Genomic DNA, 72,089 nt, shown 5'->3' on the forward strand with positions numbered 1-72,089 from the left:
AGCCAGGTCTATACTATTTATTACCATTAGATGCGATAGATTTCCATCACGAGTGTGCTTCCCAACCATCTAAGCAAGGTACTTTTTAGAAAAGGGACTTACCAATGTTTAGTTAGGTGTCTTACTATGACCAACACTTACAAATGTTTAATTACACCTGTCGATATCTGCATGATTCATATATTCTCCAACGATGACAATATGAACAGCGAACGTAAATTTTTGGGAAATGAATTTGTCTTTAATTATTTCGGTTAAATCTGGGAATGAATCCGGTGGTTAAAAGGTTGGTCGAGTTGTAAGATTATGTCCACACTTTATAGTGAGTCTTGCCCAAATAATATTGCATGCAGCTTCAATTTGTATCTCAGCTGATCCGAGTTTGTTGTCTCTTGCGATAAATACAGTACTTTCATTTCCCATACGCTTATGCTTTCGATATACATTTTCATTTACCACTAAAATCCCTACCGCTGTCAATTTCGGCTTTTAGCTAAATTTCTCTGCATTTTAAGGTGTGAACTCCACGAAATTAATATCCTCTCATTATGAGTAGATTTATATTTCTTTCCTTCCATAACTGTTTTACATTTTTTCACATATTGAACATATTTTCATTTTTTATGTTTTTAGGGATATGTAGTTCACTGAAATAGAATGATCTTCAACGTTAAAACAAAGGCGAAGCGCTTCCAGTTTATGCTTTTTATTCTTTACGAGAACTATTCAAATGAGTCTAAGACAGATGTAATGATTGGTATCAGTTATTTATTTGAAACTGCATTTAATATTTCTATAATTATTTACTTACATTGTCACTGATAGTGTGCGTATTTTTCTGTTATTTTTAATGTTTTCTGAAAGCTTTATCGCTATCTTAATGTGCCAGTTTCAGTATAACAAGACTTTCCCTACAATGTTGGTGTAATGCTGCATTTGCGTCTTCAATAATTCGTGTCGGTGCCACATTGTTATCGTTAATTTCAAGACATTCATCACCAAATTTAGTGATGGTGCTATAATGCGCTATTCATCTTACAGTACTTCCTCCATAACAATTAAAGATGCCTACCAAAGCGCTCTTAGATCTGCCGAGGTTCATAGTGTAGTGTGGTCGATAGTGTAGTAAGCTCGATAGCTTCTACTAGTTTTTCATATTCATGTTTGCTAATCGTATCAATGACTAATGCGACAAGTAGTTTGCCCAAAACTCTCTCTCTCTCTCTCTCTCTGACTCTCTTTATCACAATCTCTCTCTCACTCTCACAGAACTTCTTACACCTGACACATTTTTCTCTCATGTCCCCACTGCAGTCATCTTTAAAAATCACTACAAACAAACTACAAATAATTTAATTGGCGTTATTGGTAGTTACCTTCGATGTATTTCCTTGCTTAACTAGGCTTGAAATGCTGGCCAAGAGTCGTGCTCGTTTAGTGTAAGCCTGTTCACTTGATGCCATTTACATAAAAAGCTTTACAAACTTGAAAGCAACTGACGACGTTGTTTGAACTGTCTTCTCAAACCTATCATAAACACATGCAGTGGCCTCTAACGGCACAGTACTGTCCAGTCCACAAGTATTAGTCACAACAATTCATCGGTCTTTCTCCATAACGGAGTCCAAAATATTGTCATTCAGTAAAACACTTGTACCGACCTTTCTCCATTTACAATGTGAGGCCATCCTTAACTCAGGAAAGGGATGTAATTAAGTACGCCTCATTTCTTGGAGGGCATTTTTAATGGACCACTTGTCTTCAAGTGTGAACTCAAGCGACTATCCTATCGATGATTGTACTGTACCTTAGTAAAACACTTTCCTGAGTGTTCTCTTATCACCTCCGATTTCTTCACTTCAGTCTCCGCTCATTTTTTCCTCGGAGTCTGCAACATCAAAAGTCGGACAATTCTGTACATTCGATAAAACACTGTGTGACGTTTCCATTTCATGCTGCTTATGATAACCAGTAGCGGACTGGTCAACGTTTATTGAATCATTTTTGACTCCTTTGGCCCAAGCTAGGATGGAAAGTCCTTTAAAAGATTTCAAATTATTTGTTACAAATTTGTCAACTCTCGTTGACCGAATCTTATTTCATAACAAGTGATGTTTAATATCACTGAATTCCTACTCTACTGCGGACGAGTTAGCATTTCGAGTCCCAAATCCAAATATGTGTATCATAACACCTGAATACAGGGGAAAATATTGCAGGTTTCTTTTGACGCATCTCCCTATAGCTGGTACATAATAAGGTTTTATATCATCCCACGTCTATGCTGTGCGCCCACACTCAGTTTCTCTTAAGGACTCGTTAATTAAAGAAGTTGCCCATGCAACAATTCCGCAATCGGTTTTTTCGTTGTCATCGAATCACCCAAGTGTTTCAATCTCTTCATTTTTCACGGCAAGTTCTTCGGTTTACACCATTCTGGAGATGTCCGGTTTTCCTCACTTTATGCGGCGCAGTATTTTAAATCCTTTCTCAGCGAAACAGTGATAGTCGTCTTTGCGTCCACCATACTTTTGGCTGTTACACACTACGACTGCCGATTGCACAATTCCTGGAAAGTCACTTACATCGTTGGCCGTATTGAGAAAAGGCATTAACATTTTCCAAAAATGTGCGCTCTAGACCATGGAGAGTTTTGAGCTCCTTCCACCTAATAATCATATGAATGTAATGAGACACATTCAGTCGTAGAACACATGATGACAGTGCATTGGACTAGCCAACCAGACACCTAAAACACAGAGATATATAACCTTTCAAATCTATACGGTCTCCAGACGCCATTAGAATCACACTCATGAGTACTTTTTGTCGCAATCGCAAACAACTTTAGTACTGGAAATTTTTTAATGTGCTTGCTACCCACGAGAATTTTTGACTAAGCGAGTATTGTATGGAATTCGTGTTTTTAGCCTCGCTAAATATTTGAAAAACTGGCAGTCTGGAAACTGCTGTTTCTGCGACGATTTGATGAAGATAGATGTGCTAATCTGTCTGCGGTTAGTTCATTCAGTTTATTTACTAATAAACCTGTTCCACCTTCACAAATGCATTGCGAACATTGCGTGAACACAGAAATATGTTCTTGTATCCAATAATGGACGTGAAAAGGATCTGGACCAATAGAGTGAATTGCACCGGCTTTACGTTCATACTTCAAGAGTGAAATTTTCACTCGCATTGAACTCAATTAATCCCAAAATTGCGTTTTGTTGGTGTTGTTTTGCCTTACGTAGAACTGAAATTGTCGGCAATTGCAGAGGCTTTGGATTCGTGAAATTCATTAGATTAAACTAGACTTCCGCTAATCCGGAAATTCCTGCACATATGGGTGCCTAATTAGAGGAAGAGGCAGATTATTGAATGGTTGAAATCTATTTTACTCATTTATTTAGTTTTTTATGTATTTTGAAAGCAAAGAGGATATAGTGCACTGTACTTTACTACACCAAAGAATACAACTTTAAAACTTAGAGTACATACTTTATTAAATCAAAAATACATTAATTTTGAAAGAAAACTTAGTCCTTGAGTACATACTGTACATAATTATACAATCGCATCACTCACTACGAAACATGTCTCTAATTTTTTACTGTCGCATTGATGATACGCGACGGTGGCTTCCTTAATCACGCAACCGCTTTACCAGCATTACATCTCTACTGCATGTATCTGGTTGTTACATAATGTACTTCAGGAAGACCTCGGCAGCTTCAGCACCCACAGCGTGAGATATCCTCATTCTCTTTCCTCCTTTGTACTCTTCTTCATCACTTCCATCATAACTTTCTTGGACGCTTTTGATTATTTCTTCATCGGTTAAAATTTGGTCCGTGTCATAGTTTTTCTCATTCAGCCACTTAGTAACATTTTCAGCATCAATTTCTTCTCCTTCTGGAAGGTTGTGGAACATGTCAGCCTACAAAGTAATTGATAATTTCGAATTGACTAGCTCATCGCTGTTACTCACTACTGGATCCAATTCGTCATCAATGGATAGCCACAATTTTCTCCAGCTCTTCATTGTGGTAGCGCTCTCCACTTTATCCCATGTTTCGATAGCTTGGTAAACAACATCATGTATGTTAATTGCTTTCCACGCCCTCAGCATAGTTTCTATAGAGTCGTTTTCACTTTCGGTCAGCAAGGCGACAAGTGACTGTCGAAAATGACGTATAATTGATTCCAAGATTCCATGGGGTGAATTAGGGCTGTCACATTGGATGGAAGAAAGGGTGCTTGTTTATCATCTGACTTCAGAGAAACATATGAAGAACGACAGAGAGCATTGTCAGTTATAAGTATAGCTGTCAGTGGAAGCTTTTTCTTCTTTAGCACTTTTCTCACTGCTGCTACAAACGTTTCATGGAACCACCCAGAGAGTATTTGTCTGTTCATCCACGCTTTCTTCTGGGCGTAATACTGCACTGGTAGAGTATTTATGTCAATGTGCTGAAAACTAAGTGGATGTTGAGGTTTTCCAATCGCCATAAGCCGTAATATATGACTCCCATTTGAATTCAGTACACCATTAATTTTACGCGCTGCGTCTGTTGCATGTAACCACGAGTTTCCTTCTCGTTCTTGGCAGCTAATGTTTTTGAAGGAAGCATCTTTCATAAGAGAACTGTTTCATCAGCTTTATACAAGGCATCAGCAGTTAAATCTTCTTCCTCTATTATCTTTCGTATTTTAGTTACAAACTCATCGGCATCCTTATCGCTAGCTGAGCTACTGTTCGTGGTGACTGTCGGGTGAAGAATGGCATGTCGTTTTTCCCAGTTTCATAGCCAACCTTTGCTCGCTGCGAACAAGTTACTACCGCCAAGTTGTTTGTTAAATGCAACTGCTTTTCCTTTTATAATCGGGCCATTGACTGGAACTCATTTACTGCTTCGCTGTATGAACCATCTATAAACAGCTACGTCCAGTTCTTTATTCTCATTCTTCCGCATAACGTTGCGCTTTCCCAACTGACTATCCATTCGTGTTGAGTAATGTCGAATAACATCTTCTTTTTTTTTGATGTGATAAATAGTTGCTCGTCCAACATTGAACTCAGTAGCAGTGGCTTTCTGCGAAGACCCTTGATTTAACGTATCTAACCTTTCGAGGTTCTGGTAGCATAACGTGTTTCCTCTTAGAAGACACGATTCTGAATTGCAAAGAAAGCTACAATTTCAAAAAGAGTCTATAAAGCATTGTTTAACTAAGCATTGTTGTTCGTGTTTCTCGATGTGCTCCGGATTGCTGACAGGACAGGCTACAGAGGGCCGGGTTAGCGAGAGTCTAGTGTACTTGTCTCGTTTCTGCCCCAGATGCGAGATAAGATATTGCGGTCTACCATTCTTGTTGAAACCTCGATTCTTCGTTCTCCTTTTAAATGATTCTTATTACTATCTATAAAAGAACCATCCAGATTTTCCAACACCCACTCCATTATGACGTCACATCCTTTTGCCGAATTGTTCACAGCAATTCCTGAAAAATTTTTTCAACAGTCTTTGTATCTATCCGTGATCTTAGGGTACCTTCAAAACTCAGAATCTCGTATACGAAATAGGTCATGGTATCGACGTTTGCTCCCACAATGTTTTATATAGGGAATCTGTCCAGACGTTTAGCAATAGAACATTGGGCGCACATTCAGATTGCTCTTTTTCCGAATACGCTGCCTCTACACGTGATGACCCAGGTTTTATGTGGTGGATTCTGTTGAAACGAAATCTGACATTTTGGTTTGAAATTTTCTGAAATTACATTAGGCTCGAATTCATCGAATGTATTACCGTTAATTTTGATATCGTGGAAGACAACTTTGTAATCACATGATAGCACTACCCTTAAAAACTTGTAGCGTACAGAAGCATCTTCCTACACGCCTATTATGTTAATATATTAATAATACACACAAATTAATTACGATTTAAAGACGTGTAAATCATGGTCTATCAAAAGATTTATAAACTATACGTGAACACACAGCCTGCTACATGCCAGTACAATCACACGCACAATAATTTGCATATTACTTATTGTCATTAGGTACCACCAAGCCGTACTGAAAATCTGCGAGAAATAATTAGCAACTTGCGAACTCTCGCTGTGGCTGAAATAAGTCTTGGAAGTATCAAAGTTCTATTAATAAATTTTACAATCTTGAAGAGACACAGCACCGTCTTGGTTTTCCTAGCCTTCGTAGCGTCATCGTCATTGCAGTTAGTCAGCTGTTCGATTGCATAGGATGGGTGCGGTTGTAAGGCACAAGGAACTTTTCGAAACCTGGGGACAAACTGCAGTCCGTACTAATTTGCAGGATATCTAAAGAGAGCAAACTAGACGTACTTGTAAGATAAATCTGCTCATCAGTTCCTTACAAGAATTTCCTTTACGAAAGTGATAAGGTGAAAGTACTGTCATCACCCTTTTCCAACGTTTGTGATGCTATAAAATAATACTTTGCAGCAATACAGAGGAAGACTGAAACTTTCTAACCCACTCAAAACTATTATTTTAATTTGGGGGAGAGACTAAATTACGAAGGAAACTTTGACCTCGCTCTTATGTTACTAGTATTAATTTTTTTAATTGTCGTTCTAGTTCTTCCAATTTTTGAGAACTAGAGCAAGTTAGAACAAACTTAGAAACTGTATTTGCTCATAGAAAGCGAGGCTAATAAAATAGTCACAGTTCCCAGTTGAATTATATTTACTTCGACACTTCTGATATGAAGATATTATGTTCGGTACAACCACAGCGGCACACAGCAAGTGTGAAAAGGAAAGATGATGAAAAAAATGGTTTGATTTCTATTTCGGTACTATTTGTTTGTCGGCATAGACGTTCTGGAGAATGTTCGGAATACTTGGAGAAGCTAAAAGTTCACTTTAAAAGGTCTAGGGCACAACATTTCTTTTGCTTACAAATTCTAGTCTACTATCAAGTTAACACGAATCAACATTCATCGTCATTGGAGGAACTCGAAGAAATGTCCGGTTTTCAAAAGGTAGGGGCTGGTGGAAAATATGTATTTGCTTCGCGTTAGAAAAATGTTTGCCTGAGGACACTGTAGTTATCAGCTAACACTGAGAGCCACAAGAGCAACTCAGAGCTAGCATGAAGAAAAACACGATTTTGCAAAATGTGGGTGCTGGCGAAAAGAACGTTCTTACCTCCCACTTGAAACCTGTGAAATGGAGAACGTTGTTGTCCCAGAGAAACGTTGGGGGCTATGCTAGCAGAGACTCCTGAGTATCCTCCACACCATCAGTTCGATGGATAGGACGTTAGATTGAGCTTTTCACGACAAACTCAAAACGACGCACACGGAATGACTTACGTACGAGACGGCACTAACTGGTCGATAGGGTGCAAGCAATGAACGTCACCGCCACTGAATATACTGAAACACACTTCAGTATCAGTGGATACAGGTCACAGTCAACGAATACTCACAAAATTCTACCACGAAACCTGCCATTGTTTCCCCAAAGAAATTCAGCATTGCACAAATACTTCCAACCTAACTTACACGTGGCTAGCCACACTTCTGCTCTCGACTACGACACATGACTTCCTTATATAAGCACGCACACATAAACATAATTACTTAAAGCAGGTACACATGTAGAGTCATTGTGGTGTTTATGTAGCTGTTTAGCTGTATAAATAGTTTCTCTGTTTCGAAGATTGAAGAGTTATGTGTAAACCAAGTATGCTTAATCATTCATAAGGAGACGTAAGATTTATAAGTTAGTAGGAATTATTGAAAAATATTGAGCAATCTGATTTAAAATAACCATCAGAGTTAAACTGCCGACATGAAATGTTAATCGAATGTTTATGGCTGCAGAGCTCTCATAATAGAATTTGAATTTTGCAGAACAAACTTAAATTTCCAAATTGCTTATGGCAGTTGATGGAAACAGTAACGATTCATTTACACTTTGCTCTCAAGAAAGCATGACTTTAGACCTTCAGTTAAATAGCAAGTTACAGCATTTGACTACGAGAAAATAATCCGTCATAGTGAATAATCGACTATATTTGCGTTTCTTGCTCTTGTTGTGAAGTAACTCATTCAGTTCCATTATTCTTCGTTGACATTAATCTCTACATGAAGTCTGATACCAAATGTTTTCGTGGAATGGGCCGAAAATAATGGCTGCTAGTTGGGAAATGTAATTGTTCCCCCGCCTGAGATGAATCTTCTGTAGTAGCTGAACGTAGCAGGAGCTGTAGTAAGTAAGATGTCCACAGAACGACTATACGTTGACGATGGATCGTATCGAAAACGAATAAATTGATTCAGAAAAATGGTATGAATATACACTGTTGCTCTTGTGCCTCGTCTTGCTTTGTAAAGTTCGTTGAAAATAACTGTAGTTCAGTCAACCTCCTACTTCCATAGTTAAAATATCGTGCGTATGTATTTCGTACACCGTCTCCTTTGGTGCAGCATGCATTCTCGTTTTATGATGGAGATTGGTCCCTTCTCACACTGTGGTTTTCTGGAATCTCCGACGCAGGAAACAGAAGATCATAGGGACAACGTTCTGCTGAATCTTCAGATCTTTAATCTTATCTTTTAAGCCTGCTTTCTCTTTTGTCTTCTCTTCTCTGATGATACTTTCGAAAAAATGTGTCTCCACTTAAAATTTGTTGTTTTACTGGAACGATTCTGCTGTGATAATTATCTGGAAACTTCTTCGTTTCGTGCTCATACTGATTCAGTTGTCACCGCACTGCAATTCTCTTCTCCATACTTTCCAATTATTTACTACACACAGTACTGTAGCTAATCTTGTTTTGAGTACGCTGCAAAGGCTTCGCTGGAAGCCCTTATACGGCCTCCATACGATTCCAGTCTCTCCCCATGCGATTCCCACGTATTTGGAGGACTTCAGAAAGACATTCATGGCCATCGATTTGTTTCGGTTGAAGAGCAGCACGCCTGTCGTTGTACCATCGGCAGCCTCAAACATTTTTCGATAAGCACATGACAGCCCCATATTTGTTTTATCAGTTATGGAGATCAGTCTTGAAATTCTTACGTTTTCCCCAGGTGCCTTATTTTCACAGACTGCTTCACTGATACCATTCTGAGTAAGAACACCCTCAAACAGGTCTAGTCAATTTATTTCCTTTAAACCCATAATATTTCCATCGCGAGTGGTCTTCCGAACTATCTAAGGAAGACACTTTTGAGAAAAGGCATTTAGCAAAATTTAGCAACGTGTCATCAAATGGCCAACACATACAAGTGTTCACTTATTCACATCGATATCAACACGTGTAAAGTTTAAATGATAACATTATGAATGGGCACCATACATTTTAGCGAGATGAGTTTCTGTTTAAAGATGTCGGTTAAAGCTGGGCGTGAGTCGGATGGTTAACAGATAGATCCAGTTATAAGATTACGGCCACACTTGATTATGAGTCTTTCCCATGTAATCTGGCCTGCAGTTTCAATTTCTATCTCAACTGATCCAAGTTTGTCGTCTTTTGCGATAAGTGCAATTCTTCGATTTCCTATACATATATTCTTTCGATATTCACTTCCATTTACCACGAAAATGTTCACTGCCGTAATTTCGGGGTTCAGCTAAAATTCTCTGCATTGTACAGTGTGAGCTTCACATCTTTTTGCGAGCGCTTCCAGTCATTGTACGCTGTTGCGAATGATTCAGTAGCTGATCAGTGTAAAACGGATACAAAGTCGCCTAGGCTAAAAAACACTTGTGAGTCTTCAACATACGATGTGCTACATGACTCTGATCTCGGTTTGTAGAGCGCAACTGACCATTTTACGGGGCCCTATAATTTTCGAAACTAAATCGCTAATCTAGGAACTACCAGCCCTGTCCAGTTTCTCACACAATCTTCGAAGGCTGTTGTTCACTCTGCCCACTCGATTCAGTACATTGGGTCTGAGAGCAGTTCCGCGGAGAATCCAACACAGTGTAAGCTTCGTTAAAATTCCGTGTAAAAGGGTGTGGATTAAGATTTCTGCTGCTAAAATTCATGACTTTTTTTAAATTTCTTCTTTTACTCAGCACAACACTCACTGCTCCATAAACAATGTGTTCGTTCTGCGAGTTAAACCGCTGTCTCTTGTGACTGTTGTTTAAGATTCCATCAGTGTTGTTCGCTTTCTGAACCTGCTGAACGTTGCTGTGGGGTGGAATGCGGGTTTAAAATGACGTTCTTTGTACATGACAAGTTCTTGTCGATAACAGCCGTTAACTAAGTCGTAGTAGCATACTATGTCATTAAATTCCCGTGGGAAGTAATTGGACTAAATTTGACAGTTCAATTTGTTCACACTTCACACCAAACACGAATCATGTTCTGATTTCATCACAAACTCAAAACGAAGAATACGGAATGGCTTATGTAGGAAACAGCAGTAACTGCTTTTTACGAAGGCCTAAACATATTGAGAGCGATAAACTCAGATTATTACCAGAAATGATCTGAGCAATGAATGTCAACACCAAGGAGTACATACCGTTCTCGACACAACAGTAGTACATAACTTAAAACGTAATAATTTAACATGCAGTTGAAATACATAACACTAATGAAATTATTAATACTGGCATACTCGATGTAGTACAATTGAAGTACACTGTAATATTACTGAATAGGTCACCTTCAGTGAACATTCAGAAAATGCAGTTTCGCGATAATAACTCAGTACTACAGAAATACTTTCACCTAACCTAAACGCTGCTAGCCTCCTTTCTGCTCTTGACTATGACATATGACATGATTCGACACACGCATGTATAGACATAATCAGATAAAGCAGTTATAGATGTAGAATCGTAGTAGTATTTATGTGACCATCTAGATAGATAAATAAATTCTCTCTTCCGACTAATGAAGTGCATTGTGTCACCACAGTTTGCTTCATTTTCCATAAAATTTATCAATTAATACGAATTACCGAACAATAACAAGCAATCTAATTTTAAATGACGATCAAAATTAAACCTCCGACATGAAATTTTTATCGAGAGATTATAGCGGCCGTTTTGATAATGCATTTTGTTGTGAAGTGATAAAATATACTAAATTTGCAAACAATCTTAAATTCCCAAATTGATTGTGGCAGTTCATGGAAATAAATTATCCAATTTTATGAAACATCGAATCAATTCCCAATTACTCAGTTTCATTATTCTACAGTGCTATTTATCTCTACGTGAAGTCTACTACATAATGTTTCCTCGAATGTAAATATCTACTGATGCGCAGAAGTAATGTCTGCCAGTAGGGAAATGTAGTTGCTCCCTCACCTTAGATGAATCTTCTGTAGCAGCTGAATATCTTAGGAGCCATAATAAATCAGGTGGCTTCGGGAGGACGAAACGTTGACGATGGCTCGCATCTAAAGTGAGTAAATTAACTCACAAAATAGGTTTTTGGAGTAAGTTTCGTGCTTATGGATTATCATCTTAGTAAATTTGTAACTAAAAGTCTAAGAAGCCGAACGTGCTCAGGTTACAGGACGGGTCACAGGTGGCGAATAGTGAACGTTCCATCGGATATGGTGGACAGCTGCAAAAACTGAATAAGCAGTCCCGGACCAAAGCAAAACAAATCCAAATCCACTTTGCATCTGTCTTGTAGCAAGCGGCAAAGTGGTCAGCGTAACAACTACGTTTTTTGCAACGCTTAACATACAAACACATTTGCAATCAAGTATACTTCATAAATTGCGAGATACATTAAAAAAACAGAAGATTAAAATTTTGGCATTCCACGAAACACGAATGATGGACTGTAAATCCATGGATTTCGGCAGTTATTGCCTTTTTAAAGGTAAAACTGAAAAAAGAATACTTAATAATAGACCACATACGGGCGTTGGTTTTGCTGTCTCCAAAAATATTTTAAATTCAAGAACATAGGTAAAACCCATTAATAATAGACGTACGACAATTTCTTTTAAATACACAAATAAAGCATACACATTAATTAATGCCCAAATGCCAGTCAATGATGATAACAGTACAAACGTTGAAGTTAATGAAGGTTGATAACAGTTAGAAAACATCACCTCGAACATTCCTTCAGACCCTAATGAAGCTTGATAACCGGTACAAAGCATCCCATTGAATATTCCCTCAAACTATGGTATAATTTTAATGAGTGATTTTAATGTTCAATTAGGTAAAGAGAAAAAATACAAGAACAAAATGGGTAGATTTCTTGCACAGAAATGGACAAACCAAACTGGTCAGAGACTTATTAAACCGTACAAGGATTTTAATTTTAAAACACGTCAACAAATTTATGTAAGAACCTTTCTAAACAAAAAACTTGGCTTGCACCCATTAAATTTATTGGAAAATTTCAAATCGATCATATAGCGATTTCATACCATAGCTACAAAGTAATTTTAAATCACCAAGTTGGGAAAGGAGCTAATATTGATTCTGACCATTATTTAATACGAATCAAAGTAAAATTTCAACCTAAAAGTTCCTTCCAAAGGAACATTATCCCTAAAATAACGCCAACTCTAACAAGTGAACTTGACACAAAGAATCCAACAACTGGCAAAGCCTGAAAGAAAAGTTCATCAAAACAGCAAAAAAAAGGAAAAGGTACTTCCTACTAATTTTGAAAAACTATTAAACTGTCCAGAACCAGCGAATAAATTCCAAGCACTGCCAAATAATATCAACCCTAACTCTAAAGTGCCTGACGAAAACGAAATAACTAATAAAATTGAGAGACTTAAAAACAATAAAGGGTCTGGAGAAAAGTGTATAATAGCAGAACTACTAAAATTAGCTGGCCCTAATACTATAAAAGAGATCAGTCAACTAATAGGACATATCTGGGAAACTGAGAAAATAACTGAGGACTGGATAACTGCAGTAATTCATCCATTGCATAAAAAAAGGGGATAGAATTTATGTTAATAATTACAGAAGAATCTCTCTTCTTCCCGTTACATGCAAAATCCTGTCGCAGTGTTTACGTGATAGAGCCCAAGAACAGTTAGGATCTAAAATTGGTGAATACCAAGAAGGCGTTAGACGAAACAGATCCTGTCCGGATCAAATTCGTAATTAAAACTAATCCTTATTGACCAAAGTATTTCTAACAGTGCTGTGTGTACATGCGTCAATTTCAAAGAGGCCTACGACTCAATTGACCGTGAATCTCTTTTCCAAATTTTAAAGGAACAAAGGGTAGATAATAGAACTGGAACACTTATCAAGAAAATGTTAACCGACACTAGCTCTAAAGTCTAATTCGTGGGGGAAAAAGACTAGCGTTGGACAGGGAGATGGACTATTCCATTACTGTTTAACTGGCTGAGAAAGTAATTGAAGAATACACAGACATGCATGGTGACATGAGGAAACGAAGACCTAAATTTCATGTGTACATTAAAAGAACGGCATCCACTACGTTGACAAAATAAATAGCAGAATTCTAGGAAAACGGGAATAAGGCCATAACTGAACCAATTAAATGGGTCGCTGTATCTTAAAGAAGCCGGTATAACTCAGGCGGACCTTGTGGATAGAAAAACATTGATACAAAGGATATTTGAATGTAAAATTGATCAGAGCGAAATTAGAAAACGGACCGGTACACAGGGTCTGATGAAAGAAAGACTTCATTCTGAATGGATGAAACTAACTTGAACACAAAGGAAGTCAGCCATCAAAAAAGACATACACTTATTGCATATCCCATGAACCTATTGGTCCGGTACTTGAATATTACTAATAACATTATGTGACTTTGTAACTACAATTACGAACAATTTCAGTTAAGAAGAACACATAGAGAATGTTGTTTAGAAGGCAATCCAAAGACTGCGTTTTATTGGCAAAATGCTTAGAAAATTTTACAGAGCTACTAAAAATACTGCCTTCACTACGCTTGTCTTTCCGCTTTTGGAGTTCTGCTGCGCGGTCACGGGTCCTTACTAGATAGGATTAACAGAGTACATCGAGAAAGTTTAAACAAAAAATGGTGTTTGCATTATAGAGAAATAGAGGATAGAGTGTCATAGAAATGATACAGGATATCGAATTGACACCATTAAAACAAGGGCGTTTTTCGTTACCAGAGAATACTCTCAAGAAATTTCAATCTACAACTTTCTCCCCCAATGTGCAAATATTTTTTTGACGCCGACCAACAAAGGGAGGAATAGTCATCATAATAAAATAAGGGGAATCAGTACTCTAGGAGAGTGGAATAATAGAGAATTTTTGTAATGTTGGTTCGATGAACCCTCTTCCAGGCACTTACGTGTGATTTGCAGACTATCCATGAAGATGTAGATGTTGAAAAATGGTATTAACTCCCACTGTTGCACTTGTGCATCGTTTTGCTTTATGAAATTCGCTGATAAGAACTGTACTTCAGTCAATCTCCGGGTTCCATTGTTGAAATAAGGTGTTTATCTGTTTCGTAGACAGTCTCTATTGGTACGGCGTATATTCTCGTTTTGTGATGAAGATTGGACCCTTGTCACACTGTCGACTTCTGGAATCTTCGGCGCAGTACACGGAAGATCATAGGGACGATGATCTGCAGAATCGTTTGGTTTTGGATCTTGTCTCTTACCCAAAACAGTTCAGTACAACACAAATACTTTCCCCTAACCTGCACATGCTTAGCCCACCTTCTGCTTCTGTCTATGACATATGACTTGATTCCGCAGACGCATATACAGACACATAATCACACAAATGTGATACCAACACAGTATTGTGGTACTAAACATGTAGCAACACTGTTATCAAAAATTAAAGCAAAGAAAACAAAAACCAAAAAACGCTATTTCTCCAGCCTGTGTCTGGTTCAGGATATAATCGAAGAAACTGGCCACTGATGTCCATATTATCGTATTCTACTCAGGAAATTTGCATTTCGGTCAGTGGGGAACCACACCAGGGCACCTATCAAACGGAGTTGTGTTTTCCAGGCAGTCTCACATCCATAATGGCTGTGTACACAGTCACAGACGTTCCAGTATGGCACAGAAAAGACGCGTACCAGACTCTATATGGTGAGGGTCATAGGAAGAATGGAATCAGGAAAGTCCATAACTCATATGACCCGATGGATTAACGTAATGCTCTCTGTTGTTTCTCGAATGGGGCGACAGTTTATAGAGACCGAAACTATATCACGAAGGCCAGGGCAGAGTCGACCACGTGTGACATTTGAAAGAGAGAACCGTTATTTGGCTGTAAGGGCACGACAGTACCAACCGCACCATCCACTGGACGTGTTGTATCGAGGCAAGGCTTCGACAGAGTGGCCTTTTATGTCAGTGACGTGCTGTATACGTGCCTCTGACGCGTCTTCACAGAAGGGAACGTGCCACCTGGATAGTCGAATAGTGGACAATGTTCTTTTCACAGATGAATCCGATGTGCTCTGGAGAATGATCGCGACAGATTCGCATCTGAAGCGAATGAGGAACTTGATTTAGAGATCCGAAGATTGTGGGAAGAGATCGATATCGAGGATTATCGTTAATGGTGTGAGCAAGAATTATGTTCATCTCTCGAACATCTCGTAATGAGCTAATATGGGTGAATCAGGAAGTTTTAACTGTTGTCAGGTATCGTGACGAGGTCTTGCTACCTCATGTACGGTTGTTGCGAGGTACTGTGCAGACAGGCTTCGTGCGGATGAACGATAACGCTCAACATCAATCTTCACGAGAAGTTGATGTTTTCTACGAAACGGAAGATAGCATAGCGTGGCCCCCTCCCTCCCTCTCTCGATGTCTGTACCATAGAGCATACCTGGGGTGCATTGAGAGACGGCTTGCATCACGTCAGCATCCACCAACCACTGTATAACACAGGCGAGCACCGCCGCAGGAAGAATGGGCGCTATTGCTCAACATGACACTGATGACGTTATGCACAGCATGCTCTGTCGTTGCCAGGCCTGTATTGCTGCCAGAGGTGGTCGCACCCCGTAGTGAGCAGATTAACCAGTTTTCCGAATGTGTGTGTAAATCTGTTGAATAGGAAAAAACGATGAACAGTTTCGTCTACTGTTATGCATGTTGCAACTGTTGACGTCTTATGTTCTATACATAGTTTCTACTTTCCTATCAGGTTTTTCATGTTTTGGGGCAAAATAAAAGCAAACTTGCAGAAAATAAGTTTGTTGCTTTAATGTTGGACACAATTGTATTTAGATACATACATAATTTCTCTATTAAGACTGCACTTGTGTGTGTCAATACAGTTTGCTTCATTTTTCATAGGGTGTGCTAAGAACTTATAAATTAACATGAATTATAAAAAAATCTACAATCTGGTTTAAAATGAGAGTCATAATGAAACTTGCGACATGAAATGATTATCGACAGTTTTTGGCTGCAGAATATGGAACGACTTTAGTTAAGTTCACTTTAGATAATACAGTATGATGTGGAAGATAAGGTAGGCAACTTTTTCAAGGCAAAGTTGAATTTCCAAATAGATTATGACAGCAGATGGAAACAGTAACGAAGCATTTTACTCTTTACTTTAAAGTTAGCATGATTTCACTGCTTCACTTAAATAGTGGGATACAGACTCTTGAGTGCCGGAAAATTGTGCGTCTTTATTATCTTATTCAGTTTCATTGTTCTTAATCTTCATTTATCTCTACGTGAAGATTGCTACATAATGTCACCTCGAAAGTAAATAGCCACTGAAGTGTCGCAGTTAATGGCTTCCAGTAGAGAACTGTTGTTGCTCCCTCACCTGAGATGTATCTTCTGCAGCAGCTTAATATCGCATGAGGCATTGTAAGTTAGGTGTCCGCGGAAGAACGATAAGTTGACGATGTGTCGTATTGGAAACGAATAAATTAATTCAGAAAAGCGGCTTTTGGAGGAATTGCGTGCTTATAGAAAATCATCCCAATTATGTGACAGGATATGTGATTTCCTGTCAGATCACTGATCGTGGTAAGTGACAAAGTCATCGAGTAAATCAACAGTGATTTCTATCGTTCCCCGAGGTATTTTTATATTGCCTCTGCTGTTCCTTATCTGTGTAAATTATTTAGAAGACAATCCGAACAGCAGTCTCAGTTTGCTTCAGAAGATGCTGTCGTTTATCACCTAGGAAGCATGAGAAAATCAAAACAAATTGTGAAACGATGTAGAAAAGACATCTGAATGGTGCGAGAGTTGGCAGTTGACCCTAAATAATTAAAAGTGTTGGGTAATACCACGAGTGCTATAAATCCAAAAATGTTCAAATGTATGGGAATTCCTAAGGGTCCAAACTGCTTAGGTCATCAGTCCCTAGACTTAAACATTTATTAAACTAACTTATGCTAAGAATAACATACACACCCATGCCCGAGGAAGGACTCGAACCTCCGACAGGCGGGCCGCGCAATCCGTGACGTGGTGTCTGTAACCCCGTTGTCACTCAGCGACGCTGTATTGTTGTGCGATCTGGGATCCTTACCAGATAGGATTAATGGGGTACATGTATACAGTTCAGGGTAGACCAGGACGTTATGTCATCGAGAAATAGGGAGAAGTTGTCACTGGCATGATACAGGATTTCGAATGGAGACAATAAAAACAGAGGCGTTTCTCGTTGCGTTGGAATCTCCTCCGAATGTGAAAATATTTTTCTGACGGAAACCGACATAGTGAAATGTGATCATCACAATGAAATAAGGGAAATCAGAGTTTGCACGAAGAGATATAGATGTTCGTTTATTTCGCGCGCTGTTCGGGAGTGGAATAATAGAAAATTATAGTGAAGGTGGTTCGGTGAGCCCTCTGCCAGGCACTTAAGTGTGATTTGCAAGGTATTCATGTAGATGTATAGGAGGAAAAATATTATTAATTTATGCTGTAGCTCTTGTGCATCACCGTCCTTTGCAAAGTTCGCTGATAAGAAATGTAGTTCCTCCTGCTTCCATACTTAACATAACGTGGTTTATCTGTTACGTACACAGTCTCTGTTGGTTCAGCGTATATTGTCGTTTGGTGCTGACGATTGGTCCCCTCTTACACTGACAATTTCTGGAATTTTAGAAGCAGGAACATAAGACTATCTAGACAATGTGTCTGCTGAATCTTTACTCTTTGAATCTTGTCTCTTACTTTTGTTTTCTCTTTCGTCTTGTCTTCTCTGCTGATAATTATGAAAAAATCGTGTCTCCTCTTAAAATCTGCTATGTCGCTGCAACGGCATCGCTATGAAAATATGCTGGAAACTTCTTCTCTCACCCGTCTCTGTACGCTTAAACTACTTCATTGTCACCATACTGCAATTCTGTTCTACACGTTACTCATTCCAACTGTTTATTACACACAATACTACCTCATTTTTACTAAATTATCACTGTCTTCGCTAATAAAACGGCACGACCGTCTGCCCGGTTATAAACTGCCATTTCCTGGCACCAACAGCCTTTTTCAATTATCACATACCTCTCAATAAAAATATGCACAAATTTACCCCAAACCCAGTCTGCAAGTGACCTGTATTTCGACGTCTGGTGCAAATCCACGGCGACGAATACCTTTCTACAGTGCTCCGAAAATATGGAAATCGCAACGGGAGAGTACGAAGCAGCATGGACGGCTTACCGAGAGTCTTCTGCAGCCTAGTCGAAATAATCTTGGTAATAAAATATCCGTCCACATATTGCTTAACTGTTTTGAGTATACTGAAGGAGTTTCGCTGGACATCCTTATACATCCTCCATACGATGTGATGATCGATCGATTTGCTTTCCGGGAAGAGTAGTACGCCTTTGTACAGTCATGGTGCCAAATATAACCGGAAACATTTTTCCGTAAGTGCGTTGACAGTTTTGTCCCACAGCAGTGTAAATGTTTTAACAGTTATGGGATTACTCTTGGAATAACAAACAGTTTACTTACGTTTTCCCCAACTATTTTTTTTCAAGGGATGCCTCTTATACCGCTGCCTCAAAGTGAGTGTTACCATTTCGAGTATGAACATCCTCAGACAACACTAGTCCATTGACTGCCTTTAAATCCAATATATTTTCGTCACGAGAGGACTTCCAAACTTCTTAAAGGATATTCTTTTTAGAAAAGGCATTTAGCAATGTTTAGCGAAGTGTCTTACCATGAGCAACACTTAAAAATGTTTAGATATTCCCATAGGTTTCTGTATGATTAAAATCTTCTCCAATGATGACAGTAAAACTGGACAACATACACTTTAGTGAGGTGAGTGTCTTCAGTTTTCGGTTACATCTAGGCATGGGTCTCATAGTTAATAGATACACTCAGTTATAATATTATGCCCACGCTTGATACTGAGTCTTGCCCAAATAATTTGGCATGCAGCTTTGATATGTATCTCGGCTGATACATGTTTATTGTCTCTTGCGATGAATACAACATTTGAATTTCCTATTCGCTTATGGTTTCTATGTATAATTTGATTTACCACAAAAATTCTCACCACTGTCAATTTAGACTTTTCTTAAATTTCTGTATCTTGCATTGTGTGTAATCTGCAGCTTTTTAAGAGTGCTTCCAATCCTTGTAGGTCATTGTAAATGCTTCAGCAGCTTGTAACACCGAAGATGAAGATGAAATACCTTCTGCACCATCTAAAAATTTTGCTTGAATTAATATCCGCTGATAGGTTGTACTGTACCTCTGTTTCTGAATCTGTAGGGTGTATAATAGAAACTATATTTAATAAGTAATGTGTAATAGTGTATTTATTTCTAACTCTATATAATTTATTGTAATTATAATGAACATTTTGTAAATTTCTGGCTAACAGCCAAGGTAGCTTCGCTTAAATGTATCGATCACATCGAAGAAGTCGCATTAGCTGTGTCGTTGTCTATCTCTCCGTATGGAGACACTCTGTCACGTTGTGAGCAGGGAGGAAGCATATCAGCCTGAGTGATGAAAGAGTACAGAAGTATTTGTCGGGTGCTCCCACAGACATGGTGTGCAGCTATGCTCGTGCCAGTGCAGACGCGCCTGATCTGTTAACCCGCGAGTATTGAGAGCGCGGTAGAAGCGGACAGGCGGGGGAAGCTGCAGTTCTAACTTTTGCCTGTCCCGTAATTGTCCGTGGCTCTGGAGACCACTCGGGGTTCTAGAGCAGCAGCAGCAACAGCGGCAGCTCACCATTGCCGGCAGCTACCCATTTCAAAATTATCACCAGTATCCAGCAGTATCAGATATGGATACTGGAGTGAAGAAACAGCTGACTACGTGTGATGAGAAAAAGGGGAAGGTGGAAGTGTTAGCGGCGACCACTTGTAAGTAGGTACAAAAGTAACCGAAATAGAAAGGAGATTAGACGAAAAACAGCACTGTGTGTCATGCCATGCACGTAACACTGAAATCTTAGCGAAGGCGGAGCATTTCGATTCCCTCAAGAAACAAAGGATATTGCACGCTACCGATTTCACAAAGGTGTTGCCTGAATCATGGATGGATAAGAGAAAATTAACACTGTAATCGACGTGATATTGGGCGAGGCCAAGCGATGGGGCTTCAACCTCGACATTGTGAACATGAGCTTTCAAAAATTTGAGAATACGTTCTTGAAAGAATATTGGTCATAGCAGAAGCAGCAGAGTGAATGGAGCGATTTCGTAATGTCGAAAACCTACGATTCTAAATCTCACTGCTCGATGAAAGAATTTTGTGAAATTTGGATCCGCAAATTAGAATATCTGTGTGATCCTCTGACTGAATTCGAAGTTGTATGGGAGCTGTGGAAGAAGCTTTCAGATGATTAGAAGCAGTACATATGCAGTAGTTACAGAACAACTGCTGCATTCTAAGAAAAGGTAGAAGATGAGGACAACTGGCGGAATAACCGCTTATAATTTTAAGAGTCGTGGTAATAGCAACAATTAGCACCAGTACAATACCCATAATAACAATAACGATGGCAATAATGGTAACCACCACCATGGTAATCATAACTCGCATCACTATAACAGTAACAGTTAAAAATGGCTCCTAGCACTATGGGACTTAACGTCTGAGGTCATCAGTCCCCTAGAACTTAGAACTACTTAAATCTAACTAACCTAAGGACACCACACACATCCATGCCCGAGGCAGGACTCGAACCTGCGATCGTAGCGGTCGCGAGGTTCCAGACTGTAGCGCCTAGAACCGCTTGGTCACCACGGCCGGCCGTCTCCAGTACAGTGTGGAGGAATTACAGAAGACGATATTGGATAAAATTTCCGCTATCGATCAGGGCAACGCGGATCGTGGGGAGGTGTGGCTAGGTCAGTTCCGTCGGATATACGACGAACTGAACAATTACAGAGGATTATATGGGAGGCGTGTTAATGGGGAGAGCGGACAATATTTGACGCTTCTCAACCCGCATGAAATTAGCGTTTAAGAAGAAATGGAAAGGTCTGTATGCCAGAGGCAGGCTTGTTCAAATGTTGTAATAATTGAAGTAGCCAACAACAACGACGCTGATCCTAAAGAAAAACGAGGCGAAATTTCTGAATAGGGGCCGGACGAGTTTGCTGATGATGACCGGGAACGGCTAATTGACGGTCACATAGATAACGACACGTACAAGGTTAATACTGACGCCATACGGTCAGACAAGAGTGGTATGGGTTGCATGAGCTCGGGAGAAGAATTATAAGCAGAAGCGGAGCACATTTCTCCAAGCAATTTCGAAGACGATGGTCATCTTTCCGAAGGAAAGTTGTGTGAGTTGACAACGAATTGTTGGTGATACAAGGTTCGTTACTCAAAGAAAATGATAAAAAAGTTTCAGTGTTGGGGTGAAAACGACTTCAACAACCGCAGGACAGGCAGATAGAAATTAAGAATATCCAAAAACAGAAAATTAAAAAAAATCACCAGACATACCGTTATCGATGTCAGAGTCGGGCGGGTTTTTCTGGAATGACCCTGACATAGATGAAGACATGTTATGGAAAAAACAAGACCTAGATACAGGTAAGCGTAAACAAATAATACTGCCCGTCGATATACACGGCCTACAAATGCTCGTTTTAATAGATACCGGGGTAGAGCTAAGAGCTGTTTCCGGAAAAAAATTCGATTTGATAAGGGAAAGACCCGGAGCAGTGTAAATGCCCGTAATGGGAGTTAAAATAATCGGTGCTACCGGAAAGAGTAGCAAACCTACGTCCCGTCTAATATTTGCCTGTTTCGAAATTCAAGGACAACAATTTGAACTTTAATTTATTGGTGTGCCAGATTTGAGCAGCCAGATAGTAATAGATTTAGACTGGTTATTGAAACACGATGCAGTAATTAACTGCAGCCGATCGATGTGGACGAGCGGTTCTAGGCGCTTCAGTCCGAAGCCGCGCCACTGCTACGGTCGCAGGTTCGAATCCTGTCTCGTGCATGGATGTGTGTGATGTCCTTAGGTTACTTAGGTTTAAGTAGTTCTAAGTTCTAGGGGACTGATGGCCTCAGATGTTAAGTCCCATATTGCTCAGAGCCAGCCAATTAACTGCAACAAGAAAACAATGATGTGCATTTCAAAAGATAAGACCGAAATTAGTGTGAGTTTTTTGTGAAGACCTTGTATGACGAAAAGAATGAAGACAGAGAAAAATTTTAGAAAGTTTACAGAATATACAACAATATCCTCTATACACGCAAAGGTGAAAACAGCGGCACTTAGCACGTGTGTTGGTCCACCAAGTACATCTGGTTCTGAATTTGTAAGCTGTGTTACAGTAACTTTATTTAATAAGTAATAGTATATTTATTTCTCACTGTATATGATTGATTGTATTTACAACGGAAATATTGTAAATTGCTGGGTAATAGCTAAGGGAACTTTATTTGAATATATTGTTAACAACGACGAAATGGCAATAGCTGTGCCGTTGTATATCTTCGCGTATGGAGACTCTCTGCCGCGTAGCGACCAGGGATGAAGCAGAGCGGCTTGAGTAATGAAAGAGTGTGAAAGTGTTTGTTGGGTGCTCCCGCTGAGGCGGTGTGCAGCTATTCTCGCTCCAGTATAGACGCGTCTGGTTCGTTATCCCGAGAGTATTGAGAGCACGGTAGGAGTGGAGAGACGGAGGTAGCGTCAATTCTATCTATTACATGTCCCGTAATTATCCGTGGCTCTGGAGACGACTCAGGGTTCACAAACAGCAGCAGCAATAGCAGCAACAGCGGCAGCTCACCATTGTCGTCGGCTGCATTCTTCATCGTCCGCACGGGTGCAACATCGTAAGACTCTTAACTGACGGATATAGTACCGTAGACGCTTTAATCAGTTACATTTCTTTCACATAGTATGTCTAACTTGAATGATAACTTGCAATTATTAAAACTTGTAGAGCACATGTGTTGTCATTGTCCTCAGACATTATTACCAGACAGGATCATTTTCCTATTCATGCAACCAGCGACTGTCATAAGAATATGAAAATGTGTTAACTATTTACTGCCAGTTTTGTGACTTTGCTAATGACCAGTTTCAGTCTACATTTTGGGCGTTAGCAGCTCTTCATTTTGTTTTGCGTAACAGAGGCTTAAATAATTTGTTATTTTGACTATTAACTGCATTCACTTAAAATAACGTAAAATTTCACTGCCAAACTAATAACTAAGGATACAGCACAAATTACGAGCGCACCATTTCATTTTTTCCGTATTTAGCTTAGCGAGAGACTTGTGATGGCTTGGTATGTATTTTATTATTGTTATTTTAAAAGTATAATCAGTAGCTCCTTTAAATGCGAACATTTTTAGGTTAGGCTTTACCGTGACTGTTATTGACATTAAATGAAACAATAAGTTTACTGTTACCAGTCACTGTTTATTTGTTTCCACGACGCGTTTCAAAGGTTTAAACCTCCATCATCAGGTGGAAATACATCAGTTAATATGGCATTTGTGTGTTTGTGTTGTGTTACGATTTCTTTGGAGGAAGTTGTGACACTGTCTAGTGGAGAAAACAAAACAGTATTTCAGAACTTGGTCTGTTTTGACAAAAATTGAACTTGTATCTAGCAGTAAACATAAATTAAGTAAGATAAAGTACCTCCAGTGGTCACAGGATCCTTTCACAGTCGTAACACATCACATGAACACTATCATATTGTATAAACAAATATGGCGTCGTAATCTATTAGGTGCATGGATCGTACAGCAAAAGAGAAAATGTTCTCACAAAGTCCAGAGAATATACGTCCTAACAACATTATTACAGAAAACTTTTTTGAATGATTTGGAGGTGTTGAATACATTTGTTGGAGTAAATACTTCAGGCAGTAAGTAAATACGATTTTGACAGCTTAAAATAGCATAAAGTTCATACTCATTTATACAATCAGGTGAGGTGTTAGAAACTTTAAGTACAATAATCATATTGGCTACAGTGATAAAATAAAATAAAATAATACACAATTGACCATTCTTATAGGGGTTCATAGGTAGATATGAAAGGCTGGAGGCAGAGGGGAAAGAATATAAAGAGAACATGAGAGGGAGGGAGAGGGTGGAGAGAGAGATTGTATGACAGCAAACTTTACAAGGCAAAGGATCTTAAGATTATGTCTGTTGCATGTATTAACTGTCTAAAGGTTGTGGTAATACATTGGTAAATGCTTAAAAAGTGCACATGGATGTGCATTTGTATCAGCAGTTGTATACATAGTTTCAAGCTGACAAGGGGTACAAACTGTTGGTGTGATTGTATATCGGTAAATGAAGTCAATCTCCTGTACACTCAGGGCTGTTATGGTAACATAAATAAATATTAGTGGTAAATCTTAGGGTGTGTGTGTGTGTGTGTGTGTGCTTAGCAATTTTTAATGACGTAGGCAGTTGTTGAAAACGGAGATGATACTACTGTAAATATTGTCATGTTTGTCATTTAAGATGCATTCAGGTTGTTTAGTTTGATGTTTGTATATTTGGAGTGTTTCAAGGATGTCTAGTTTTCTGCCTTTTGGTTGGATGTGTAGGATGCTGATACTTGTGTTGTTAACATGGTGTTTTGTTTCATGCAGGTGGGTGGCAATAGCTGATGTGTGGTATTTTTTGCTTTTTAGTGCTGCCATGTGTTCTTTGAACCTAATCTCAAATGATCTCCCTGTCTGGCCTATGTAGAAGCAGTCACAGTCTAAACATTTAATTTTGTATACGCCTGTGTGATGCAGAGGGTTTTGTGTGCTGATGATGTGGGGTAATTTCTGTCCGATCCTGTTGTCTGTTGTGAAGGATATGCTTATGCCTTTTCGTTTGAAGACATTGGCTATCTGATAGGAAATCTTACCTAGAAAGGGGATTGTGTGGAAGATGATATTTTCTTTTTGTTTTTTGTGTTGTGATTTCTTTGCCATTATTGAGTGTTTTAGGGTGTCTACTATGGAGCTGTTATAACCATTTGCAATAGCTGTTTGTTTTATTATTTGAATTTCTTGATCACTTTTGTCTTCAGAGAGTGGTAGTTGGATAGCTCTATTGATCATGTACCGGAATGCTGCCATTTTGTGGGCTGTGGGGTGACAGGAGGAGTTGTGGATTGTCGTATGTGTTGTGGTAGGCTTCCGGTAAATTTCAAACTCATGTCTGTTATTCCTTATTCTAACTGTAAGGTCTAAGAAATTTATACTGTCAACTGTTTGGTGTTCAACTGTGAATTTTATGTTTTCATGGGAGCTGTTGAATAACTGGTTCAACTCACTGATGTCATCTTTAGTGCCTTTGATTAAAATGATGGTGTCATCCACATATCTGTAGTAGTAGATGATATTTTTGAGGAGGTGGTGATCAGAATTCAGGATTTTGTCTTCTAAGTTACTTATAAATATTTCAGCTAGCAACCCAGAAAGATTCGAGCCCATTGCCAGGCCATCTGTTTGTATGTAGATTTTATGGTTGAATTTAAAGTAGTTGTGTGAAAGTGTGAATTCGAGCAGGTCCATTAGCTCAGTAATGTGAGTTGAAGGGATTTTTTTATGTTTTTGTAGGTTGGCATTGATTATCTGTAGTGTGGGATCCATTGGCACAGAGGAATAAAGGTTTTGTATGTCAAATGAGGCAAGTGTGGCTCCGTCAGGTACTTCTATGTCTTTGACATGTTGTGTGAATTCTGTTGTGTTTTTAAGTGTTCTCTCATTATTGAATGTGTATGCTTCTTTGAGAATTTTGAAGAGCATTTTGTTGAGTTTGAATGTTGGGCTGTTCCTGCAGTTCACTGTAGGTCTTATGGGGGTCCCATTTTTGTGTATCTTGGGTTGTGACCGAAGGCAAGGTGCTTGTGGGCTCATTGTTACAATATTTCTTGCTTCTTGGATGGTGAGTAGAAAGTTGATGTTGTTTGAGATGTGTTTAATCTCTTTTTGAATTCTGGCTGTTGGATCTTTATGTATCTCTGTTATGTGGTTGGTTTGGAAGAAGTCTAAAGTTTTTTCTACATATGTTGCTCTGTTCATTACAACAGTTGTGTTACCCTTGTCAGCTTTTACAATTATTGCATTATTCATGTTTAATTTAGTCTTAATGGTACGTGTAAGGATTTCTTCTCTTTTCTTGTATGCTGGGAATGGTTTTGCAATTTCCTTCTCAATAATTTCATTAATTTTGTGGCAGGCTGCTATTCTGTCATTTTGCTTCTTAAGGGCGATGGTTGAGATCTGTGTGGCACTAGTGATGAGCTTTTCTTGGTTCCTTGGGTCCAGTGGAGCTTGAACATTGTGTTTTAAACCTTTGCAGAGTAGTGTTTCTTCTTCTGCAGTGAATATTATGTCTGTGTTGTTGAGGAAAGGTGTGTAGAATGTGTGTTTCCTTTGGCTGTTTTGGTTCAGTTTGGGAGGTAACTGTTGATTTATAAGACTGGCTAGTTTTTTCTTCTGTGTGGTTTTTGTTTTCTGTACAATGAACTCGATGTACTTTCTGACTTTTTCGGTTATGGAATCGTAGTCTAGTCTATGAAGCAACTTTCCCAACTGTAATTCTGCATTATAAAGCTGCGTGTTAAACATTTGTTTTTTAATATAAAGTTCTTTCAGTTCGTTTTTCACCCAGAATTTCCGTGCGTTTATCAGTGTTTTCTTTGCAGTTGTCGTGTTTATTTTGACGTCAATCTTTACATAATTTGGAATGACGTTATTTCTGAGACAATTTCTATTGAGGTGAATATGCTGTGTTGTCATTGCGAGCTTTTCTGCGCTGTTTTTGTACTCGAAAATAGCCTTGATTGCCTGACTGGGCAGATTAACTTTAAATGCGAACATTTTTAGGTTAGGCTTTACCGTGACTGTTATTGACATTAAATGAAACAATAAGTTTACTGTTACCAGTCACTGTTTATTTGTTTCCACGACGCGTTTCAAAGGTTTAAACCTCCATCATCAGGTGGAAATACATCAGTTAATATGGCATTTGTGTGTTTGTGTTGTGTTACGATTTCTTTGGAGGAAGTTGTGACACTGTCTAGTGGAGAAAACAAAACAGTATTTCAGAACTTGGTCTGTTTTGACAAAAATTGAACTTGTATCTAGCAGTAAACATAAATTAAGTAAGATAAAGTACCTCCAGTGGTCACAGGATCCTTTCACAGTCGTAACACATCACATGAACACTATCATATTGTATAAACAAATATGGCGTCGTAATCTATTAGGTGCATGGATCGTACAGCAAAAGAGAAAATGTTCTCACAAAGTCCAGAGAATATACGTCCTAACAACATTATTACAGAAAACTTTTTTGAATGATTTGGAGGTGTTGAATACATTTGTTGGAGTAAATACTTCAGGCAGTAAGTAAATACGATTTTGACAGCTTAAAATAGCATAAAGTTCATACTCATTTATACAATCAGGTGAGGTGTTAGAAACTTTAAGTACAATAATCATATTGGCTACAGTGATAAAATAAAATAAAATAATACACAATTGACCATTCTTATAGGGGTTCATAGGTAGATATGAAAGGCTGGAGGCAGAGGGGAAAGAATATAAAGAGAACATGAGAGGGAGGGAGAGGGTGGAGAGAGAGATTGTATGACAGCAAACTTTACAAGGCAAAGGATCTTAAGATTATGTCTGTTGCATGTATTAACTGTCTAAAGGTTGTGGTAATACATTGGTAAATGCTTAAAAAGTGCACATGGATGTGCATTTGTATCAGCAGTTGTATACATAGTTTCAAGCTGACAAGGGGTACAAACTGTTGGTGTGATTGTATATCTGTAAATGAAGTCAATCTCCTGTACACTCAGGGCTGTTATGGTAACATAAATAAATATTAGTGGTAAATCTTAGGGTGTGTGTGTGTGTGTGTGTGTGTGTGTGTGTGCTTAGCAATTTTTAATGACGTAGGCAGTTGTTGAAAACGGAGATGATACTACTGTAAATATTGTCATGTTTGTCATTTAAGATGCATTCAGGTTGTTTAGTTTGATGTTTGTATATTTGGAGTGTTTCAAGGATGTCTAGTTTTCTGCCTTTTGGTTGGATGTGTAGGATGCTGATACTTGTGTTGTTAACATGGTGTTTTGTTTCATGCAGGTGGGTGGCAATAGCTGATGTGTGGTATTTTTTTGTTTTTTAGTGCTGCCATGTGTTCTTTGAACCTAATCTCAAATGATCTCCCTGTCTGGCCTATGTAGAAGCAGTCACAGTCTAAACATTTAATTTTGTATACGCCTGTGTGATGCAGAGGGTTTTGTGTGCTGATGATGTGGGGTAATTTCTGTCCGATCCTGTTGTCTGTTGTGAAGGATATGCTTATGCCTTTTCGTTTGAAGACATTGGCTATCTGATAGGAAATCTTACCTAGAAAGGGGATTGTGTGGAAGATGATATTTTCTTTTTGTTTTTTGTGTTGTGATTTCTTTGCCATTATTGAGTGTTTTAGGGTGTCTACTATGGAGCTGTTATAACCATTTGCAATAGCTGTTTGTTTTATTATTTGAATTTCTTGATCACTTTTGTCTTCAGAGAGTGGTAGTTGGATAGCTCTATTGATCATGTACCGGAATGCTGCCATTTTGTGGGCTGTGGGGTGACAGGAGGAGTTGTGGATTGTCGTATGTGTTGTGGTAGGCTTCCGGTAAATTTCAAACTCATGTCTGTTATTCCTTATTCTAACTGTAAGGTCTAAGAAATTTATACTGTCATCTGTTTGGTGTTCAACTGTGAATTTTATGTTTTCATGGGAGCTGTTGAATAACTGGTTCAACTCACTGATGCCATCTTTAGTGCCTTTGATTAAAATTATGGTGTCATCCACATATCTGCAGTAGTAGATGATATTTTTGAGGAGGTGGTGATCAGAATTCAGGATTTTTGTCTTCTAAGTTACTTATAAATATTTCAGCTAGCAACCCAGAAAGATTCGAGCCCATTGCCAGGCCATCTGTTTGTATGTAGATTTTATGGTTGAATTTAAAGTAGTTGTGTGAAAGTGTGAATTCGAGCAGGTCCATTAGCTCAGTAATGTGAGTTGAAGGGATTTTTTTATGTTTTTGTAGGTTGGCATTGATTATCTGTAGTGTGGGATCCATTGGCACAGAGGAATAAAGGTTTTGTATGTCAAATGAGGCAAGTGTGGCTCCGTCAGGTACTTCTATGTCTTTGACATGTTGTGTGAATTCTGTTGTGTTTTTAAGTGTTCTCTCATTATTGAATGTGTATGCTTCTTTGAGAATTTTGAAGAGCATTTTGTTGAGTTTGAATGTTGGGCTGTTCCTGCAGTTCACTGTAGGTCTTATGGGGGTCCCATTTTTGTGTATCTTGGGTTGTGACCGAAGGCAAGGTGCTTGTGGGCTCATTGTTACAATATTTCTTGCTTCTTGGATGGTGAGTAGAAAGTTGATGTTGTTTGAGATGTGTTTAATCTCTTTTTGAATTCTGGCTGTTGGATCTTTATGTATCTCTGTTATGTGGTTGGTTTGGAAGAAGTCTAAAGTTTTTTCTACATATGTTGCTCTGTTCATTACAACAGTTGTGTTACCCTTGTCAGCTTTTACAATTATTGCATTATTCATGTTTAATTTAGTCTTAATGGTACGTGTAAGGATTTCTTCTCTTTTCTTGTATGCTGGGAATGGTTTTGCAATTTCCTTCTCAATAATTTCATTAATTTTGTGGCAGGCTGCTATTCTGTCATTTTGCTTCTTAAGGGCGATGGTTGAGATCTGTGTGGCACTAGTCAGTGTCACAACTTCCTCCAAAGAAATCGTAACACAACACAAACACACAAATGCCATATTAACTGATGTATTTCCACCTGATGATGGAGGTTTAAACCTTTGAAACGCGTCGTGGAAACAAATAAACAGTGACTGGTAACAGTAAACTTATTGTTTCATTTAAAGTAGCTCCTTTGCTTAAAACAAATAAATTCAATTCAATCTTCAATAATGAAAAATAAATTGGTTGCCTTCTAAATTTTGCATTATGTTACACTGAGGTTACTGAAAGTCATTTTTTGACATAACAAAGATTTAGTCAAGCTGATCATTTATTTAATCAGTAACTTAGTTTAATTTTTCTTTCAAAATTTAGTATCTGCAAATTCAGTGCTTTCTGGGTAATTTCTTTTCTCGTGAACTGTTGTCCTGTGGAAAAGCGTGATATCTTTGTGTTACCACACGAGTAATTATTGCTTAAATTTCTTTGCCATTATCTTTCTTAAGATTCTTCAGACCTAGCAGGCTGGTGACCGTTTAATTGTGCGCCCTCCCGCTAATCAGTGCTTTCTTTACACTATCTGTAAATTTATAGTAAAAATTAGTGGAACCCTTTTTCCCCCTATGCGGTTCGTGAGAAATTGCATTGTATTCCACCCATTTCAAAATTATCATCAGTATTCAGCTTACGTTTAGAATAGATTCTTCCTTCAGAGGGGTCTGTTGCGCACTTTCCTCCAATTAACCGATGTTATTAACCTTCGGGAACGATAGCCTTATTCACTGGAATATTTCTTTAGGTATATGCTATCACGGTCAATTACATCGCACTCCAGTAGGCGGATTAAGAAGGAGGAGGTTACAAGCTGATATGGGCGAAGTGGATGGAAAGTCTCCTGGACCACTAAACCCTCTTGAGCATCCCACCCACCATCAGCTAGATGACTCTCATCTCGGTTTGTAGTGCGTCACTGACACATTTATGGTGACAGTACAGTTTTCTAACCTAGAGTGCTTATCTATGAACTCCCAGCCCTGTCCAGCTTGTCACACAAGTCTCTCCTTCACGCCGCCCACGCTTCGCACAAAAAGAGGTCACTGGTTCATGCGGCACACTCGTCTCAGAACAAGGCGTTCGCGATATGTTCTGCGGATAAAGCTGCACATTGTAAGCTTCGTTGATATTCCGTGAAAAAGAGTGTGAGTTAAGACTTTTGCACTTTCTATTCATCTAGTTTTTTTTTAATTTCGTCTTGTACTCGGCACATCACTCGCTGCTCTATAAATGAGATGCGCATTCTGCGAGGTAAGCATGTATCACTTGCGTTTGTTGCTTATGAATCCGTCAGTGTCTTCAACTCGCTGAATGAACCTGCTGAACTTCCAGATGGAATGCGGGGTTATAACCTCGTTGGTCGTGAATGACAAGTGCTTGTTGCCGACTGCGGTTGGCTAAACTGTAATAGAATACTATGTCATCAGATTCCTGTGTGAAATAACATAACTTCACCTCACCGTTCTCTAGGTTCACACTCTACAGCAACCACGAGTCCTGTTCTGATTCCGTCACAAACTCAAAACTATAAATACGCAATGGCTTACGCAGGAGGCAGGAATGAGTGCTATGTATGAAGGACGAAACATTTTCAGAGCAATGAACTGAGATAAGCCGATAAGATGTTTGCAATGAACGTCAAAACCACAGAGTATAGACCGTTCTCGAAGCACCTGAAATAGTTTCTTAAAACAGCAATAATTTAATATGCTGCTGGACTAGATAACACTGATCAAATTATTAATACTGGAATACTAGCTGTAGTACTACTAAATCTTATTTGGAAGGCAAAGACTATGTGGTACCCAAACAGAACAGCTAATTCCCAGGATAAAATTAAAGTCATATGATCAGCCGTGAGGGATGTGTCTGATCAGCAGCACAAGTCAACTATATAGGGGCAGCTCGTAGTGATCACATACTGATAAGTCAGATATATTTCAGTATTTAGAGAGTGACAATTATTGAACTATAAAAAATAAAGCCGTCATAATTTCTGAACGGTTAGCGTTAGGATGTTCAAGCAGCACTGTTGGACGCGGGGCATGATGGGAATTAGTATCCCGTGTTTGGTCTGGTTTAGTTATGAAGCCCACTTTCGTTTGGATGGGTTAGTCAAGAAGCAAAACTGGAGCATTTGGGGGACTGAGAATCCGCGTTTCGTGATAGAGAAGTCTCTTCATCCCCAACAGGCGAGCGTGTGGTGTATATTGTCCTGTCATGGAATAATCGGTGCGATATTCCTTGACGGCACAGTGATTACCGAATAGTACGTGAATGTTTTGGAAGATGATTTCATCCCCATTATCAAAAGTGACCCTGATTTCTGTAATATATGGTTCATGCAAGACGGAACTCTACGCCATCGAGGCAGGAGAGCGTTTGATGTCCTGGAAGAGCACTTTGCGGACCGCATTCTGGTTCTGGGGTACCCACATTTCACTGGCGTGGGCCTCGATTGGCCGCCATATTCTCCGCATCTGTACACATACGAGTCCTTTTTGTCCGGCTATATTAAACACAAGGTGTACAGCAGTAACACTAGAAACATTGCAGAGATAAAATATAGCGTTTCAGGAGGTCATCGATGGCATCGGTTTTCCGACACTTCAGCGGGTCATGCAGTATTTCGCTGTATGGCTGTGCTACGTCATCGCAAATGATGGCAGGGACATCGAACCTGTGATAACCTAAATCTGAATATTAGTAGTAACGTTTAAATTTGGAATAAAGTGCGTGAACGCCGTAGTTTGTAACTAATTTACCTTCCTTTTCACATAGTTCAATAACTGTCACGCTTTAACAATCATTTTCTGAGCATTGCTAGTGAATTAAATAAAATCTCAGTCCATACAGGAAATCATATAACTCTCTCGCAAAATGCCTTTCCAATACTGATGTCTGAAATACTTCTCGGTGGTGCTGACTAGGGGGAGATTGACTCAATAATTAAATTACTGAACTCCAAGGGCACTCTTGGATATGATGGAGTACCTAGCACAACATTAAAGTACTGCGCTCCAAATGTTGGCCTTTTACTTATCAAATTTGTTACTTGTCCTTTAAGAACCAGTGCTTAGTGGTGAAGCCACTTGGTAAAAAGGGGAAAAAGATATAATGAGGACAATTTTAGATTCATTTCCATGCCATCAGTGTTTGCCAAAGTTATAAAAAACGCTGTAAATGTAAGAATAATTGACACTTTACTTAACATAATTTGCTATCAAATGTACAGTTCGGTTTTAGAAGTGGTTTAACAACTGAAAATGCTATATTCTCTTTTCTGTATGAGGTAATAGATGAGTTAAACAGAAGGTTTCAAACGCTAGACGTCTTTTTTGATTTATCTAAGGCGTTTGATTGTGTTTATCACAAAATATTGCCCCATAAGCTGCACCACTATCGAATACGGGGAGTAGCTCACAATTGGTTCACCTCATACTTTAACAACAGACAGCCAACGGTCATTATCCACAGTATTGAGAACGGCTATGATGTGGGTTCTGAGTGGAACACGGTCACATTGGGGGTACCACAGGAATCAGGGCTGGAGCATTTCTGTTCCTGTGTAAGGTGTCAAGCAAATCCAACACCTTCCATGAAAACCCTGACATGATAAGCAAATCCAGTAGTATGTCACATAGCTCCGAATAAATCGTGACATTAAATTAACCAAAGTAATAAGAGTAACGAGTAAGCAAATGGAATACCACAGACTAACACAAGAATGCCTAAATGCATGTTGTACCTTCCCACCGTGAGATCGACGCAGTTCCGAGGGGAGAAACGAGAACAGAAGCCGAGAGCTAGAAGGCCCTACGATAAGGGACGGACTGGACACCCACGTCGCCAGCTAATCTAGGGTACACCACCCGCAGTTTTAGCGTGAGACGTTTTCGCGTCTCTGTTACGTCAAGGACAACCCCCCCCCCTCCCAGCCCATGTTAAAAGCTAGAGCCCTCCAGAAAAACAGTATAGATCTTACGATAACACAAAAAGGGCCACTACCACCCGCTACTTTTAGCGTGAAACTTTTTCGCGTGTCTGTTACATTAGGAATCACCCCCAGCCCATGTTAAAAGATAGAGCCCTCCAGAAGAACAGTATAGATCTCACGATAACACTAAGAGGACCACACCAGCTGCAGGTTTTAGCGTGAGACTTTTTCGCGTCTCTGTTACGTTGCAAACTTTAAAAACATTGCCCCACCACGAAAAGTATAACGTTTCTCATTGGATAGACAGAATTTTTGTAGGCTGAGGTTAAGGTTAACATTGAGACCCTGATTGGTCAGATGAAAACACAGCCAGATAGTTTTTTTTTTAAACCAACTTCGGTAAATTGCAGTAAGGAGAAGTTAGGAGAGTTGCTTCCGAGAGGGCGAGCTGGACGGAGCTGCGCCGGCCGCCGGCCCCCTGACGAACACCGACAATGTAATGAACGCACGCGATGCCGCATAACAGCGCATAAAGCTTCACTCAGAACTGCAGAAGTTTCATCTGTTACATCCCCATTTTGCGTAATACTAGTGTCGATCGTCAATTAAAGCTAATGGTGTTCCTATTTGCCACTTGAAGTAAAAATCTGAAACGCGATGATTTTTCTTTTATATAGTTAGTGAGAAGCCAAATCAGCCACTGTTATTTACAAGTTAGATAAGTTATTAAAGATAATTGAGGGTCACTGTAGACCATTTTGACAGTTTTTCTCTTTTGTGAAACTTAATTTAAAACTAGATTATAGATGTGATATGGCATACGTCATCCTTCGACCCATTGTAGAACTTGGAAACCCATTCAGGGAATATTCGTTCACATTTTTGTTGAACGCAGTTGGTTTTTACCATCCTGTATTAAAACACTTTCTTTGATCAATAATGCAATTTATAAACAATGATTTGTGAGTAGAATAAAATTTCCAATGGTAAATTTAACTGCTTTTTCAACGTTATTTTACCAGCTAACTAAAAATAGGAATGCCATGAACCCCTTCCACTAAATTTAGTTAGTATTAAGATTCTTTTACATGTAGTGCAGTGGAGCTGACGCTGAGATCATTTAGTATTTGGTTACATCATCGCTAGTCTCACTGAACTCTTCTGAATTCTACATGTCATGTGTGGTCTGACGTCTCCTTACCAACAACAGGTCCCAGGTTCAAACTAATCAATTCCCTAAAAGAAAAAAACACGCTCAGAGCGTCGTTGCGCGAAAGTGGTTGGAAGACACGGTATAGAACAAACAGACACCACCATGAATGTTTTGACCTTATTTATGTAACTGATATGCCCTTTAGTATTGCAGGTGATTTTTAAATATTTCCGTTTGCTGATGACACTAGCTTGGCAGTAAAGTATGTTGTGTGCAACATTAGTTCTGTTTCAAATAGTGCAGTTCATAACATAACTTCAAGACTTAGTTGTCACAGTTTTTAACACACATTTCATCAAAACCCGACGTTTTAGTTTCACAGAATGGGCGGATGATTAGTGAAACAGAGTAGCTGAAATTTCTAGGTGTTTAGATAGATCGTAAACTATCGTGGAAAGCCCACTTTCTGGATCTTCTTCAATGACTTAATGATGCCATTTTTATTATTCGAACGGTATTTGAAGCACGTGATAGTTCACTTTTCTTATTTGCATTCCCTTATGATGTATGGTATTATACTTTGAGGTAACTCTTCCTATTTTCAAAGGATATTTTAGGCTCAGAAACGGGTGGTTTTGGCAATAAGTGGTGTACGTTCGCGAACCTCCTTTCAAACCCTGTTCATTACTCTGGGTATTCTGATATTGGGCTCCTAATGTACATAGCCTTTACTGCCGTTTCTTGTTAACAATATCACCTTATTCCCAAGGTTCAGCAGCTTCCACTCAGTTAATACTAGGCAGAAACGGAATCTGCATTTGGATCACACTTCCTTGACACTTGTGCAGTACACTGCTGTAATCATTTTCAATAAGCTACCAAAAGAATATAAAAATATTAACAGTAACCCACGCGCTTTCAAATCAAAAATGAAGAGCTTCCTCATGGGTTACTCCTTCTATTCCGTCGAGTAGTTCCTTGAAAAATTACGCTGATTCGTGTGCTATATTGCTAATTACGTTAACACAAACTTATGGCTTGTCTTTTTTTAGGTTCATAAACATTTTATTTCATCTGTTACTACTTGTAATTTGTCATTTAATATTCTGACATGCTCTAACACGTAGAAGATTTCCTCGTCAATTTGGTCCTACGGAAAGAGATGTGTAAAATAAATTAAAAAAAGAAGCACACTTTAATATTACTGGAAACAGGTCACTCTCAATGAACACTTACGAAAAGCCACCACCAAACCGGCTACAGTTTCGCCAAAACAATTCAGTACTGCACTAGTACTGCCGCCCAACCTACACGTGGCTACTCTCCCTTCTGCTCTTGACTGCGATGTCTGACTTCCAAACACGCATATACACACATAATTACGTAAAGTAGTTATATATAGTATCGCAGTAGTATTTATCTAGTTTTGTAGATGGATAAATAACTTCTCTGGTTCGACGACTCAATATAATTGGCTTCATTTTCCATAAGGAGATCTAAGAATTTATACATTAACGCGAATTATTGAAACATATTCAGCAGTCTGATTTACAGTAACAATCAGATTGACACTTGCTACATGAAATGCTTGTCGAATGTTTATGGCTATGAGTAGGGAACCATGTTAGTTAAGTTCAGTTTTCGTAATGCAATTTGATATGAAGTGACAAAATAAACGAATTTTACAAAACAAACTTTCAGTTCAGTTTTCGTAATGCAATTTGATATGAAGTGACAAAATAAACTTATATTTCCAAATTGCTTATGGCAGAAGATAGAAACATTCGTCACAATATTCACTACTTGTCATCTACATCTACATCTACATCTACATGACTACTCTGCAATTCACATTTAAGTGCTTGGCAGAGGGTTCATCGAACCACAATCATAGTATCTCTCTACTATTCCACTCCCGAACAGCGAGCGGGAAAAACGAACACCTAAACCTTTCTGTTCGAGCTCTGATTTCTCTCATTTTATTTTGATGATCATTCCTACCTATGTAGGTTGGGCTCAACAAAATATTTTCGCATTCGGAAGAGAAAGTTGGTGACTGAAATTTCGTAAAAAGCTCTCGCCGCGACGAAAAACGTCTATGCTGTAATGACTTCCATCCCAACTCGTGTATCATATCTGCCACACTCTCTCCTCCATAACGCGATAATACAAAACGAGCTGCCCTTCTTTGCACCCTCTCGATGTCCTCCGTCAATCCCACCTGGTAAGGATCCCACACCGCGCAGCAATATTCTAACAGAGGACGAACGAGTGTAGTGTAAGCTGTCTCTTTAGTGGACTTGTTGCATCTTCTAAGTGTCCTGCCAATGAAACGCAACCTTTGGCTCGCCTTCCCGACAATATTATCTATGTGGTCCTTCCAACTGAAGTTGTTCGTAATTTTAACACCCAGGTACTTAGTTGAATTGACAGCCTTGAGAATTGTACTATTTATCGAGTAATCGAATTCCAACGGAGTTCTTTTGGAACTCATGTGGATCATCTCACACTTTTCGTTATTTAGCGTCAACTGCCACCTGACACACCATACAGCAATCTTTTCTAAATCGCTTTGCAGCTGATACTGGTCTTCGGATGACCTTACTAGACGGTAAATTACAGCATCATCTGCGAACAGTCTAAGAGAACTGCTCAGATTGTCACCCAGGTCATTTATGTAGATCAGTGACAGTAGAGGTCCCAGGACGCTTCCCTGGGGAACACCTGATATCACTTCAGTTTTACTCGATGATTTGCCGTCTATTACTACGAACTGCGACCTTCCTGACAGGAAATCACGAATCCAGTCGCACAACTGAGACGATACCCCATAGCTCCGCAGCTTGATTAGAAGTCGCTTGTGAGGAACGGTGTCAAAAGCTTTCCGGAAATCTAGAAATACGGAATCAACTTGAGATCCCCTGTCGATAGCGGCCATTACTTCGTGCGAATAAAGAGCTAGCTGCGTTGCACAAGAGCGATGTTTTCTGAAGCCATGCTGATTACGTGTCAATAGATCGTCATAATTGTTTGTTGCTAAAGGGCCAAGTATGCTGTCGCAACCAATTACACTTCGAGTTTGCTCATGAACTAATTGTTCAAAATAATTTTCTGACAAAGCATTCAGTATAATTTCGGATGAGGTTAATGTCTGTCGCCGGCATTAAACGTATAATTTTTCCAGCATATCGAGGGTAGATTAAAGTCGCCACCGACTATAATTATATGAGCAGGGTACTTATTTGAAAAGAGACTCAAGTTTTCTTTGAACTGTTCAGCAACTACATCTTCTGAGTCGGGAGATCGGTAAAACGATACAATTAATAGTTTAGTCCGATTGTCAGGTATAACCTGTACCCATACTATTTCACACTAACTATTTATCACCAACTGTACTTATTCTGTCCTTTGTGTACACTGTTAGATCGTTTGAAAAAATGTCGGCTGGACTTATTTCCGGCTTTAGCCTGCTCTCTGTACCTAAATATCGAAAGCGTCGTTGCAATTCCGTGAGCAATGACGTGGTTTAAGACTTCTACATCTCCTATTCATCAGACTTTTATTCTCTATTTTGTCTTCTACTCGGCACAACACTCACTGCTCCATATACGACATGTGGATTGGCGAGGTACATCACCACTTCCTTTTTGATGGCAATGATCCGTTAGTGACAGCAAGTCACTGGATGAACCTGCTGAACTTCACTTTGTGATGGAATGCGTGCGTAAGATGTCGTCCACCACACATGACAAGTTATTGTCAATAACTGCCGTTGATTAACCGTGGAAGAATACTGTATACTCAAATTCCCCATGAATTAATATTACTTCATTTCAAGGTTCACGCGGTTCACACTCAACAGCAAACGCAAATGCTGTGCTGATTCCATTATAAACGCAAAACGACAAATACAGAGAGGCTTACTTAGGAGGCAGCAGTAGCTGCTGTGTATGAAAGGAAAAACATGTTCAGAGGAATATACTCCGAGGTAAGCCGATAAGATGTGAGCAATGAAGGTCACCACCACTCAGTACAGACCGTTCTCTGCACAGCTAAAATGGTGAATACCTTAAATCAGTGATAATTTAACATGTTGCCGGTCTAAATAACACGGATAAAATTATTAATACTTGACTATTCACGGTAGTATAACTGAAACACATTTCAGTACCACTGAACATATATCACTGTCAACAAATACTTACGAAGAAGTATCAAAAACCTAACACTCTTTCACCAGAATAATTCAGTACTACACACTTTCGCCAACCTATGCGTAGTTAGCAACGCTTCTCATCTTGTGTGTGACATATGACTTGATTCGACACCCACATATACACTCATAATCACAGGTACAGGTACATATGTAGAATCGTAGTGACTTTTATGTAGCTATGTATATAGATGAATAATTTCTGGGTTTCGACTACTTAAGTGCGCTGTGTCATTACAATTTGATTCATTTATCATAAGAAGAGCTAAGAATTTATAAATTAATACGAATTGTTGAAAAATATTGAGAAATCTGATTTAAAGTGCCAATCGGTATGAAACTTGCGACATGAAATGTTTATCGAGAGTTTATGGTAGCAGAGTAGGGAACCATGTTAGTTATGTTCAGTTTCGATGATACATATTTTATGTAATGTGATAAAATAACTGAACTTTATAAAACGAACTTAAATTTCCAAATTGCTAATGGTAGCTGATGGAAGTAGAAAAGGTTAATTTAACATTTTACTCTCAAGTATGTATCACTTCATTGCTTGACTTAAATAGTGGGATACAGCACTTGAGAGCGAGAAAATTATGCGTCTTTCTGAAAATGGAATGTATTTAAGGTTATAGATTTCCTTCTGGGATAACTTATTCAGTTTAATTATTGTTCAATGTCATTTCTCTCTACGTGAGATCTGCTACGTGATGTTTCCTCGAATGAAACTAGCCATTAATGTGTCGAAAATAATGGCTTCTAGTAGCGAAATGTAGTTGCTCTCTCACCTGAGATGTATATTCTGCAGCAACTGAATATCGCAGCAGGCATAGTAAATCAGATATCAAAAGGAGGACGATAAGTTGACAATGGGTCGTATCGAAAACGAATAAGTTAATTCAGAATACCGGCTTGTTGTGAAATTCAATGCCTATTGAATGTCGTCTTAGTTATGTGACTCGATTCATGATTTCCTGTCAGATAGTTCACAGTTCGTGCTACCTGACGGAAAGTCGTCGAATAAAACAGAAGTGATATTCGGTGTTCGTCAAGGTAGTGTTTTAGGGTGGCACCTTTTCTTTATCTACATAAACAATTCAGGAGACCACTACGGTCGAAGGTTCGAATCCTGCCTTCGGCATGGATATGTGTGATGTCCTTAGGTTACTTAGGTTTAAGTAGTTTCAAGTTATAGGGAACTGATGACCTTAGAAGTTAAATCCCATAGTGCTCAGAGCCAATTTGAGCAGCAGTCATATGTTGTCTGCAGACGACAGTGATGTTCGTCGTCTAGTAAACTGATCAGAAAACTAAAACAAAACTGCAAAAGATTTAGAGAAGATTTCTCAATGGCGCTTATGTTGGAAATTGACACTAAGTAATGAAGAGTGTGAAGTCATCCACATGACTACTAAAAGAAATTCGTTAATCTTCCATTACACGATAAATCAGTGTAATCTAAATGCCGTAAATTCAGCTAAACACCTAGCAATTACAATTATGAACATTTTAAATTGGAAAGAACACAGAAATTTTATCTAGAAGGCATCCATAAAACTACGTTTTATTGTCAGAACTCTTAGAAAATGTAATAGATCTACTGAAGCGACTGCCTATACTACTCTTGTCCGTCCTGTTTTGGAGTACTGCTGCACGGAGAGTCACGGGCACAATACAAGATTTGTGACGGTCACCATTAAAACAGAGGCGATTTTAGTAGCGCCGGAATCTTCTCACGAAATTTCAATCCTCAACTTACTCCTCCGAGTGAAAGAATATTTTTTTGACGCCAACCTACAAAGGACGAAACGAATATCACAATAAAATCAGGGAAATCAGAGGTCGCACAGAGAGATGTAAGTGTTCGATTTTTCCCCGCGCTGTTCGAGAATAAAATAATAGAGAATTATTGTGAATGTCGTTCGACAAACACTCTTCCAGGCAACTTCAGTGTGATTTGCAATGTATCCTTGTAGATGTATATGTAGAAAAATGCTGTTAATACACACTGTTGCTCTTGTGTATCGTCTTACCCTGTAAAGTTCACTGATAAGAAATGTAGTTCAGCAACGTGGTGTTTCCATAGTTAAAATATCTTGCTTGTCTGTTTCGTACGCAGTCTCCGTTGGGGCTGCGTATATTCTCGTTTTATGAAGAGGATCTGTCCCTTCTCACGCTGCCGATTTCTGAAATCTTTGACGTTCGAAACAGAAGATTATCGAGAGGATTTTCTGCTGAATCTTCAGATCTTGAAACTTGTCTCTTGATTCTGCTATCTATTTTGTCTTCTCTTCTCTGTTGATAATTCCGAAAAATCGTGCCTCCTCTTAAAATCTGATATTTCACTTCAGCAGTGCTGCTATGATAATTAACTGGAAACATTTTTCCATCACCCGTGTCTGTACGCTTGAACTGCTTTTATTTTCACCCTACTGCAGTCCTCTTCTCCATCTATCTGTTACACAGAATACTTCCTTCTGCGAAATTATCACTTTCTTCGCTAATAAACTGACACGTCCCTCTCCCCATCTTTAAGGTGACACTTCGCAGCATCAGCTGTCTTTTCCATTTATCACTTCCCTCGTTATAAAAAGTTGAAAAGATTCGCGTTCGTACCTACGGCTGTATCACTACGTCTTTAGCCACGAATATCGTTCCTCAAGGCTCCGAAAATATGGAAATCGCAATGGGAGAGTTCGGGGCTGTATGGAGGATTTGTAAGGGCGTATCAAGTACCTTGTTCAGCGTTGTAGAAATGACCTTGGCAACAAAATCCCTGTTCACAAATTTCTAAGTTTGTTTTCAGTACGGTGCAGGAGTTTCGCTGGAAGCCCTTACACATACTCCATACGAACCCAGAATTTCTCGCAAAATCATTTCTATGCGTTTTGACGGCTGAATAAAGACATTTGTGAGCATCGATTTGGTTCGGACCAAGAGGCGCTCGCCTTTTTACAGTCATGGTACCGTAGGCAACCGCAAACCGTTCTCCTTAGGAGCACTGAGAGTCTTGTCTCGCAGCAGGATAAATTTTTTAATAGTTACGGCGATTACTCTTGGAATAATAATCAGTTGACTTATGTCTTTCCTAACTTACTCGTTTTCACGGCTGCCTCTTATACAACCATCTCAGAGTCACTGATGCTATTTTGAGTATAAACATCCTCAGAGAAGTCTTATACAATTAATACCATGTGATCAAAAGTATCTGAACACCTGGCTGAAAATGACTTAAAAGTCCGTGGCGCCGTCCATAGGGAATCCTGGAATCTAGTATGGCGTTGGCCCACCCTTAGCCTTGATAACAGCTTCCACTCTCGCAAGCATACAGTCAGTGAGCTGCTGGAAGGGTTCTTGGGAAATGGCAGCCCGTTCTTCACGGAGTGCTGCACTGAGGAGAGATATCAATGTCCGTCGGTGAGGCCTGGCATGAAGTCGGAGCTCCAACACATCCCAAAGGTGTTCTATAGGATTCATGTCAGGACTCAGTGTAGGCTAGTCCATTACAGGGATGTTATTGTCGTGTAACCACTCCACCACAGGCCGTGCGTTATAAACAGGTGCGCTCGGTCGAGTTGAAAGGTGCAGTCGCCATCCCCGAATTGCTCTTCAAGAGTGGGAAGGATAGGGTGCTTAAACCATCAGTGTAGGCGCTTGCTATGATAGTGCCACGCTAAACATGATGTGCAAGCACCCTCCATGAAAAACACGACCACACCATAACACCACTGCCTTCGCTTTTTACTGTTGGCACTACACACGCTGGTAAATGACGTTCACTGGGCATCCGCCATACCCTCACTCTGCCATCGGATAGTCACATTTCCATGATTCGTTACTCCACAAAACGTTTTTCCACTGTTCAATCGTTCAATGTTCCCGCTCCTTACACCAAGTGAGGCGTCGTTTGGCGTTTTCCGGCGTGATGTGTGGCTTATGAGCAGCCGCTCATGAAATCCAAGTCTTCTTCTCTCCCGCCTAACTGTCACAGTACTTGCAGTGGATCTTGATGCAATCAGGAATTCCTGTGTGCTGGTCTGGATTGATGTCTACCTATCGCACATTACGACCCTCTTCAACTGTCGGCGGTCTCTGTCATACAACATGCTAGGTCGGCCTGTCCGGTTTTGTCCCTTCACGTTTCCACTTCACCATCACGTCAAAAAAAAGTGGATCTAGGGATATTTAGGAGTGTAGAAATCTTGCGTACAGATGTGTGACAGAAGTGACGCATAATGACCTGACCAAGTTCGAAGTCCGTGAGTTCAGCGGCCCACTCTGCTCTCTCACGATGTCTAATGACTACTGAGATAGCTGATACGGAGTGTCTGGCAGTAGGTGGCAGCTCAATCCACCTACTATGAAAACCGTAGGTTTTTGGGGGTGTCCGGATACTTTTGATCACATACTGTATTTCCGTCACGGTTGGGATTCCGAACTATTTGAACTATGTAATTTTTAAAAAACGTATTTAGAAATATTTAACTAGGTGTCTTACCAAAACTAACATTAATATTTAATTATGCCTATCTATATCTGTATGATTACAAACATCTCCAATGATGACACTACGACTGGGGAACATAGATTTTAGAGAGATGAGTTTGTATTCAAAGCTTTAGGTTCATCTGGGCGTGAGTCCGTTGGTTAAGTTTAAGAACTTGAACGAAGATTATGCCTACCATTGATTCTCAGTCTTGCCCAAATGTGACTGCTACGGTCGCAGGTTCGAATCCTGCCTCGGGAATGGATGTGTGTGATGTCCTTAGGTTAGTTAGGTTTAAGTAGTTCTAAGTTCTAGGGGACTAATGACCACAGCAGTTGAGTCCCATAGTGCTCAGAGCCATTTTTCTTGCCCAAATAAACAGGCATGCAGATTCAATTTGAATTTCAGCTGATCCGAGTATGTTGTCTCTTGCGATAATTACGCTACTTCCATTTCATGTACGCTTCTACATTGTTATACACTGTCATTTACCACAAAAAGTCTTTGTACATTGTTGTGAATGATTCGCCAGCAGATCACAGTAAAGCGGATGTGATGTCGCCTACGCTTTAAGGGAAAAAAAAACGCCCGTGGGTATCCCACGCACGATTATCTAACGGTTGACCCATTTACGGACACCCTACAGTTTTCTAACCTACAGTGATAATCTAGGAACTAACACGTCTTTCTAGTTTATCACAAAATCTTCGAAGTCTCCAGTACACTCCGCTTACCCGTCTCAGAACAAGTGTTCTGTGACCAGTTCTGCAGAAAATACTGCATTTTGTAATCTTCGCTGAAATTCCGTGAGTAACAGCGTGGCTTAAGACTTCTGTAGCTCCTGTTAATCAAATATTGATTTCAATTTTGCCTTCTACTCGCCAAAATACACACTGCTCCATAAACAACAAGCTCATCTGCGAGGTAAGCCGCTATAACTTGTGTTTTTGCTTACGATTCCGTCAGTGTCGGAGAGTTGCTGGATGAACCTGTCAAATTTTACTTTGTGATGGAATGCGTGGTTTAACTGTCGTTCGTCGTACATGGCAAAATCTTCACCTTAACTAACTTTGATTAATCCGTAGTAGAAAACTATGTCTTGAAATTCCGTGTGAAGTAATTGGACTTCATTTCACCGTTCACTTGTCCCACACTCCACAGCACCCATCCTGATCAGAATGCATCACAAACTCAAGATGACACATAAGGAATGGATTTTTTAAGAGATATCTTACAGCTAAAGTCAGTAACCTGCTTACAGGCGTCGACTCTGAAATTATTGGTATATCAGAGCACTACTTAAATAATTTGACAAATTAGAGGCTTCCGTTTCCAGGATACAGATTAGCTGGATGTTTCTCAAGGCGTTCCTTGAGGTTTGGGGGAGTGGCTATGTACGTAAAATACAGTATTCCATTTGAGTCCATCGATGTATCACGACACTCACTGAACAGATATTTGAATATTGTGCAGGGGCAGTTGAATTTGGTAAAACTAAACTTCTAAATGTTGTTGTTTATAGGTCCCATAACTCCGACTTCAGAGCATTCCTGCTAAAGCTAGAAAGGGTTCTTAATGTCTTTTGTAGGAAGTACCAGAAATTTGTTATAAGTGGTGACTTCCATATTAATTTTGAATAAGATGTTGCAATAGAAAGGATGTTGGTAGATCTCCTAAATTCATATGATCTGATGTAGTTTGTGTTTTTTCCAACTAGGGTGCAGGAGAACAGTAGCACAGTCATAGACAATACTTTTATTCATTCTTTATTACTAGATAGGTATTCTGATAGTAAAAGCGGGGAAGGCATTTCAAACCATGACGCACAAATTTTAACACTAAAAGGCTTTTCTACTCAAACCAATCTCAGGAAATGTAATCCGGCAGTAATAGAGAGTTTGTTGAACCTTGGCAAGGAACAAGAGTGGCAGATTGTTTATAGTTCCGGTAACATAGATGGTAAATACAATGCTTTCATTAACACATTTCTCATGTTCTTTGAGAATTGCTTTCCATTAGGGCGTTCTAAACGGGGTACTAGGAGTAATAGGCAGCCGGGGTGGCTGACTACTAGGATAAGGATATCTTGTAGAACAAAGGGGGAAATATATCAAAATGTTAGAAGTAGTCACAATAAAGCTAAAGAAGCCCATTACAAACAGTATTGTAAGGTGCTTTAAAATGCTATTAACAAGGCAAAGAGTATGTGGTATGCAAATAGAACAGCTACTTAAAAGAATATGGTCAGTTGTGAAGGAAGTGTCTGTTCAGCAGCACAAGGTCGACGATATAAAGTCAGTTCGCAGTAAAAATATTTCCGTTACCGATAAATCAGATATATGTACAGTATTTAACAATCACATTCTGAGTAACGCAGGTGATTAATTAAAAATTTAGTTTCTACAGGAAATAATATAACTTTCTTGGTAAATGTCTTTCCGAGATCGATATCTGAAATACTCCTCCGTGATACAGGCAAGAGAGAGATTGAATCAATAATTAAATCACTGAAGACTAAGCACTCTCATGGTTATGATGGAGTGTCCAGCAGAATATTAAAGCACTGTGCTGCACATGTTAGCCCTGTATTTAGCCATATTTGTAATTATTCCTTTAGGAATGGTCAGTTTCCTGAGCGACTAAAGTACTCGGTAGTAAAACCGCTTTATAAAAGGGAAGAAAGGGATAATGTAAATAATTTGAGACCTATTTCTATGCCACCAGTGTTTGCATAAGTTATTGAAAAAGCTGTGTAAAAGGATAATTGATTATTTCATATCACACGATTTGCTATCAGATTTACAGTTCGGCTTTAGACGTCGTATAACAACTGAAAATGCTATAGTCACTTTTCTCTGTGAGGTACTGGATGGGCTATACAGTAGGTTTCGAACGCTTGACATATTTCTTGATATCACTTAGGCATTTGATTATGTTGATCGCAAAATATTGCTCCAGAAGTAGGACCATTACAGAATACGGGGAGTAGCTTACACTTGTTTCACCTCTTACTTTAGCAACAGGCAGCAAAAAAGTCATTATTCGCAATGTTGATAACGGCTGCGATGTGGGGACTGAGTGGGGTACTGTCAACTGGTGGGTGCCCCAGGGATCAGCGTTGGGGTCACTCCTGTTCCTTATTTATATAAACGATATGCCCTCTAGTAGTACGGGTAACTCTAAAATGCTGATGACACTAGCTTGGTAGTAAAGGGTGTTGTGTATAACATTGGCTCAATTTCAAATAGTGCAGTACATGACCTAAGTTCATCGCTTACAGAAAATAAACTAAGACTAAATAGCAGTAAGACTCAGTTTTTACAGTTTCTAACACACAATTCAACAAAACTTGACGTTTTAATTTCACAAAATGGACATACTGTTAGTGAAACTGAGCAGTTCAAATTTTCAGATGTTCAGGATCTTTTTCAAAGATTTAATACAGCAATTTCTACTATTCGAACGGCATCAGAAGTGAGTGAGCGTTCGACACGAAAATGAGTCTACTTTGCTTATTTTCATTTGCTTATGTCGTATGGTATTATATTTTGGGGTAACTCTCCCCATTCTAAAAGGATATTTTCTGGCTCAGAAACGGGCGGTTCGGGCAATAAGTGGTGTGAGTTCACGAACCTCTTGTCGATCCCTGTTCACGAGTCTTTGTATTTTGACATTGCCCTCTTAATATATTTATTCCTTACAATCATTTCTTGTTAACAATATTAGCTTATTTCCAAGAATTAGCAGCTTTCACTCGGTTAATATTCGGTAGTAATCAAACCTGCATTTAGATCGGACTTCCTTAACTCTTGTGCAAAAAGGTGTGCATCCATTTTCAATAAGCTACCACTCGAATTCAAAAATCTTAGCAGTAATCCACAGCGCTTTCAAATCGAAACTGAAGAGTTTCCTCATGGGTCACTCCTTCTATTCTGTCGAGGAGTTCGTTGAAAAATTAAGCTAATTCTTATTAATTGGTGATTGATATCGGGTTCACAAACATTTATTTTTTTCTGTTATTGCTTTTATGTTGTTATTTCATGTACTGGCACATTCCATGACTTTGGAGATTGGCTCCTCAATTTGGTCCTAAGGAACTTGACGTGTAAATAAATAAGTGAATAAATAGAGGGAGGAGTAAATGGTATGTATTAAGGCAGAAACATATTCAGAGGGATAAACCCGAAAATAAGCCAATGAGATGTGAGCAGTACTACCGAAATCCTTTTGCCTAAGCTACACATGGCTAGCTCCCCTTCTGCTCTTGACTATGACATATGACTTCATTCGGCACATACATATAACCGCATCATCAAGTAAACCAGGTATAGTTATAGCATCGTAGTTGTTTTTACGTAGCTATTTAGATACATAAATAATTTATATGTTTAGACGACTGGAGTGTTGTGTGACGACACAGTTTGCTTCATTTTTCAACAGGAGAGCTAAGAATTTATAAATTAATACGAGCTTAGGATATAGCTCTTGGCTGTGTTAGGAGTGCGACTTCAGAGCGAAAAGTTAAGTGTTTATCCTTTTCTATCTTTAAATTTTGTGCGTGCCTTCTGTCTAGGTGGGTTAATCTCGCATTCAGTCTTTAGTGCAATAGTTGCTCATTGAACAGCCAGCTACATAGCTCTTTAATGCATCAGTGTCCATTGGTGACACATCAGGAGGGTAGCAATTCGCATATCTAGGATCATCTGCTCTTACAGTTTACTTCTCCAGTTAATGTTGCAAGGATGGGTAGGACGTGTAAATGTTGCGTGCGGGCGCAGGAGGGGCTGGCCGCGGTTCGCGAATAGCTGATCGTGCTGTTAGCAACGGCCAGTCACCTTCAGGATGCTGCCTCGGCTTGTAGCGATGGGAGAGAATCTGGCACGTTGCATGGGACATCTGAGGTGTCACTTCTGTTTATCCGCCCTTACAGCAGGGTGAATGGTGGGTGGTAACGTGTTCGCGTCGCTCACGGCGGAGGGACAATATGGAAACTGGCCGCCTGGCCACGTCCATTCACCATGTTAGTTGACAGGTGGCAGCTCCTGTAGCAGGGCCCTACCAGGAACACAGGGGGAGGCGGGGTTGTTTAACTGGTTGCTGGAAGCTCCAGTGTTAGGCAGATAGCGTTCAGGCTGGAAAGAGAGACAAAGTGCACTTGGTATGTCTGCCTCGTCCGAGACGTGAGGACGCCTTGCCGGTGGGTATCAAGTGTGCATAGTGTAGTCGTCTGCAAGTTGTGGCTTACGTCGGCACCAACGACGCCTATCGCATGGGTTCTGACACGATCCTCAGTTCGTATGGGTGGCTGGTGGAGGTGGTTAAGGCTGCTGGCCTAGCCCTTGGGGTGTAAGCAGAGGTCACAATTTGCTGCATCGTTCCCAGATTTTATCGGGGTCTTTTGGTTTGGAGCCGAATGGATGGTCTCAACAAAAGGCTTCGTTGACAGCTGTGACGGCCTTGGCTGCAGATTTCTGGACCTGCGCTATCGTGTGGTGATTTGTTAATTCCACTTGATAGGTCAGGGGTGCACTGATCAAAGGAAGCAGCTACTTGCGAAGCAAAGTACTTGTGGAGTGCACATGAGGATTTACCAGCATAGACCTTAGTTTGAGGTGCTCTGATGATCACTCGCCAGTCGTTTCACAGCAACGGAAGTAAAACGACGTAAATAGTCAGATCATGCAATATTAGTTGGAGGCGACTTTAACCTGCCAAGTATAGAGTGGAATATCTATGGGTTCACGGTGGGGCTTACACATAGACAGTCATGAGAAAGACATTTGAACACGTTTTCTGAAAATTATCTTGAGCAGCTAGCTCGGCAGCCCACACGAAATAGAAATATCTTAGACCTTGTAGTTGCAAATAGTCCAGACTTTATCTACGGGTATTAGCGAACATGATGTAATAATAGCAAGTATGGTTATGAAAGTTTATAAATTAGTCAAGAAGGTTAGGAGAGTGTTCCTATTAGGTAGAGCAGATAAGCAGATATTAGCATCTTTCATAGGCAGTGAATTGTCATCACTTATTACCAGTAAGCTGCATGTATATGAGTTATGGGTAAACTTTAAGCGGATTGCAAATCGTAGTCTGGAGACCTATGTGGCTAGTAAGTGGATAAAGGATGGAAAAGACGCACCATGGTTTAATAAATAAATCCGTAAGATGCTGAGGAAGAAGAGGATGTTAAACTGTACGTTCAAAAGGAGACGCACAAACGACGACAAGCTAAGGTTACCAGCGATATGCGTCTGTAAAAAGAGCTATGCGCGAAGCATACAACAGCTACCACAATCACACCTTAGCAAAAGATATGGCAGAGGACCCGAGAAAATTCTGGTCGTATGTACATTCGCTAAGCGGGTCTAAGACTTCCATTCAGTCCGTTGTTGACCAGCCTGGTCTGGCAGATGAAGATAAGAAAATGAAAGCCAAAGCATTAAATTTCACGTTCAAGGGTCGTTCACTCAGAAGAACCGTACAAACTTACCGTAATTTGACCATCGAACAGACTCCCTGATGGACGACGAAATAAGCGTACCTGGTGTAAAGAAGCAACTTAAAAATCTGAATACAAATAAATCACCAGGTCTGGATTGAATCCCAGTTCGATTTTATAAAGAGTGCCCAACGACAGTGGCCTCTTACCTAGCTTGCATTTGTTGTTGGTGTGGTCTTCAGTCCTGAGACTGGTTTAATGCAGCTCTCCATGCTACTCTATCCAGTGCAAGCTTCTTCATCTCCCAGTACCAACTGCAGCCTACATCCTTCTGAATTTGCTTAGTGTATTCATCTCTTGGTCCCCGTCGTCGATTTTTACCCTCCACGCTGCTCTCTAATACTAAATTGGTGGTCCCTCGATGTCTCAGAACATGTCCTACCAACCGATTTCCTTCTTTTGGTCAAGTTGTACCACAAGCTCGTCTTCTCCCCAATTCTATTCAATACCTCCTCACTAGTTATGTGATCTACCCATCTAATTTTCAGCATTCTTCTGTAGCACCACATTTCGAAAGCTTCTATTCTCTTCTTGTCCAAACTATTTATCGTCCATGTTTCACTTCCATACATGCCTACACTCCACACAAATACTTTCAGAAACGACTTCCTGACACTTAACTGTATACTCAATGTTAACAAATTTCTCTTCTTCAGTAACGCTTTCCTTGCCATTGACAGTCTACATTTTTATATCTTCTCTACCTCGACCATCGTCAGTTATTTTTCTCCCCAAATAGCATAACTCCTTTACTACTTTAAGTGTCTCATTTCCTAATCCGATTCCCTCATCACCCGACTTAATTCGACTACATTCCATTATCCTCGTTTTGCTTTTGTTGATGTTCATCTTATACCGTCCTTTCAAGACACTGTCCATTCCGTCCAACTGCTCTTCCAAGTCGTTTGCTGTCTCTGACAAAATTACAATGTCATCGGAAACCTCAAAATTTTTATTTCTTCTCCATGGATTTTAATACCTACTCCGAACTTTTCTTTTGTTTCCTTTCTTGCTTGCTCAATATACAGATTGAATAACATCGGGATTAGGCTACAACCCTGTCTCACTCCTTTCCCAACCTCTGCTTCCCTTTCATGTCCCTCGACTCTTATAACTGCCATCTGCTTTCTGTACAAATTGTAAATAGCCTTTCGCTCCCTGTATTTTACCCCTGACACCTTCAGAATTTGAAAGAGAGTATTCCAATCAATATTGTCAAAAGCTTTCTCTAAGTCTACAAAAGATAGAAACGTAGGTTTGCCTTTCCTTAATCTGTCTTCTAAGATACGTCGTAGCGTCAGTATTGCCTCAAGTGTTCCAACATTTCTACCGAATCCAAACTGATCTTTCCCCAGTTTTTCAATTCGTCTGTAAAGAATTCGCGCTAGTATTTTGCAGCTGTGACTTATTAAACTGATAGTTCGATAATATTCACATCTGTCAACACATGCCTTCTTTGGGATTGGAATTATTATATTCTTCTTGAAGTTTGAGGGTATTTCGCCTGTCTCATACAGTTTTGTCAGGACTGGCTCTCCCAAGGCTGTCAGTAGTTCTAATGGAATGTTGTCTACTCCAGGGGCCTTGTTTCGACTCAGGTCTTTCAGTGCTCTGTAAAACTCTTTACGCAGTATCGTATCTCCCCATCTAAATCCTCTTCCATTTCCATAATATTGTCCTCAAGTATGTCGCCCTTGTATAGACCCTCTATATAGTCCTTCCACCTTTCTGCTTTCCCTTCTTTGGTTAGAAATGGGTTTCCATCTGAGCTGCATTTATTGGGAGTATTTCGCCCAGCACTAAGTCTCAAGTGACTGGAAAAAAGCGCCGGTGACTCCAACATGCAAGAAAGGTAAAAGAACAGACCCCCAAAATTACAAACCAAGATACCTATCTTGTGTAAGCTGCAGGATCCTTGAACACATTTTCAGTTCGAATACAATAAACTTACTTGAGTCTAGGAAGTTTATGTTCACGAATCAGTATAGTTTTGTAAAGCGTCGCTCATATGAAACTCATATTGCCCTTTTCTCACATGATACCCTGAGAACTATGGTGAAGGACAGCACGCAGATTCCATAGTTTCTACCGGAATTCCATATTTCTACATTTCCATATTGCAGGCTGTAAACGCAGGTACGAACATATGGAATAAATCCACAGACATGTGAGTGGCTCGAAGACTTCTTAAATAATGGAAATCCGGTATGTTGTCCTCGACGGCGAATATTCATGAGAGAAAAAGGTATCGTCAGGAGTGAGTGGGCCAGGGACGTGTGATAGGACCGCTGTGGTTCTCTATATACGTAAATAATTTGGCGGACGTGGTGGGCAGCTGTCTGCGGTTGTTAGCTGATGATGCTTATATGTACGGTAATGTGTCGAAGTTCAGTGACAGTAGGCAGACAGAAGACGACTTAGACAAAATTTCCAGTTGATGAATGGCAGCTAGCCTTAAATGTGGAAAAATGTAACTTCGTGCGAATGAGTAGCAAGTACAAACTTCTAATGTTCAGATATAGTATTACAAGTGTCCAGCTTGACACAGTTAAGTCGTTTAAATACACACATAAAAAAGTTTCGCATCACCCCGGTTCCCAAAAGTATCATAGACACAGTCCCACTGACTGTTCAGAGATGTCACTAAACCCGGCCAAAGATGTAAACAACCATGCACGAGGAGCGCTTATCAGACCCAGGGGGTCCGACAGCGATCAGTTCCAGTCATTCCACCAGGAAGGAGGTACACAGCTCGTGTTGTCTGTAGTTCAACAATGGCTACATAGTCAGTACCACTGTTCGATCATGTTCGCATTGTTACTTTGTGCCAGGAAGGGCTCTCAACAACTGAAGTGTCCAGGCATCTCACAGTGAACCAAGGTTGTGATGTTCGGACATGGAGGAGATACAGAGAGACAGGAACTGTCGATGACAGGCCTCGCTTAGGCCGCCCAAGGGCTACTACTGCAGTCATCAGCGTCCGTACGAAGTCTCAGTTTTGACACACTACAACTTTTTCACAGTCCGATCTCGCCACTGCGAAGAATGATGATGATGACGATGATGAAATGATCAGGACAACACGAACACCCAGTCCACTGGCAGACAAAATCCCCTACCCGCCCGTGATCCAGAGAAGCAACGCTAGGCACTAGACCACGAGCAGCGGACAGATTATTCATGTAGATGTAGATGTTGAAACATACTATTAATTCATACTGTTGCTCTTTTGCTTCGCCTTGCTTTTCAAAGTTCGCTGGTAAGAGTCTTAGTTCAGTCAACCTCCTGTTTTGACCATTGCCCCTCGTCACAACGTCGATTTCTGGAATCTTCGACGCAGGACACAGAAGATCATCGAGTGAATGATGTGCTGAAGCTTCAGTTATGGAATCTTGTCTCTTACATCTGATATCTCCTTTTTATCTCTTCTGTGTTGATTACCTCGATTAAATATTGTCTCCTCTTTACATTTGCTAATTCACTGCAACTATGCTGCTATGATAATTAGTTGGGAACTTCTTCGTTTCACCCTTCTCTGCACGCTAGAACTGCTTCCATTGTCACCGTACTGCAATTCTCTTCTCCATGTTACACATTCCAACTATTTATTACACACAATACTACCTCATTTCAGCACATTTATCACTATCTTCGCTAATAAACCTACACGTCTCTCTGCTCGGTTTCAAGCTGCCATTTTCCAGCTTAAACTGCCCTTTTCCTTTATCTCATACCTTGTAATAAAAATTTGCACAGATTTGCCTCTAAATCCAGTCTGCACGCAGGCCTCTATCTCTACGTCTGGTGCAAATCCACGGCCACGAATATCTTCCTTCAGTGCCCCAAAATCATGGAAATGGCAACGTGAGAATATGGCGCTGCATGCAGGATGTTTAAGGGCTTACCGAGATTCTTCTTCAGCGTAGTCGACATAATCTTGGCAATAAAATATCCGTCCGTTTCTAAGCTTGTTATTAGTACGCCGGCCGCGGTGGTCTAGCGGTTCTAGGCGCTCAGTCCGGAATCGCGAGACTGCTACGGTCGCAGGTTAGAATCCTTCCCCAGGCATGAATGTGTGTGATGTCCTTAGGTTAGTTAGGTTTAATTAGTTCTACGTTCTAGGCGACTGATGACCTCAGACGTTAAGTCGCATAGTGCTCAGAGCCATTTGAACAATTTTTTTATTAAGTGATTTAAGTTGCTTCACTTCTCCTAGGATATTTACTTCTACGTTACTCATGTTGGCAGCTGCTCTTGATTCGAATTCTGGAATATTTATTTTGTGTTCTTCTGTGAAGGCATTTTGGAAAGCTGTCTGTAGTAACTCTGTTTTGGTAACACTGTCTTCGATGGCATCTCCACTGCTATCGCACAGAGAAGGCATTGATTGGTTCTTGCTGCTAGCATACTTCACATACGATCAGAATCTCTTTGGATTTTCTGCCAGGTTTCGAGACAGTTTTTCTGTGGAAACTGTTATAAGCATCTCGCATTGAAGTCGGTGCTAAATTTCGCAAATCCTGGGATTTTGCGTCTGTTTAAATTTCCCATGTTTGTTTCTTTGTTTCTGCAAAAGTGTTCTGATCCGTTTTGTGTACCAACGAGGAACAGATCCGTCAATTTACTTTTTATAAATTTCTCAATTGCTACTAATACTGTTTCTCTGAATTCAAGCCACATCTGGTCTTCACTTATATTATTAATTTGTAAGGAGCGGAGATTATCTCTCAGGAAGGTGTACAGTGAATTTTTATCTGTTTTTGGAAAAGGTATATTTTTCGCTTATTGTTCGAGGATTTGGGGATTACAATATTCAATCTCGCTAGGACAACCCTGTGTTCACTAATCCGTGTATCCGTTCTGACACTCGTTATTAACTCAGGATTATTTGTTTCTCAGAGGTCAACTGTTTACTATTCGCGTGGGCTCATGAACTATCTGCTCGAAATAGTTTTCAGAGAATGCGTTTAGCACAATTTCGGATGATGTTTTATGCGTACCTTCGGAATTAAACATGTATTATCGCCAACATATCGAGGGCAAATTAGACTCACCACCAATTATAATCGTATGAGTAGTGTTTGAAATCAAACTCAAGTTTTCTTTGAACCTTTCAGCAACTGTACCATCTGAATTGGGAAGTCGGTAAAAGGATACTATTATTATTTTATTCCGGTTGCCAACAATGACCTCTGCCCATACTAAACCACACGAACCATCTACTTCAATATCACGACAAGACAGACTACTTCTAACAGTGAAAAACACGCCACCCTTAACCTTGTTTCGCCTATCCATACGGAACACCGTTAGGTTCTTCGCAAAAATTCCGGCTGAGGTTATCTCTGGCTTTAGCCAGCTTTAAGTTCCAATAAACATTTGAGCATCAGTGCTTTCTATTAGCGCTTGGAGCTCTGGAACTTTCCCAACACAGCTACGACGATTTACAACTGTTACACCGATGGTTCCTGTATTTGTGTTCTTCCTGTATTCCGCCTGCACCCTTCGTGCATGAATCCCTTCTTGTGTTTTCTAGAGACCCTCTAACTTAAAAAATCACCCAGTCTACACCACACTACCCCTGTTAGCCGTGTAGCCGTCTCCTGATTATAGTGGACAACTGACCTATTCAGCGGAACTTGAAACCCAACCACCCTTTAGAGGAAGTTGAGGAATTTGTAGCCTACACGGTCGCCGAACCGTCTGAACCTCTGATTCAGACCCACCAGATGTCCGCAATCGCTCCTGTCAACTATGCTGCAAATGGTCGTCTCTGCTTTCATCTTAAAAGCAAGACTGGCAGCCTTATCACTTCTGTTGGCCTCTCGAAACCAGAGAGAATCTCTTCTGATCCAAAGTGACACACATCTTTGGCACCGACGTGAGAACCACCTGCAGTTAGCTGCACCCTGTGCCCTTCATGGCATCCGGGAAGACCCTTTCCACATCTGGAATGACTCCACCCGGTATGCACACGGAGCACACATTGGTTTTCTTTCCCTTCTTGGTAGCCATGTCCCGAAGGGGCCCCATAACTCGCCTAACGTTGGAGTTCCCAGCTGTCAATAATCGTACCTTCTCTGATTGGCCGAATTTTGCAGGCTGAGAGGTTTCCTCTGAAACAGGGCAGGCGACAGCGTCTAGCTCAGTGACAGTGGCAGTCACAGACAGCACCTAAAACCTTTTTGTCAGACAAACCGGGGAGGCCTTACGTGCGGCCGCCTGGGAAGTCTTTCCCCGCCTGCTACCGCCCAGGGGCGACCTCCCACTCGACCACAAGTGAGGGGCAACCTCAGTGCGAACAGTAACTTGGCTGGCCACCGGTGAGGACCGATCGGAGGACTCGGACGTGCTGGACGTCCGTTGGATCCCCACGGCTGGCCCACAACAGCGATGACCATCCGCTGTAGCCTCAAGCTTTGGAATCGAAGCCATCAGAGCCTGAAGCTGAGAGAGAAGTGCCACCTACTCGACTCGCATCCGCACACAACAATCGCGGTCCCTGTCCATACTAAACACCGTGGAAAACTCAACTATGTAGATAAACGGACTATCGGCACTTGCTGCGCAACTCTGCCATAGATCCTGACCAAGACGCAGGAACTGTGTCTAATAAATTGGATTAGTACGCTGAGATTCAAAAACGTAACTACCGACTACCGAAACACTCAGGTGAAACTAAATAATTCGCCCCTTATTAGGAACATGTAATATGTCACAATATCGGTTTACTTTCCGACGCAAACGAAAATGCGAGAACTGTTGCTATTTGATGTTAAATAACCACGCAAAAACTGAAGAAGCTAAACTGTTAGGGCCCACAGCTGATATTATTTAATTCGCTCCTGTTTAGGGACTTGTAAAAGTCACAAAATTGTAGCTGCTTGTGTTCCGGTCGGGTACTACTGCCTGACTGTCACCCTTTGCCTGCGATACTTCTTTAATTCACAAAGTTAAGTACTATAATCAATTCCTTTTGTAATAAACTTTAATAATGCGATTTGCTTGAATTATTGGCTAGCGATCCGAGAAAGCAGATTCCATATCGACGAATAGGCAGGACACAACAATTTCAACCTTCAGTCTGGGTATGGCATTTCCCAAGAGAGAAATGCTCAGAAAGTGCTTATTACAGAGTGACCGTTATTGAACTACATGAAAAAACGTAACTTAGTTATAAACTACTGCTTGCACACACTTTATTCAACATGTAAACGTCACTACAGATATTCGGATTTAAGTTATGACAAGTTCGATATACATGCCATAATTGACGGTGATGTGACGGAGATGAATAGCAAAACTCAGCATGATCCGCTGAAGCGTCGGAAAATTGATGCCGTCGATGACCTCCTGAATGGCTGTTTCCAGCAACGGTTTTGGGGTTATTGGTGTACACCTTGTCTTTAATATAGCCCCGCAAACAGCAGTGCCATGTGTTAAGATCAGCACACATGGCGGCTAATCGAAGTCCATGCCAGTGGCCTCGGCGTACTCCAGTGCCTGAATGCGGTCGAGAAACTGGTCTACCACTACATCACCCTCCTTCATCGATGGGTTCTAGCTCCGTCTTGCATGAACCTCATCTTGTTGAAAACAGGGCCATTTTGGAATACGGGGATGAAATCATCTTCCAAAACTTTCCAGTAGCATTCGGTACTGACCGTGCCATCAATGAATATCTCATCGATTATTCTGTGACTGGGCATAGCACACCACTCGGTCACCCTTTGCGAGTGAAGGGACTTGTCGATCACGAAATGCGGATTCACAGGCCCCCAAATGTGCCAATTTTGCTTTTTGACGAACCCATCCAAACGAAAGGGCGCTTTTTCGCTAAACCAAACCTTAGAGCGCTTACTAATTTCCATCATGTCCCACATCTAACCGTGCTGTTTCAACGTCGTTACGCAAATCGTTCACAAGGGATTAATATTTTATTTCGTATAGGTAAATATCTGTCACCATGTAAATACTCGACATTTATCTGACTAAATCAGTAACAGAGATAATAGTACTGGGAGCTGAGTTTATATGATCGACCTAATGCTGCTGACAAGACACTGCCTTCGCGGCTGTTCGTATGGATTCAATTTCATCCTGTGAGTTAGGTATTCTATCTGCCTTCCTATTAACATTCAGCAGCACTGCAGCGAGTATTCCAGTATTAATATTTTTGCACTTTTATTTAGTCCAACAGCATGTTACATTATTACTGTTTGAAGATACGCACCACTTAAGTTGTATCGAGAAAGGCCTATACCCATTGTCTATACACAGTGTCAAGAACGATCTGACTCAATGTTGACGTTCATTCCTCACATATTATACTCTTATTTTTGAGTTTCATCCTGTGAACATCTATCTGTCTTCATGAATAGCAGTTACAGGAGCCTCCTACGTAAGTCATTCCGTATTTGTCGGTTTCAGTTTGTGATGGAACCAGAACGGGATTTGTGACTGCTGTGGAATGTGAAACAAGTGAACGGTGAAACAAAGTCATGTGACTTCGTACGGGAATTTGATGACATTGTATTCTCCTAGTGTTTAGTTAACGGTAGTTATCTGCAGCCACTTCTGTTGAACGATGCTCGACATTTTCACTCCGCATTCCATCTGAAAGTAAAGTTTTGAAGGTTCATCCAACGACTTGCAGATACTCAAGGATTCATAAGCAACAAACACAAGCTAGAAGGGTTTACCTCGCAGAATGCGCATGTCGTTTTTGCAGCAGTGCAACTTGTGCCGAGTAGGAGACGAAATTGAAAAAACATTTTCGATGAACAAGCGCTGCATAATTTTGCTCTTGGTCAGGGAATTTCAACGAAGATTACAATATGCCGCATTTTCTCCAGAACTGATCGTGGACTTCTTGCTCTGATACAAGTGGGCGGCATGAAATAGAGATTTCGAAGATGGTGTGACAAGCTGGAGTTGGCTGGGAGTTCCTAGATTAGCGCTGTAGGTTCGAAAACTGTAGGGTCGCTGTAAATGGGTGAGTGGCGCACTGCAAACCGATATCAGATCCATCTAGCTGATGGTATGTGGCATACTCAAGAGGTTTTTTTTAATCGTAGGCGCCTCTCCATCCACTTTATCCCGATGTGGTGCCGAAACATTGGCAATCCGTAGAAGGATAAGAAGCACTGGTAAAAGGGTGTGAGTTCACACAATACAAGGGACAGAAATTTAGGAAACATCGAAAGTGACACCTTTGAGAATTTTTGTGGTAAACGAAAGTGTATCTCGAAAGCATAAGCGTATGGGAAATGGAAGTTAGGTATTTATTGTAAGAGACAACAAACTCGGATCAGCTGTGATACAAATTGAAACTGCATGGCAGATTATTTGGACATAATCTTGCATAATATATTTGGGTTTAAAATATTTTATTTTATTTGTTATTATTTTTATGTTGTAATCAAATGTACTGGCACGTTCAAGACCTTAGAGATTTGTGGCTCATTTTGATCCTACGGAAACAGTTGGATAAAATAAAATAAACATATGAAGCACACTTTAATATTACTGGATAGCGGTGACTGTTAATGAACGCTTACGAAATGCCACCACCTAACCTGCTACTGTTTCGTCAAAATAATTCAGTATTACACAGATACTTTCGCATAACGTACACATGGCTAGCCTCACTTCTCCTCTTTTATATGACATATGAATTGATTCGACACGCACGTATATAACCATAATCACATAAAGCAGGTTCAGATAAAGAATCGTAGTAGTATCTACGTCGCTGTTAGATAGATAAATAATTTCTCTGTTTTGATGACTGAGGTGCTGTGCGTCACCACCATTTGCTTCATATTTCATAAGGAGAGATATGACTTTATAAATTGATAGGAATAATTGATAAATATTCAGCGATCGGATTTAAAATGACAGAATGTAACTTGCGACGTGAAATGCTTATCGAAAGTTTATGGCTGCACATTATGGAAGCAAGTGATAAAATAAACGAATTTCACATAACGAACTTAATTTTCAAATTGCTTATTGCATCTGATGAAAACTGTAATGATACATTTTACACTTTGCTCTCAAGTACGCATGATTTCATTGCTTCACTTAAATAGTGGCATAAAGCACTTGACTGGTAGAAAATTATGCGTCTTTGTGAAAAATTGAATGTATTTGATTGTCTTGCTCTGAAATAACTCATTCCGTTTTATTATTCCTCATTGTCATTTATCTCTACCTGAAGTCTATTACATAATGTTTCTTTGAATGAGATAGTCACTGATGTGTCGAAAATAATGACTTCCAGTACGGAAATGTGGTTGCTCAATCATCTGAGATGAATCTTCTGCAGCAGTTGAATTTCGCAGGAGTCATAAAGAACCAGATGTCAATGGGAGGTCGATAAGTTGACGATGGGTCGTGTCGAAAACAAATAAATTAACACCGAAAATGCTATTTATTCACACTCTTCCTCTTGAACATTGACTTGCTTTGAAAATTTCGCTGATAAGAACTGTACTTCAGTTACCCTCCTATTCCCGTATTTAAAACTTTGTGTTTTCTTGTTTCCTGCACAGACTCCGTTTGTGCAGCATATATCACAGTTTTGTGGAGACGATTGGTTCCTTCTCACACTGACGGTTTATGGAATCTTTGACACAGAAAACGGCAGATTATCGAGATAATGTTCTGCGGAACTTTCTGTACTTGTATGCTGTCTTCTCTCTCTTCTGTCTCCTCTTATCTGATGAGCGTTTCGAGTTATTGTGTTTCTGCTTAAAACTTTCTATTTCACGGCAACGCTTCTGGTATGATAATTAGCGGGTAAGATTTTCTTTTTACTCATCTCTGTACCCTCAAAGTGTTTATATTCTCTCCATACTGTAATTCACTTCTCCACGGTGCACGTTCCAACTATTACTACACTGAAACTTTCACACTTCTGCCAAATTGGACGATTCCTCCGAGACAAACCGCCCCGCCCCTCTACGCGTCTTTAAATTAAGAGTTTCCGAATTCAAATGCGTTTTCCCTTCATAAATTGCCTCTTAACATAGATTTGTACAGAATTGTCGAAAGAATCACGAGTGCTCTTCCTAAATATCTAAACTAGGTACGCCCTGGAAAAAGCATTTAGTCATCCTTAGCGAAGTGCCTTTCCCGAGCCAACACTTACTAAAGTGTAGTTATTTCTATCGATATCTTCCATTAAAATCTTCTCCAATGATGACAATATGACTGGGGAACATACATTATGGTGTAATGAGTTTTTCTGTATGGTTTTCGGTTACATTTGGGTGTAGACAGTAGACAGACCCCGTTATAAGATAATCCCCACACTTGAGTCTGAGTTTTGCCCGAATAATCTGGCATGCAACTTCAATTTGTTTGCCCGTAAATGCGAGTTTGTTGTCTCTTGCAGTAAATACACCACTTTCATTTCCCGTAAGCCTATGCTTTCGATATACACTCTCATGTAGCACAAAAATTGTCAACGTTGTCAATTTCTGTTTTTAAATGTATATCTGTTCCTTGTATGTGTAAATTGTTGTTGGACGTAACATTGCTCAAGAGCAACTGCATTTCCGGACAAATAGTGTTGAAATGGGTACTAAAACCATATTTTTCTTCAGTCCTCGATTTCTGGATAAACTAACCAAAAATAAAACGTGTTCGGATTTGCTTTAATTGCTCTGAACAACATTGATGGCAAATTTTGGAGTCAACAAGTGTAATGGAATAAATATAGGAGTTAAAAGGAAAAATACTTTAGAATGGTGCATTCCTGGTTTCGTTTATTCCGAAAAGGCAAACTTCTGAACGAAGTCGTAACCGAAGAGTAAGTGGGAGATATCATGAGTTTTCGTTCAACTGACATTGGTTACTCCCTCAGTGTCATGGGGAGATTATGAGTGAAGCAACCTGCTGAAAGGACCACGTGCTGGTTGTCAATTATCTTTCCCACCTAGTAATTTTTCACCAATTTATCTCATTTTAATACACCTAATTTGAAATTTTATGTTTGTTTTAGTTTTTATACGTGAACAATTTCTTTCATATTTCTTAACCATGGTCTAATTAATTATGTATATGTGTGCTGTATACCAAATTATTGTCTCCGTCTTCATTGTATACATCTGTGCGTTCACTACCTTTGACATTTTAACATTTTTCTCACATGTTCAAAATATTCACTTTTTTGTGTTCATATGCATAATGAGACAAGTACTTTGCACTTAGTACTCTCTCTCTATCGCTCTCTCTCTCTCTCTCTCTCTCTCTCTCTCTCTCTCTGTCTTTCTCTCTCTGTCTCTCTCCCCCTCTTGCATCTGACACATTTTTGTACCAGATCCCCACTGCACTCATTTTTAAAAATTCTTTCGAACAAATTACAAATAATGCACTTGCGTCATTGGTAATCGTCCTCGATGTATTTACTTGGTTAGCTAGGATTGTAGTGCTAGCCAAGATTAATGCTCGTTCAGTGTAAACCAGTTTACAAGATCCCATTTCCAGAAAAAGCTTTACAATCTGGAAAGAATATGACGATGTGATCTGAACTGTCTTCTGGAACGTATCATAAGTACGTGTGGTGGCCAGTAACTGCATAATACTATCAAATCAAGGAGTATTAGTCACAACAATTCATCGGCCTTTGTCCCTAATAGACTTCGAAATATTATCATTTAGTAGAACACTGGTACCGACATTTCTGATCTTACAAGATGTCCCCATCCATAACTCATGTCATGGATGTAATGAAGTACTCTTCACTTTTTGGACGTCAAGTTTATTGAGCCAGTTGTGTTCAAGTGTTAACTCATGCGGGATTTCTATGGATGATTGTACTGCATCTTTAGTAACACACGTTCCTTGGTATTCTGGTATCAACTCAAATGTCTTCACTTCATTGTCTGCTCCTTTCGAATGATTAGTTACAAAATTGTCACCTAGTTTTTGACGAATCCCATTTCGCTACAACCGATCTTTGGAGTCGCTAAATTGCCCCCTACTGCGGCTGACGTGACATTTGAAGGTAAAATAGAAATAAGTGTATCATAACATCTGTATAAACGGGAAAACAATGCAAGAGTTCTGGGATCTTCGCCATATACCTGGTGCATAATAAGAGTTGACATCGTCCCCCGTCTATGCTAAGTGCCTACATCCAGCTTCTCCTAAACCCTCATTAACTAACGTTAAGAAACAATTTCAGTTTAGCAGTCGCTGTCATCGTTATCATCTAACTCTGAAGTGTTTCACAGTCTTCATTTTTCATGTCACGTTCCTCGGTTCACACCATTCGGGAGACGTCCGGTTCTCCTCTCGTTATGCGTCCTAGAGTCTTAAATACTTCCTCAGACAAACAGGTACAGTCGACTAGGCGAATACCACACATTTCGCAGCTTGAAATAATGTCGGCAGATTTAACTATTTCTTGAAGGTGATTGAAATTCCTGACCTTAGTGCGAAAAAGCCGTTATCATTATCGAAAATGTGCGCACAAGGGGATAGAGAGTCATATGAACGTAATGAGACACATTCAGGGGTACAAAACATAAAGGCACAGTATTCGACGAGGAGACCAAACAACTAAAATATAGCGAAAAATAATCTTTAAAATATTGACCGTCTCCAAACGCCATTACAATAGCAGTTACGAGTTCTTTGTCTAAATCACAGACAACTTGTTTTACTACTGGATATTTTGTAATGTGCTTGCTACCCAAGCAAACAATTTCATTAAGCGAGTCTTGTACGGAATTCGTGTTTTGAGAGTCACTCAACACTTGAAAAACCGGCGGTCTGGAAACTGGTGTTTCCATGACGATATCATGAAGATATATGTGCGTACTCAGTTCTCCCGTTATTTTTATCAACTTTTTAACTAATAAATCTGTTCCATCTGTACAAATTAATTCTGCAAATTGTAGGAACACAGCAATTTATTCTTGCATTCAGTAACAGACGTGAATCAGATCTAGGCCTGTCGGATGAATTTCACCGAAATCCCTTTCATACTTAATCACTGTGAGATTTTCAGTCTCATTGTATCCTGTCAAACCAATAATTTACCTTACGTAAAACTGAATTTGTTGGCAATTGCGGAAAGTCAGGGTCTCCGAATTTTGTTCGTTTATTTGCCTCGTATGTGCACCACGTGCCAGGTAAGATATTTTGGTCTACCATTTTCATTGAAATATGAATTCTCCATTTTCCTTTTAGTTGACGTTTCTAACTGCGCATAAAAGGGCATTCTTTGCCACTACCCATGAACTTACTGTACATTCCCGGCTCCGACGTTTAATATCTCTTAAATGAAATAGGTCATGGTATCGACGTTTGGTCCCACAGTTTCTCATACAGGGTACCTGTCCTGACTTTCAGCAATAGAACGTTGGACGCACTTTCAAATCGCTCTTTTTCTGTATCCTCGGGCTCTGGACACAGGATGACCCAGGATTGATGTGACAGAGTGAGTTGAAACGAAATCTTACCTTTTCATTTGAAATTTCCTAAGTTACAACCTTGTCGGATTCATCGAATGTTTCACTGTTATTTCTGATAACGTGAAATTTAAGAACTATTGACTAGGAGCTATACTGGTGATTTTCGTGAGACCTGTAACTATTTCTAGCGCTACTAACTACATTCTTATAACAATTATTGATTATAGCATGATCTTCAGGTTAATATCCCAGCTTGGCAACACTGGGCTACATGATGGACGCACGAGAGCCTTGTATTCGGATAGTAGAACAACCCTTAACCCTTCCGGTCATTGCGTCCTCATATAAGGACATGCTAAATAAACGTGAAGTATATTAAAATTCTTTAAATTTTACAGTTTGTCATTGTTTTCCTGATATTGTCAAAAGCAGAGTTTATTTGAGAACGGTGTCGACATCTCTTGTCATTCTAGGTGTAGAAAGGTGCATTCTTGAAGGTAAAACTAAAGGTGTCATTCAAAAAGAAAAGTAAGTGACAACTTTATAACTTTATATATGTCTCCAAGTGAGGACCTTGTGACTGAAAGGTTGTAATAGCATAGAAATTTAGGACGTTTTCTCGCTGCCTTTTTAGTCATCTTATTGTGCTTTCACAATGCCCCGAGTCTAAGATAGACGAAGGCCACTTGCAGAAGAAGTTGTAGAGCTCCTTAATTCATCTGAAATTGACGATCTGTCCTATGATCCTGGCGATAATTATGAAGAAGAGAGTAACGATGGAAGTAATGTTAGACGTTTTATACCATACGGTATACAGTGGGTAGCAAAGCCAACTCCATGATACGTGACACTGAGATAATCATGACACACTCTTCGCATTATAAAGGACAATGCATTGGCAGCGAGAATGTTATTGTTGCGTACGAATCTGTTACAGAGCAACCAATCTAAAGCTGAATAAGAAAAATACCAATTCTAATAGTAACAAACTGAAAGGTAGCTTTGAATGTCTAGATTGGTATTTCTGATGTTGTTCGCTTGCTTTGCGTCCGGACATGGCAGGGCGACAGCCTCGCCTATTTGACATATAAAGGTTAAAGCCGTGGAACGTAAAGAGGCATTTTCCTTTATGCCTGTTATGTTAATATACACTCCTGGAAATGGAAAAAAGAACACATTGACACCGGTTTGTCAGACCCACCATACTTGCTCCGGACACTGCGATAGGGCTGTACAAGCAATGATCACACGCACGGTACAGCGGACACACCAGGAACCGCGGTGTTGGCCGTCGAATGGCGCTAGCTGCGCAGCATTTGTGCACCGCCGCCGTCAGTGTCAGCCAGTTTGCCGTGGCATACGGAGCTCTATAGAAGTCTTTAACACTGGTAGCATGCCGCGACAGAGTGGACGTGAACCGTATGTGCAGTTGACGGACTTTGAGCGAGAGCGTATAGTGGGCATGCGGGAGGCCGGGTGGACGTACCGCCGAATTGCTCAACACGTGGGGCGTGAGGTCTCCACAGTACATCGATGTTGTCGCCAGTGGTCGGCGGAAGGTGCACGTGCCGGTCGACCTGGGACCAGACCGCAGCGACGCACGGATGCACGCCAAGACCGTAGGATCCTACGCAGTGCCGTAGGGGACCGCACCGCCACTTCCCAGCAAATTAGGGACACTGTTTCTCCTGGGGTATCGGCGACGACCTTTCGCAACCGTCTCCATGAAGCTGGGCTACGGTCCGGCACACCGTTAGGCCGTCTTCCGCTCACGCCCCAACATCGTGCAGCCCGCCTCCAGTGGTGTCGCGACAGGCGTGATTGGAGGGACGAATGGAGACGTGTCGTCTTCAACGATGAGAGTCGCTTCTGCCTTGGTGCCAATGATGGTCGTATGCGTGTTTGGCGCCGTGCAGGTGAGCGCCACAATCAGGACTGCATACGACCGAGGCACACAGGGCCGACACCCGGCATCACGGTGTGGGGAGCGATCTCCTACACTGGCCGTACACCTCCGGTGATCGTCGAGGGTACACTGAATAGTGTACGGTACATCCAAACCGTCATCGAACCCATCGTTCTACCATTCCAAGACCGGCAAGGGAACTTGCTGTTCCAACAGGACAATGCACGTCCGCATTTATCCCGTGCCACGCAACGTGCTCCAGAAGGTGTAAGTCAACTACCCTGGCCAGCAAGATCTCCGGATCTGTCCCCCATTGAGCATGTTTGGGACTGGATTAAGCGTCGTCTCACGCGGTCTGCACGTCCAGCACGAACGCTGGTCCAACTGAGGCGCCAGGTGGAAATGGCATGGCAAGCCGTTCCACAGGCCTACATCCAGCATCTCTATGATCGTCTCCATGGGAGAATAGCAGCCTGCATTGCTACGAAAGGTGGATATACACTGTACTAGTGCCGACATTGTGCATGCTCTGTTGCCTGTGTCTATGTGCCTGTGGTTGTGTCAGTGTGATCATGTGATGTATCTGACCCCAGGAATGTGTCAATAAAGTTTCCCCTTCCTGGGACAATGAATTCACGGTGTTCTTATTTCAATTTCCAGGAGTGTAGTAATAATTCACATAAATCAATTCTGTCTGAAAGACGCATAAACCACGGTCTACCAACAATTTTCTAATTTATGCATCAACTCACAATCTGCTACGTACGAGTGCAGTCACACGCACATTAATTTGCATGTTTCTGACTGGCATTAAGTACCAGCTATCAGTAAAAAAAGGTGCGAGCAATAATTGGTAACACAGAAAACAGTATGATTTCTACCGAAGTCTTGTTGTGGCTGGAATAACTCATAGAATTATCAAAGTTCGATAAAGTCGTACTTCAATCTTGAAGAGATGCTCCCGGTTCTTTGTGTCAGTAGTTTTCAAAATATTTGACGAGGTGCAATCAGTGCTAACTCACAGGATTTCCAAAGGGAACAAGCTAGACATACCTGTAAGCTCAGATAAATCTGCTCAGCTCTTCCTCACAAGAATTTCCTTTTCTAATGTATTAAGTAGAAAGACATACCGTAACACTTTCCCATAGTATTTAAAATAATATTCCAAAGTATTTAAAACCCAATTTTGGAGCAATACAGTGGAAAACTCCAACTTTCCAAACGAATGCAGAACTATTATTTTTAATTGGGGCAGGTCTAAATTCCGAACCAAATTTGACCTCTTTATCATATAATGGTAATTACTATTATTAGTAATTTTTAAAATAAATATTGAGAGCTTGATCAAGACAGAACAAACATAGAAAATATATTACTTCATAAAAATTGAAGGTAATAATAAAATGGTATTGTTCCCATATGAATAATGTTTATTTGTCGACTCTATTTGATCTGAAGATATTATGTTCAGAGTACCTACAGAGACACACGGCAACGACAATAAAGACAAAAGTGTGAAAAGGGCAGCTGATGAAAGAAGCGTTTAATTTCTATTTCAGTGCTATTTGATAGTCAGCATGGTAGTTCTGTAGCAATGTTCGAAATACGTAGAATAATTACAAGCGTATATAAAACATCACCTTTTCAGTAAGAGGGGTCTAGGGCAACAAAATAAATGCTAGTGATGGAATAAATTTCAGGGTGACTAGAGTGATCAGTATACAAAACCGATTTTCAGAAAGTTTGGACTGGTGGAGAATCTGTTTTTACTTCCCATCATAAAGCTGTCTGTGTGAGGACATTGTTGTACTGAAGTAACAACCTGGACACCTAGAGCAACTCAGAGAGAGGTTAAAAACAACCGATTTTGCAAACTATGGGTGCTGGTACAGTTATACAGTTGTAACTATATTTATGTAGCCGGTGAACGACGCAACCAGCTCTCTTTGCATCTTCCACCAAGTATAATTAACGACCGCGGAGTTCTTCGTTTCACCTGCCTCTGTACGTTTTGACTGGTTTCATTGTCACCTGTACGTGACACGTTATAACTGTTACTACTCAGTATCAGTGATGAATTTAGGGAGTGGCTCGGGGGGGGGGGGGAGGGGAGGTTCCCCCAGGAAATTGGAAATTCCCCCCCAAGAAATTCATATCTATGGTCGTGATGAAACATAAAAATCATCACCTGGTCTGTTAACTTCTGCCGTTGTGACAAAATTTAAAATACGCCAGCTGCTGTTGCTACCTAAGTTTGGAGTCAACTATGGAGAAGTTTTGATGACATGCAGTTTTTACAAGCAAAATGAATGTGTAACACAATAGGTGCCGGCTGGGTCCCTATAATTTGGTTTCGTTACTTATCGGTTCGGTTTGGAACACTTAGCGTCGATTGTTCTATTATTATTATTATTATTATTATTATTATTATTATTATTTCCAACACCAACAAATTAGCAGTTGCTGTTTAATAGGTGTGCGGTAAAGCTAAGCGTTGCAAGGTGTGTTGGCAACGCCGATTGTGGAATAATTCAGCCTTTCCTCCCTCATGTCTTTCCTCACCGCACCTCCAATCGGCCTAACGTGTAATCAAATCTTTTAACTACGCAGCCCACCCTCGCAGCGAACTTTATTCTGGTCCGCCACTCGTATCTATACTTTATTTGCCCTTAGAATAAACCTGATGCTGCAAAACACGTCCCCGGGTTTTACTATTGAATTGGAAGTAGCAGCTGACATTATAAAAGATTGTTTTAATTTTTTATTGCATTAATGGGAATATTTCCAAGATTTAATAGTCATATAGATTTTTCCAAATCGGTGAGTTCTAAGTTCAAACGAAATATTTGTGCACACTTGACAATGATTTTCGCAGTGTCAATGAGTGTGTGCCCCCATTGACACTGCGAAAATTGTGTATAATTTTTTCCTAAAGAAGCGGTACATTCCACCATGAGTGGGACGTTTGGCAACGCTGCTCTACGAGTATAATCTAAGCTTTCATTGTTGTATAAAACCTCAATGCATTGCAGAAACTTTTATAAGTTGTAACAGTAAGTCGATAGGTTACTATGGAAGTGTGATGTGATTATGTAGTGTATTACATGCAGTCTTCGTCAGTTTATAACATTAAAAGAAGCGGTGGTGCCGAAATACAATGTCGAAACAACAAACTTTAATTTCTTTCTTTCTTTTCTAATATTGCAAAAAGAAAGACGAGTGTGAGTTTACTGAAAGAAGTGCTAGTCACTGTGGCAATGAATTGCGTTTCCCTTCCAGAGTTTTCAAACGATAAATGTGCTATTTCTGGTCCATCCGTAAACTGAAATTCTAAACAAAACATTGAACGCGAGATTAAGTATCAGCAAATACCGGAGTGTAAGTACAATTGGTTGTACTTTGATCACGAGCGGGGTGGGGCTTTCTGCAAATTGTGTGAAATGCATTTAAAAAACGATATCGAAGCTCTACAGAAAACAGGAGGAGTGTTCATTTCTGTACCTTTCACTAAATTTAGAAAAGCTACCGGAAACACGGGAAAAGTAGAAAAGCACGCCAACTCAGAAAAACAGGCAAGAGCCGTTGCACTTGAAAATGGTAGATTACAGGGATTAAATGCTCCAATTTATACACAGGTATTCAAACAAAATGAAAACGAAAAAGCTTTAAACCGCCAAGCATTGTCGTAAATTCGAAGTCTGTATTCCCTTAGTAAGGAAGAAATACCCTACACAAGAAAATATGAACCTCTAATTCGTAAGGTAGTACTGAAAAGCGACATTAATGTTGAAAAGTGGTTAAAATTTCAGAGCGAAAGGGCCACATATCTTAGTAATTATACTGCATCAGAATTGTTGACTTGTTTGTGAGTCTTTAGATTTTCTAGATGAAACACTTCTCCCTGACTAATATTTTTCATAAATGTCAGACGAATCTATGTTTTCAACCGAAGTGAACTGTCTTTAGTAGTTCGATATGTTGCGCCGTCTCCATCGTTTGAAGTGAAGGAAACGTTTTTCTGTCTCGTTGAGTTGAAAAGCACTTCAGCTGAATCCATACTTACAGCAATTGATACTGAAATAAAGAAAAGAAAACTTTCTTATGACAGATTATTATCTTGTTCTTTCGACGGCGCTGATAATTTTAGTGGTTCTGTCTCATAAGGCTGCGCCCGGTTGTCAGAGAGGAAGGGCCATAAGCTGCCATACATTCACTGTAGAACACATGTTTTGTCAATTCCTGCCACCAACTCTAGGAATAGACACCCCATTATAAAACGCGCATTACATGTTGTTAAAGACATTTACGAACTTTTTCATGATTCTTCCAAACGAGAAAATGTTTTGCATGAAAATCAGTGTGCTTTAGAGCAACCTGTTTTAAAAATACCCGAAGCTGCCGACATCCGATGGTTAAGTACCTATCGCACAGTTCATGCTTTTTTCCTAACCTACAAGTCCATTATAATGGCATGTGAACATATACACAAGGAAGGCGCGGATTTGACACGTTTAGCTGGAAGAATCTTGTTAAAATTGATGAATTCTAATTTCATTGTAGGTTTAGTGATTTTAGACGATACGCTAAATGCAGTCTCAAACTTATGTAAAGTTGTTCATAGACAATAACTAAAAATTTCTCTAATCCCTCAACTTGTTTCTGGAACATTCAAGACACATCGACTGTCTTTGTGACTGCGATGGACATAGAGCAGAAAATGAAACTCTTAATAAAATTAAAAAACTAAAGAAGGACGCAACAGAAGTTAAAGGTGTGCTATTCACGAACGTGGAGGAGCAGATTCAAGCTATGAAAAGCTCAAGGAAATTTGTTAAAAGTATGATTGATGGAATTGAGCAACGGTTTGATGAGAAGGCAATAAAAGTGATGGAAAGAAGTGCATATTTTGAAAGTTTTAAAAATTTAAATAGTTTATTGCTAATGATTGTAAAGAACTGGGCTTGATTTTGGAACTTACAAACGTTGACGTTGTTATTGCAGACTTGCCTTCTTTTAGGTCCGTTGTTAGTAATACATTAGACGATACGTCTTCTGATATTGCTTCTTTCATACTGAGAGCCAACATCGACTGCGAAGCACTACGGATACTCGCTGAATGTGTACTGTGCATTCCCGTTTCGACTTGCAGTGTGGAAAGGTCATTTTGTGCAATGAACAGGGAGATGAAAAATTAAGGAATAGGATGGATCAGGAAACGCTCAAAGCTTGTGTGAA

The sequence above is a fragment of the Schistocerca gregaria genome, chromosome X, assembly GCF_023897955.1.
Source record: "Schistocerca gregaria isolate iqSchGreg1 chromosome X, iqSchGreg1.2, whole genome shotgun sequence".
Taxonomy (NCBI): Eukaryota; Metazoa; Arthropoda; class Insecta; order Orthoptera; family Acrididae; genus Schistocerca; species Schistocerca gregaria.